At 43.0% G+C, this 72089-nt stretch overlaps 2 protein-coding genes across 4 annotated transcripts in view; both read left to right on the forward strand.

Annotated features, from left to right (window-relative positions):
• DDX3X (DEAD-box helicase 3 X-linked) overlaps nt 1-2647 on the forward strand; it is a 12734-nt gene extending 10087 nt beyond the window's left edge. For all 3 annotated transcript variants that reach the window (XM_075263985.1, XM_075263986.1, XM_075263987.1), the window contains one exon: nt 133-2647. In XM_075263985.1, the coding sequence (XP_075120086.1) occupies nt 133-215 (83 nt within the window). In that variant the 3' untranslated portion in view covers nt 216-2647. The remainder of the gene's footprint in view (nt 1-132) is intronic.
• A 25450-nt stretch (nt 2648-28097) lies between these two features.
• NYX (nyctalopin) lies at nt 28098-53655 on the forward strand. Its single transcript, XM_075262662.1, has 3 exons — nt 28098-28270; nt 30160-30236; nt 52283-53655. Exons 2-3 carry the CDS (start codon nt 30203-30205, stop codon nt 53653-53655), a joined length of 1407 nt encoding a protein of 468 aa, XP_075118763.1. The 5' UTR covers nt 28098-28270; nt 30160-30202.
• The last annotated feature ends 18434 nt before the right edge of the window (nt 53656-72089 follow it).

Here is a 72089-nt window from a genome sequence, read left to right on the forward strand (position 1 = left end):
CATTCAAGAAATAATGCAGTCTCCCTGTATATGTATAGGTTTTTGTTTGACCTCCCATGAAATTAGGAGATTGTAAAGGAAAAGGTCTTGTTCGTCATTCATAAAACTCTTGTTTTGGCTTTCTCATCACAGGTGGATATGGCGGCTTCTATAACAGTGATGGCTATGGTGGGAACTATGGTGGCAGCTCCCAAGTTGACTGGTGGGGCAACTAAATACTCTGCAGCAAAAAAATGACTCAACCAAATCGCTAATATGGAAACCACATGTGTAACTTTAGCCAGACTATACCTTGTGTAGCTTCAAGAACTTGTACATTACCAGCTGTGATTCTCCACCGAATTTTCTTTTTTCAAGGGAGCTCTGGGCCATGAAGAAAAACAAACAATAGGAAAAATGAGAGACCTACTCTGATGGTGTTGGAAGATTTCATTGCTGTAGTGTTGGATTAATTCCCAAGTCCACCCCTTTCCCAACAACTGCATTTATTTTTGACTGAGGATAAATTTGTTTGTTAATGTACTGTGCCTTTAACTTTAGACAACTTTTTATTTTGATGTCCTGTTGGCTCAGTATTGCTCAAGATCTAAATTGTTACGAGAAAATAAATTTATTGAACTTGGGCGAAATCAAACCTTGGCACACAGGTGTGATACAACTCAAAACAGGAATCGCTTCATACATGCATTAAATATTACAAGGGAAAACAAACTCGTGCAGTCAGCCCGCATTAGGGTTTCTGTTAAGATTGCCTCCCGGAGGCCACAAAACCTTAACGCATATCAGAATGGCGCTTAATGTGGCAAACTGTACGAAGTTAAGTTCTGATTTGCTCACTCTATCCTGGAAAGGTACTTAGAACCTGAAGTCTTTTTAATAAGCCATTCCAGTCACATAGGTGTATGAGTGTTCATACACGTGAGGCACTGTTTTTCAGAGAACGCAATACAGCAATTCCTTTAACAATGTTTAGGCAGGAGAGTAACTTGTGAGCTAGCCAGCTATGGGCCAAACATTACAGGGAACGTTAAACTATCTGAAACTTGAAATAGTTTTTAGGAGGTATCATCATTAAATTAATTTAAGCCTGTCATGAGGAAAAAAATGGCAGAATGGCTGACCACAGCAGTTTGGGGTTCTGTGACAGGCCTGGCTGATTTTGGTCTAATAACGCATGCTAGTGTTAATGTTTTTTGGTCAAGAGGGAATGAACAGGAAGAATTATGCAGCAGGCTTTATTTTTAATGCAGATTCACATTACTCTGTTCAAGCTGCGTCGAGAGGTTATAAACATACTTGGCTTACAGTAGACTTTGTAAAATGGCTCCAGATGAGTAAATTGAAATCTTAAGATCTTTGGTGGAACAAATGTACATGACTGCACAAGGTGTAAAATCTGCTAATGTGTGCAGTTTAGTCAGTTTTAGTTGCATAGGTTTCCATTGTATTTAGTATGTCAATGCTAAATCTGGCCAAAGAGTAATTCCCACCTTTACACCTCTGCCACTTGAAATTTAGCTTACTATATGTAGTTGAATTCAAACAACTTTAGTGGCATAGGAATGGCAAAAAAAAAATCTAAAGTGCAATAGATTTTTACAAGTGTTTTGTGCCTTGCTCTAAGTCTTTTTGTAGGTGCACTTGACAGTATTGAGGTAATTGTTATGGTGCTATTTAAAATATAGGTGGCCCTTGTACATTTTTGCCCATAACTTTCTACAAAACTTCTTTTATTGCACATTCAGAGAATTTTTATATAAGTCTTGTGTACGTGTCCTTAACCTCAAATCTTCTTTTTGTCTCTTTGCAATGGCAAAAACACTGCTTGGAGTCTAGGGCAGGATTGAGACTTATTTGGGACCATGGGAGTGATAGATGGGGGAAGCAACTATTTTGCACACAATGGATTTCTAGATACTTTTTGCTGCTAGTTTTGTGTAATATTTATTGAACATTTTGACAAATATTTATTTTTGTAAGCCTAAGTGATTCTTTGAAAGCTTAAAGAAACTTGACCAAAAGACAGTACAAAAACACTGGCACTTGAATGTTGAATGTCAACGTATGCGTGAAATTATATATTTCGGGGTAGTGTGAGCTTTTAATGTTAAGTCATATTAAACTCTTAAGTCAAATTAAGCAGACCCAGTATTGGCTGAGCGGCCATAACGTTCTGGTGTAATTGAAATAAAATTGGCAATTTGAAATTAAACATGCCAAGGTTTTGATACACTTGTCTTAAGATATTAATGAAACACTTCAAAACACTGACGTGAAGTGTCCAGATTCTCAGATGTTTGTTGCGTGAGTTTTGTTTAGTTGTGTGGTTACTTTATTTTTTATTTCAGTGAATGTCTGGCACATTGCAATCCTCAAACATGTGGTTTATCTTTGTCATACTGAAAATTGGTGACTTGTGTCCTCAATGATTACATATTAGCAAGTAACTTTGGCAATACCTTTTTAACAAGAATAAGGTTCACTCATTTATATGCAAAGAATGGATTTGAACTTGCTAAATGTCAAGATTGACCCTCAAGTCGCTTTAGTTTAGACTTTGCTTATTGTACTAGTATAGATGCTTGGCACTGCATGTGCTGTGCATTACTGATTTTATTAAAATAAAAGTTGAATGGCAAACAATAAATGTCTCTGTTTTTCTCTGATTCCTGAATATAACTTTCTTCTTAGACACACTGGTGTAGATCTACTAAGCTATTGTAAGACTATCTAGCAGGGCTGTGGAGAAAAGTAGGATACATTCAGTTGAAATGTCTGGGGGGAAAAAACCCTGAAGTTTTCTTTACTCACTCAGACTCAAGCTTCAAAATAAAATTTAGTTTGTCTAAATGCATAGTTGTCCTTTGTGAAGGAGTTGTATGTGTAGCCTGCCTACTCCACAACTCTCCTCTCTAGTCAAACTGCGCATATATAAAATGTGTGTGTGTGTGTGTGTGTGTGTGTGTATATATATATATATATATATATATATATATATACACACACACATATAATATATATATCACCACTAGGTGGTGGAGTTTGCTAGTTAAATACTTAGTTTATAAACTGAACTTAGTATGTCTGCTGCCGCCCAGCAGACTTCAGAGCTTTTGTCTGTAGTGTCCCACATGACGTCCTGAAGCAAAAAGTGCTGTTGGAAAAACTGCAGTGGCAATGCATCACTGTTCTTCCCACAGCACTTTAGAGAGAGTTCACAAAGGTTTCCTCTGGAGACTTTGTTTCAATTATACCTATAGGGAAACTGCTGACTTTGGAAATCGTGGCATGTCCGCAGTGCAGTTTTTACTGCAAAGTGGCCATTGAATTTGCTAGAATCCCCTCAATTTTGCTCTTATTGTAAAATGCTGTGGGCAAATAGTGGCAAATTACACCACTTGGCCCCAGCCTAAAGGGCTTTTCAAGGTCTTTTAATATAGACGACCTATCCTGTAGGATAGGTGATCAATATGTATTTGGCAGGGTCTGGACCCTGCCTATGAGCTGTTGGAAACTGCTTCACAGGCCAGTGACTTAATGTTTTTTGGCCACATGGTCTATTTGCCACTTGGTCTCTTTCAAGTGATGCAATATCAAGCACAGCACTATACATTGTGTAAATAGTAAAGAGGTCCCAGCTCTCAGCCAGAGTGTCCTCTTTAAACAGCTGAGTGGTGGAGGTGTTGGGTACCTACTGATTTGATGTTGACAGGGATCCTGATGAGATAGAGCCCCAAAGAGCTGGGTGAGTAACATTCCCACCTAAATAAAGGTAATCCCTAGCTAACCCTGCCAGTACATCTATCCCTGTCGCACAGTCACATAGTTCAGTCTCATATGACCTGGATATTAAATCCACTATTCATATAAATTGGAGGTCATCTAATTTAGCCAACCAATTACTTTTTTTCCTTTTTTTTTTTTTTCTGTTTGTCGTAGTTCCTGTCCCACCTCCGCTGCGCAGTTATTGGTGCAAAGAAAGCGCCAGGGAAGGTGGGAGGGGATACGAATTTTTAGTGCGTTTGCCTCGTAGTATTGGATTGTAATCTAATACCTCGAACGGTCTGATATTCGATTGAACGCAGTTCGCTCATCTCTATTAATCACTAGATTTCCCCCCAACCACATCCACTCCACTCATACTTGCCATCCATGGCTTCTTCTGGCGAGACAGTTCCTCCCTCTGTACTGGCAGATTGCGCACTCTTCAAGCAGTGTGTACGCACTACTACCAGTAAATCACCTCCACTGCGCCAGGATCAGAGGAGATTCAACCTGACAGTTTGGAGGTTGGCCAGTTCCTATGGAAGGCTAGTGGACTGTCAGACAGTCTTGAGGATGCTCGCCTGTGCCAGGGCAGAGTCGACTAATAAAAATTTACCTCAGGATTGGGAATATCTTTAAATCCTGGTGTCTGGACCTTGGCATGGATTCCTCCAATCCCCTGGTGAGGGTGATCCTGGATTTTCTTCAGGATGGTCTAGACAAAGGGCTATCTGCTGCCATTTTGAAGGTGCATGTTGCCACTTCGCCTGTCTGGGGAGGCGTTTATCTCAACACTTTCTGGTGAGTGGTTTTCTCAAGGGAGCCATGAGGCTTAGACCCTCAGTCTCCATTCCTGTGCATCAGTGGGACCTGGGGACGGTCTTTTCGGCCCTCTGCAATCCTCCATCTAAGACTCTGGAGGAAGTAGATTTAAAGTATCTCTCATTAAAAACCACATTTCTCTTGGCTATTACATCTGCCAAGAGGGTAGGTGAGTTCCAGGTGTTTTCTACGGAGGAACCCTACATTTCCTTTTTTGAAGATCGGGTCCAACTGAGAGTCCTTCCAGGGTTCAGGCCCAAGGTGCCTTCCCTAATTAACATTAATCAGTTGGTTTCCCTTCCTATTTTTTTGTCTTGCTCCTTCCTCTCCGGAGGAGGTGAGGCTTCCTACTTTAGACCTTGTGAGGTGCTTGCACCTTTACATTGACGGCACAAGGCCTTTCAGGAGATCTGAAAATCTCCTTGTAAATTTAGTTGGAAGACACAGGGGCCTTGAGGCCTCAAAGGCCTCCATTTCCCCCTACGCCCAACAGCAGCACAACTGGGGTATTTCTGCCCCTATGAGCTGTTAGGACAGGTGGAATTTTTAATTATCTAACAGCTTTGTCCCCTATAAGAGGCCTAGAGACCTCCCCCCCCCCCCCCCTGTTTTTTTTTTTTTTTTCTGTCCTGTGAAGACAGGACAGGTGGAGGGGGGAGAGGTGCCCGGCCTCCTATAGGGGCCCCCCTTTCTCCCCCCACCGACATCTTACGTTTTTCTCTGTGTTCCCTCCTTGGTCCGAAACTTTTCTTGTCCGGCCGCAGGGGGGAACCTTTGTGCGCAGCTAGGTGTCCGGCGTCTCTTGCTTCCGGGTGCTTCGCAGTGCGGCGCGGCCCTTCGGAGCCGCGGCCGCGTCACCCCGAGGATTTTTTAATTCCCTGCCCTTAAGGAGGGGTAAGCGGTGCTGCCCCCTACTCCCCCTCAGTCTCTTTACAAGGTGGGGGAGTCCTTCGTCTATTTGAAACATGTTTCGGTGGACAGGTGGGGCTTCCTTAGCTCCGCCCCCTCTGTTTCCTGCGGCCTATTTAGAAGTCTGTGATGGTTCCATCTACACAAATCCAATTTCTAGGATTCATTCTAGACTCTCTCAGTATGACGCTCTCTCTGCATTCTCCTCGCAAGGTAAAGATTGCTCGAGCGGTTCATCACCTGTCCATCACCAGGTAGGTTACCATCAGGACGGCCATGAAGGTCCTAGCTTTGATATCCGCCACTATTGAAGCAGTCCTCTGGGCCCTGTGGCACATGTGCCCTCTACAGAACGAGATCTTGAGAGTCTGCAACCACAGTCCTTCGGGACTACAGAAGCCTATCCAGTTAACCATCAACACCCGGCGATCACTAGCCTGGTGGTCCCATCTACGCGATGGGACGTTCTCGGTCCAGTTCTCCTGGACCCTGTTGACGACAGATGCCTCCCTAATAGGATAGGGAGCACATCTGGTGGAGACCCCGGCGTGAGGTACATGGACCCGCCTGGAGAGAACGCGCTTATCCAATTGGCGTGAGCTTACGACAGTTCACCGAGCACTTCTGACGTTTGCGTCTGTTCTGCAGGGGAAAGCAGTCAAGATAAGGACAGACAACCTCACGGCCAGGGTCGGACTGGCCCGCCGGAGCACCGGGGAATCCCCCGGTGGGCCCCCGGGCCCCGACTATACTACTAATCATTTTAACATAGGCAGGGGCCCGATCGGGCCCCTAACCACCCCATTGATGATCGGGCCCCTGCCTATGCTAAAATGATTTCAATCGGGCCCATGTCAGAGGAGGATTAGGGGAGGCGCTTAGGGCGCCTCCCCTAATCCTAAGAACCAGCGCAAGGAGAGCTACCGATCTCCTTGCGCTTGTTCAGCCATCTACGTATCAGCGTATCATTACGCCGCCTACGCTGATACACAGACGTCTGAGAGAAGAGGATGCGGCAGCAGCGGGAGAAGCAGCGGTCGGTCGGTAAGTATAATAACTTTTTTTTTTGTTTTATAATAGGCCGCTGCCTGCTGGAGTATCTTCCAGCAGGCAGCGGCCTATTTACCAACCCGGACCTGCTCACTGCCGCCCCCGCTTCCCCTTGTACTTTAAGCCGCGGCGGGCGGTAGTGAGTACTAGGCCCGGGCCAGGCTGCGATCCCACTGCCGCTAATATTATACTCAGGGGTCTTTTCAGACCCTGAGTATAATAATCGGGGCCCCAGGGGAGGTGAGAGAACATAATAAACAGTGTTACTCACCTGTCCGGGATCCAGTGTTACTCCTAGCTGGCTTCGGGGCTATATGGTAATGCCCAGATGTCACGTGGTCTGGGATATTACCATATAGGCCCGAAGCCTGTTCTAGCAGTAACATATAGGCCCGAAGCCTGTGGTAGTAGTAATAACCTGTTACTGCTACCACAGGCTTTGGGCCTATATGTTACTGCTAGCACAGGCTTTGGGCCTATATGGTAATATCCCAGACCACGTGACGTCTGACACATTACCATATAGGCCCAAAGCCTGCTAGGAGTAAAATCGGATCCCGGCGAGGTGAGTAACAGTGTTTATTATGTTCCCTCACCTCCCCTGGGGCTCTGATTATTATACTCAGGGTCTGAAAAGACCCCCGAGTATAATAATAGTTCATGGGTGTGCAACTGTGGGGCATAATAGAGCTTGAAAGGTCCACTGTGGCCCCTGTAACCTCTATTATGCCCTACAGTGGCCCCCCTGCAACCTCTATTATGCCTCACAGTCTATTGTGCCACTGTGGGGCATAATATAGGCTGCAGGGGCTGCTGTGATAATATATAGAAAGATTATGAATGATAATCTGTTTTCCCTTAGCCCAAACAGCAGCACAACTGGGGTATTCCTGCCCCTATGAGCTATTAGGAAAGGTGGAATTTTTAATTACCTAACAGCTTTTGACCTCTATAAGAGGCCGGAAGACCTGCTCCTCCCTTTTTTTTAATGTAGATTGTGAGCCCCACATAGAGCTCACAATGTACATTTTTCCCTATCAGTATGTCTTTGGAATATGGGATGGAAATCCATGCAAACACGGGGAGAACATACAAACTCCTTGCAGATGGTTTTTTGCCCTTGGCGGGATTTGAACACCAGGACCCAGTGCTGCAAGGCTGCAGTGCTAACCACTGAGCCACCGTGTGGCCCCTGACCTGCTCCTCCCTTGTGTTAGTAACAAGTATGATATACAGAGCAATCTATGCCAAGAGCTACACACACATACACAAAATCTGTACAATAGCACCTCTTAGGGAGGGAGCCTTGTGCTGCTGTTTGGGCTAAGGGAAAACAGATTATCATTCATAATCTTTCTTTCCCCCTACGCCCAACAGCAGCACAACTGGGGATTTAGCAAGTATTATCTCCCCTAGGGCGGGACCTCCTGGCAGGCTGATGCCAAGATGGAGTGCCCAAATGCTGTAGCATCGGCCGTACGCCAGTCCAATCTGTAGTGTTTGGCAAAAGTCAGCTGTGAGCTCCAAGAGGCTGCAGCACATATCTGCTCTAGAGAGAGGAACCGTGTCTCTGCCCATGATGTCGCCACTGATCGGGTGGCATGGGCTCGTAGGAAATCTGGAACAGGAAGATTCTGAGCCCGTAGGGAACAGCTGATAGCTTCTCTGATCCATCTAGACAGGGTTACCTTTGATGCTTTAGCGCCTCTATTGTGGCCAAACACATTAACCAGAAGATTCTCTGATCTTCGGAACGGTGCTGTACGATCCAGGTAGATACGTAGTGCTCTTACCAGATCCAGTGTGTGTAGCTTCTCCTCCTGCTCAGTGGCAGGGGAGGGAAAGAAGCCCGGTAGGGTGATCACTTGATTGGTGTTCTGAAGTGTGGGTACCTTCGGCAAGAATCCTGGGACGAACCTTAGCTGTACTCTGTCAGGAAAGAAAGTTATGAAAGGTTCGGAGGCTGCTAGAGCCTGCAATTCGCCAACCCTCTTGGCGGAGGTTATTGCCAACAGAAAGGTCACTTTAAATGACAGGTACTTCCAGTCCACTTCAGATAATGGTTCGAAGGGGGGCGCACATAGCCCTTGTAGAACCGCGGCCAGGTCCCACCTGGGGACAGGGGGCCGTACCTGGGGGCGGAGCCTGGCAGCCCCCCTAAGGAACTGTTTGACAAGAGGATCTTGTGATAACCGTGTCTCCAGGAGAGCAGATAGAGCTGACACTTGAACCTTGAGGGTGGCAGGTGCTAGTCCTCTCTCCAAGCCGTTCTGTAAGAACTCTAGGACTGCATCTCTGTCTGGATCGCGGTGGCTGCCTGTACACCAATCTCGGAATATCCGGGCGATCCTTTGGTAGCTCTGATTGGTTGCCTCTGCTCTTGAATGGGCTAAGGTACTTAGCACTCCCTGGGACAATCCTCTGTCTGCGCGTATGGCGTGGTTAGCCTCCAGGCAGTGAGGTTGAATTTGTCTAGGCCCAGGCACGGCCGACTGTTCAGTGACACCAGGTTCCTGACTGGTGGAAGCCTCCAGTAGTTCCCCCGACTCATAAGGATAAGGTCGGTGAACCATGCCCTTTTTGGCCAGAACGGCATGATCACTATTGCCGAAGTCTGGTCCTGCCTGAGTTTCGCCAATACCTTCGGTATCATCGGGATGGGAGGGAACACGTATGCCAGTTCGAACCTCCATGGTATTGACAGGGCATCCACAGCCAAAGGGTTGTCTTCCCAGTACAGGGAGCAAAACCTTTCTACTTTGGCATTGTGTTGGGTGGCCATCAGATCCACCTCGGGGAGACCCCACCTCCTGGTCAGGTAGTGGAAGATGTCCTGGTTCAGGGACCATTCGCCTGCGGTCGGCCGGCCTCTGCTGAGTTGATCCGCTAGGATGTTCAGGCGGCCCTGGATATGTACCGCGGCCAGCTGGGAGAGGTTTCGTTCTGCCCAGGAGAAGATCAGGTTGGTGACTTGCATGAGCGAGGGGGACCTGGTTCCTCCCTGCTTGTTGATATAGTGGACTGTCGTCAGATTGTCTGATCTTACTTTGACCGCTTTCCCTCGTAGAAGTGGTGCAAATGACAGAAGGGCTCGATGAACTGCGGTAAGCTCGCGCCAGTTGGATGAGTGCGTCCTCTCCCGCTGATTCCATGTACCTTGAACCGGGGTCTCCCCCAGATGAGCTCCCCAGCCTGTGAGGGAGGCATCTGTAGTCAACAGGGTCCAGGCGGGCTGGACCGAGGACTTCCCATCTCGCAGATGGGTCCACCAGGGCAAGGTTTGCCGGGTGCTGATGGTTAACTGGATTGGCTTCTGTAAACCTGAAGGACTGTGATTCCAGACTCTCAAGATCTCGTTCTGTAGAGGGCGCATATGCCATAGGGCCCAAGGAACTGCATCTAGGGCAGCGGACATCAATCCGAGGACCTTCATCGCCGTCCTGATGGTGACCTTCCGTGTGGAAGACAAATGATGTGCCGCCCGAGCAATTTTCCTTTTGCGAGGAGAGGGTAGAGAGACCGTCATGTTGAGAGAGTCTAGAATAAGTCCCAGGAACTGAACTCGTGTTGATGGCACCATCACTGACTTCTGCCAGTTTACCAGCCACCCCAGCTTGTCTAGTAGAGCTACGACGGTCTGCACCTGCGTGGTAAGAACCTCCTTTGAATGAGCCTTCAGAAGCCAGTCGTCCAGGTACGGGACTATGAATATGCCTTGAAGGCGCAGGGCGGCAGCGACCGGAGCTATGACCTTTGTGAAGGTGTGGGGGGCGGAGGATATGCCGAACGGGAGGGCTGCGAACTGGAAGTGCGCCTCTTTCCCCTGTATGTCTACGGCAATCCTTAGGAACTTTCGGTGTGCCAGAAAGATGGGTACGTGGAGGTAGGCGTCCTTCAGGTCCAGAGTGACGAAGTGATCTCCAGGGTGCATGAAAGGTAGTACTGACCTTATGGTTTCCATGCGAAACCGCAGCCTGCGGATGAAGTGATTCAGATACCTGAGATCGATGATCATACGCCACTCGCCTGATGGCTTGGGGACCAAGAAGACTGGAGAGTAGACGCCTGTGCCTTGTTCTGCGCGAGGAACCATCTCTAGCGCGGCCTTGTCCACGTACTCCTGAATCAATCTCTCCAGATGAAGTTGTTTGGGGCCCTGAAGAGGGCGGGTTCTTACCATCTTCTCTGGCGGCTGGGAAACAAAATTAATTTTATAACCTTCCTGGATCATCTGGATGACCCAGGGGTCCCGAATATTCTGCCGCCAGGCCTCCACATAGTGGGAAAGACGACCGCCCACCCCAGGGGAGGGGGGGGAGAGTAGGAAGGGGGGTGTGTACTGAGAGGGAATTAGAAGGGGGCATTCTTATGGCCACGAGATGAGCCCCGACCTCTTCCTTTCCCGGATCGCTGCTGGCCTCTGGTGCCTCTTCGAGTGCCTCTTCCTCGAAAGGAGGTACTCCGACCTTCAAGGGGCTGTGGCAGGTTCTTGCTCTTAGAGTCGGCCCAGCCTTCCATGATGTGGTCGAGCTCCCTTCCGAACAGCCGTCCGGGCTCAAAGGGGAGACCACAGAGGCTATTTTTGGAAGTAAGGTCAGCCTTCCAGGGCTTCAGCCATAGGGGTCGGTGAGCCACAGTAGCCAGTGCCATGGATCTAGCCGCCAGACGGGTCTGAAAATGGGTAGCTTCTGTCAGGTGATCCACCAACAGCGTGATGTCGGACACTGCCGCGAGGAGATCATCACGATCCACGCCGGAATCGATGTCCTTGGCCAGGGATGACAATTCTGCGCGTAAGCCAGTTGCTACCTCATTCGCGACCATGCCCAAAGAGGCCTGGGCAGAGGCGGACGAATATACACGCCTCAAAGATCCTTCGACTCGGCGATCCATGGGGTCCCTGAGGCCCGAGCCGTCCTCTGATGGAAGGATGGAGCACCTTGATAACTTGGCCACAGCGACGTCCACCTTTGGCGGGGGACCCCACGCCTTTAGTTGACTCTCAGAGACGGGAAAAAGTGCCTTGAAGCGTGTGGATGGCGCAAAGGATCTCTCCGGGTGCCTCCATTCGCCCTCCATCAGGCGGAGCATCTCCGAAGAGGGCCTGAAGGTACGAGACCTACGGCTAGACAACACACCAACGTTTTCCTCGCATATCAATACCAATAGGCCACAAAAGCAGCACTCAAACACCACACCAGCCAAAGATGTGTGGCCATGAAAATTAGACAGTAATAAGTAAAATACAATATTTATTTAGTCAGATATAATAAAATAACAGCAGATGGTAAAGAACATGATTCAGACAACACAACACTAGACGAACATGTAAGGCAGGTGAAAATATAAATAAATATCATGCATATAATATCATGGAATGTATCTTTTTTTGCAGACAAAATGTGCATAACAGGTACAAAAATTCATACACACTCCAAATCTACCAGTTAAATACTGGACAGGTGGGTGTAGAATGGATAATTAGTAGATGAATATATAACTAACTCCAGAGACAAGCACATAGACATATATCTAACTCCTTCAAATAACAGGGAATTCAAATCCACAATAAGTAGAGCCAAATAGCAGGAAGTAAATACATGTACACACTATATCTCTATAAATGCCATGCCCATAATGGTGTGAAAGTATATATGCCTAATCAGAGAGAGCCAGCATAACAAACATAGATCCAAAATACTAAGGAGTTAAGTACCTGTAGCCATATCTGCAACACCTGCCCTAAAAGAGATGCACCACAAATGCGGGTACCCGGAGGGTCGCCTCAACGCGTTTCGCCAAACGGCTTCCTCAGGAGGCATAACCGTACCCCATACGAGCAGGGTATATATAGAGAAGAGAGGCCGGTAGTGCGTCCAATCAGATGTATGAGCGCGCCGGAATGCGTGATGCCGTCGCACGAGCCGGGCCGCGCATGCGCACACGGTCGGCACAGTCAAAGACGTGCCGATCATGTGACACAGAGGCACGTGACCGGGTCAAACGAGAGCAGCGCACGCACGCCGCGCGGCTCTCTGAAAGGACTCAAAGGGAGATGGTAATAGATGTAACAGTGCAGTAGGAGCACAGCAGGAGTTAACAACCCTATATATATATATATATGTGCATCCAAATAGACACAGCAAGTTGTGACAACATTATATATATATATATATATATATATATATATATATATATATATATATATATATATACATATATATATAGATTTTTTATAGAATTTTTATAGAATCTTTATATCATAATTATGTATTGTCGTTTCTACATATATATGTAATTTTATATATTTATTCACTTGCTGTGTTATTTATATATTGCATTTTTTTACTTTTATTGTAATTAAACTTACCTTATTTTTATATTATTTTTATTTGTCTCTAATTTTCACTCATTAAATTGGCACTGGTCACTTTTTCACGTTTCACTTTATTGTCACTTTTATATAATTCTTATATCATAATTGTGTATTGTTGTTACCACACATATATGTAATTTTTTGTATTTCTGTATGTCAAATGGGGGTCTCTTTGGTCTGTTTCGGCCTGATTCTAACAATATATTAGATCTATACATATATATATATATGTATATATATATATATATATATAATGTTGTCACAACTTGCTGTGTCTATTTGGATGCACATATATATATATATATATATATATATATATATATATATATATAGGGTTGTTAACTCCTGCTGTGCTCCTACTGCACTGTTACATCTATTACCATCTCCCTTTGAGTCCTTTCAGAGAGCCGCGCGGCGTGCGTTGCTCTCGTTTGACCCGGTCACGTGCCTCTGTGTCACATGATCGGAACGTCTTTGACTGTGCCGACCGTGTGCGCATGCGCGGCCCGGCTCGTGCGACGGCATCACGCATTCCGGCGCGCTCATACATCTGATTGGACGCACTACCGGCCTCTCTTCTCTATATATACCCTGCTCGTATGGGGTACGGTTATGCCTCCTGAGGAAGCCGTTTGGTGAAACGCGTTGAGGCGACCCTCCGGGTACCCGCATTTGTGGTGCATCTCTTTTAGGGCAGGTGTTGCAGATATGGCTACAGGTACTTAACTCCTTAGTATTTTGGATCTATGTTTGTTATGCTGGCTCTCTCTGATTAGGCATATATACTTTCACACCATTATGGGCATGGCATTTATAGAGATATAGTGTGTACATGTATTTACTTCCTGCTATTTGGCTCTACTTATTTGAGTGGATTGTGGATTTGAATTCCCTGTTATTTGAAGGAGTTAGATATATGTCTATGTGCTTGTCTCTGGAGTTAGTTATATATTCATCTACTAATTATCCATTCTACACCCACCTGTCCAGTATTTAACTGGTAGATTTGGAGTGTGTATGAATTTTTGTACCTGTTATGCACATTTTGTCTGCAAAAAAGATACATTCCATGATATTATATGCATGATATTTATTTATATTTTCACCTGCCTTACATGTTCGTCTAGTGTTGTGTTGTCTGAATCATGTTCTTTACCATCTGCTGTTATTTTATTATATCTGACTAAATAAATATTGTATTTTACTTATTACTGTCTAATTTTCATGGCCACACATCTTTGGCTGGTGTGGTGTACGAGACCTACGGCTAGAGCCTTCCCCGCCTTCCCGGTCTCTGATTCTTAGGGTCTTGAATACTCTGGACATTTTGTCCAGGGGAAAAATCTCCTTCTCCTCCTCCGTACTAGAAGACGACTCCACATCCCTGAGGCGCAGCTTTTCCAGAGGCGGCAGGGACAATTCGCAATCCAGCCGTGGTCTCTTGGCCAGGGAGACGGCTTCCATTCTTTTCATGGAGTCCTGGACGTACCCCTTCACCCAGGACACCATCTCTCGCATGGGAGTTGTTTCAACAGAGGGGGCCCTGCACCCCTGACAGAAGCGATATTGGGAGTCATCAGGCAGCGGCACTCTACAAGAAGCGCACGCCAGATGCTTCCTTTTGGAAGTAGCCTTCCTTCTAGGCGGAACAGTGGAGGAAGAAGAAGACATTCTGAGGAGGAAGAAAAAGGATACACTAACTACTTACTGCACTCAGAGATGCAACTCTCCAACCTCCCTCCCCCCCCCCCGGCCATGTCCACCAAACCTTAGTCAATGAAGACAGTTCTCCAGCACAGAAATTGACCAGGGAGCTTCACCAACTGATGTGCTTGCAACCGGAGCGACAAGCACTAACTGAAGCGCTAAGGGGACTTAAATAGGCCAGGGGGCGGGTTTTTGCCCGGAGCCCCGCCCAAGGGGTAGGGGCTACAACGGAGCCAGAATCTCATGAAAAAAAGGGGAGGGGAGAAGACAGGGGGAGGGGGATCTGACCCAGGTATGGTCCCCAGGACCGGGGGACCCCCCTCCCGAACTACCGTGCAATGCTCGTGTCTAGGGGTTGTTCTCTTCCCGTCCGCCGCGAGACCTGCGCACTGCGTATGTGCGGCGGACCCTGTTAGACGGCGGACCAGAGGAACCTGAGAAAGGTTCCTAGGTCTAGCGTTCCTAGGGGAAAGCCCCGACCCGGCGCCCCAGTCGGACAGGAGCGTGCACGAGCCGGCAGGGTCCCCGCCGGGAGAAGGGGACCTCTGCTGAAAAAAGAGGATGTCCAGAAAAAGATCTTCTGCTGTCAGGTACCGGTGGGGGAGAGTAGTGGACCCCTATAGGAGGTCAGAACATCTGCTCCCCCCCTGACCACCTGTCCTGTCCCACAGGACAGAAAAAAAAAAAAGGGAGGAGCAGGTCTTCCGGCCTCTTATAGAGGCCAAAAGCTGTTAGGTAATTAAAAATTCCACCTGTCCTAACAGCTCATAGGGGCAGGAATACCCCAGTTGTACTGCTGTTGGGCGTAGGGGGAATATATATATATATATATATATATATATATATATATATATATATATATATGGGTTGGATGTGTGGAGAAGTGAGGAGTCAAAGATGTCTGTGTTTCAAACTTTAGAGTCAAGTCACAGCTGGAAGAAGTGGTCATGGCGGTCCAAAGGGAAGAGATGGGAAATGTGGGAAGACGTCTCCTGTGAGTATTACTGCACAAAATATTACTGCATTGTATTTATTGTAATGTTGTGATTTATTGTAATGGTACTGCTAGCACCCCCAATCCCCCCGCTGTCTGAGGTGGACAATCGAAAGATGCCCCCAAATCTTTCAATTACTACAACTCCCAGCAGCTCCAGATGCCCTGGAACTGTTGAGAGTTGTAGTCCACCCACCCCATAGATAATGTCCCACTCTATTATTATGCTGGTGCCCTTTTCTAGAGCTCCAGCATAACAATATCCAAGTTTCAGAAACTGCTGAGGACTTAGGATATGTTCACACATCAGTATGCCATCCGTCCGTTTGATTTCAGTTTGACACTTCAAAACGGACTGATACACATACTGATCTCTACTCTGTTTACAATTGCTACTTTTAATCCCCTTAGCTGTCCTCTAGGGGTCGGAGAGCGTTTGCTATCAGCATAAAAAGGTGTCAGTATACAATCAGTATGTGCCTCAGTCCGTTTTGAAGTGTCAAACTGAATTCAAACGGACGGATGGCATACTGATGTGTGAACATACCCTTATCTGCCTGAAAATGGCTGACACCTGGCGGACTTCATTATGTTAATGAGGTCTGCCACTGTCTGTGTGTAACCGCCATTTTGATAGTCCACCTCTCCGTCATTCTGGTCCCATTGTGGACCTCTATGACGGAGAGCTTGCCGCTGTTGTGAACCTAGCATAAGGCTATGGCTACACTATAACTTCTGTCATACAACCAAAGATGTGTCGCCCTGTGATTCTTTCACTCATGTTGGTGAATGGAATCACATTGCAACCTGAGGGACCCAATGCGACTCCATTCACTAATGTGAAAGAGTCCCAAAGGGCACTGCGATCTTTGGTTGCATGAAGGAAGTAGTAGTGTAGCCATAGCTGTTTTGCACACTGTATTGTGCGTGAAAATGCACTTTAAACGTGTATAATGGCAAAAACTGGACGGCCGATATTACATATGGCAGTAGGGTGGGCCCCTGGAAATAATCCCACTGGTGGGCCCTAGGCACCCCAGTCCGACCCTGCTCACGGCAGTCCACTATATCAACAAACAAGGGGGAACCAGATCCCCCTCTCTCCTACAAGTCACCAACTTAATCCTTGCCTGGGCAAAACAGAATCTCTCTCACCTATCGGTGGTACACATCCGAGGTCGATTGAACATTCTGGCAGATCAGCTCAGCAGAGGTCTGTCAACCTCAGGCGAGTGGTCTCTACATCAAGACATCTTTCACTGTCTCACCGAGATGTGGGGTCTCCCCGAGGTGGATCTGATGGCCACCCAATACAACGCCAAAGTAGAAAGGTTTTGCTCCCTCTACCGGGAAGACAACCCTTTGGCAGTGGATGCCCAGAGCTACCAGAGGATCGCCCGGATATTCCAGAATTGGTGTACAAGTAACCAGCACGACCCTGACAGAAATTCAGTCTTGGAGATCCTACAAGACAGTCTGGAAAGGGGGCTAGCGCCCGCCACCCTTAAGTTCCAAGTGTCTGCTCTCCTGGAGACTCAACTATCACAGGAGCCTCTGATCAAACAATTCCTAAGGGGGGCGGCCAGACTCCGCCCCCAGGTAAAGCTTCCTGTTCCTAGATGGGACCTAGCCGCGGTTCTTCAGGGGCTCTGCTCTCCCCCTTTCGAACCCTTATCTGAAGTGGATTGGAAATAACTGTCATACAAGGTGACCTTCCTGTTGGCAATAACCTACGCCAAGAGGGTTGGCGGACTACAGGCCCTAGCGGCCTCCAAACCCTTTATTACCTTCTTCCCAGACAGGGTACAGCTGAGGTTCGTCCCAGGATTCTTGCCAAAGGTACCTACCCTTCAGAATATCAATCAGGTAATTGTTTTACCGGCCTTATTTCCCTCTCCCACCTCTGAGTGGGAGGAGAAGATGCACAAGTTGGACTTAGTGAGAGCACTATGTATTTATCTGGATCGCATGGCGCCTTTCCGAAGATCAGAGAATCTACTGGTCAATGTGTTTGGCCACAACAGGGGCGCCAAAGCATCAAAAGCGACCCTGTCAAGAAGGATCAAGGAAGCCATCATCTGCTCCCTACGCGCGCAAGAGCTCCCGGTACCAGAGTTCGTCCGTGCCCATGCCACCCGAGCAGTGGCAACGTCTTGGGCTGAAAGGCGATCCCTTTCCTTAGAGCAGATATGTGGGAGATCTCTGTGCCCTCTTATAGGATTGTAGTCATGCATATTCATTAATGCTGATTAAAAATTCTGCCTGTCCTACCAGCACACAGTGGCAGAAATACCCTGTATTGTGCTGCTGTTAGGGCTAAGAGAAAACAGATTATCTACATAATCAACAATTCTCCATACCACTCTCCAAAATGAATGAAGTACAGGACAGGCCCTGAAGACTCAAAGCAAGTCACCCTTCGCTTGGCCACATTGCCAACATGCGGCCAGGGCTGTGGCAATAAGAATATAAAGGTTAGAAGGCAACCTCTACCACCTAGAGAGGATTTTATATCCAACATCCTAAATGCAGCTAGAAATAGAAGAGTGTGCCATCCGATAAAGGGGGTTCTCTGTCCGGAGGGGAACCCAACTCTGTATATATAATGGATAAAGTATGCTGGACTTCTCCCTGACCTGCCCATAAAGACTTGAAGTTCCTTAGAGAATGGAAAAAAGCCAAGGTGGAGGAAGAGTGCACAGGAAAAGGCCTCTGTCAGACGTCAGCTGTAGTTTCGTATCCAACAAAGGCACCTCCATACTCTGTATTGCCCCTTCATTTTTGTGTGGGAGGCCCAAGTGCATCAGGTAATTGGCAATTAGATGATTGTGCCACAGGGGTTCCTCTGGTTGTCCAGAAGGAAAACGTTTATAAAGAATAAATCTCAGGGAAAGACTGCAAAGTTAGAGAGAGTTTTTGTTCTGACAGTGAGAGGTTATGGGTGAAAGGAACAAATTTGCTGGTACCTGAGTGCTTGGGCCAGAGTTTTGCTAGGCTAACTACCAAATTCAAAGAGCATCCTCCAACAGTTTGTCAAGACGGTCCTGTAAGAAAGCAAGTGATTTCGGTTCTTTCCAAAAGTTGCAAGTTTTTCCCGCAAAGTTAGTGCAAGGGTGCTTTTGTAAACTGTCTCCATCTACCTGTTTTCATTTCAGGTGAAATGCTCTTGTGAGGAAAGAACTCCAAGATTTGATTTGATTTATCCCATTTTATTATCCATCCTAGGTTCTAAAGGAAGGAGAAAGTACTGGAGGTGATGAGGGAGGCTCTCCTTGGGGGACGCCTTTATAAGCCAGCAGTTATCTAAGTATGGGACAATAGACCGGCCTTGTGTTCTTAGAGTTGCAAGTGTCAATGTTGAATGTGTCAAAGGCTAGGGAGATTCCAAAGGGAAGTGCAGTGATCTTACAGAAAATCTCCGATGTGGACTCCAGTTCTCAAATGTGGAGGATAGATTGTAACATGTAGCTATGTGTCTTTCAGATCTAGCATAGCCATGAAATCTCCAGGTTGTAGTATAGTGATCACAGATCTAATTGTCCATCTTAAATACACAGAAAGGTGCCATATAAAGAGGATACTCCACCCTCATCTTTGGATGGCCAACCCCAATGAAAAGCTAGGAGATGGAGAGCTGTCCAAAACACAATTAGGGAAGTGGAAAGGAAACCTCCCATGGTGGGAGAAACATGCAAATCTTCTGAGGGCCAAAACTAGCAGGAACATTACTGAGAGGGTGGAAATGATTTTAATGCACCACTTTCACCATGGAGAGACATATGCTAGGGCCGAGGGAAAGGTAAAATATACTCCCCTGGAAAAGTAAAAGACAGTTACAACAATGAGGTTATCCAAAGATAGCCCATTAAAATAAAGAATATAAGTAAAGGGGAAAGAATAAAGATAAGGAGAACAGTCCCATCTGTCTTGAGAGAGGACAGAAAAACCCAGTAGGGGTGGAATTTCCAGCTCATTTAAAGGCTGGAGGACGGCTTACTAATTAGCGTTAAAGGGATGTACAATGCCCACCCTTAGATACCTGAGCTGACTTTATTATATTACTGCCAAAGGTAACTTTTCTAAATACTGCAAGGGGGTAAGTACCAGTATATCATAAATAGCACTATGTCAATAAACTTACATTTCCCTTCACTTGTGGTCAGTGATGAATATTGTTTGCATAGTCTCCTAAAACGTCTACTGTGCATACTGTAAAAGCATACAGACTGTTTGCAAAGATAACAATATTCTGTAAAAAGACAGAATACATTGCAGAAAACACCAGATGTAATCATATAAGCAGGTTTTTTTTTCCAGAAAAAGATGATTATATAAGCCACTTTTTGAAGTACAAGATACAAAATACATACTGCATTGTAACATACTATTAAGATCTGCATCTGTTCCGACTCTATTTAGGTGACGGAAATCCTACAAACACATGGTTGCTTTATTTTTTTTCCTGGCTGAAAGAGTCGCTCTCATTAACAGACTGAGTATTTGGCTATGATCCACGTAGCAAGTAGGCATTTTAATTGAGGATAAACATATACAAAATGATGTTTTACTATACGTGGGCTTATTATCTCTTAGTTTGCTGCAGCTCTATGCCAGTCCAAGAAGCATCGTACTGCAGTAATTACTTGTGTCCTGTTCACAACATGATGTACTGCCACAGCAAATAAAATTACTGAATGATTAATAAAAGCCTTTTTCACATGTAGAAATGTCCAGGTTGTTCACATGGAGGGGGAGTAATTCTTAGGTCACAGTAGCATTATGCAATATAGTGTGGCAAAGACCTGCACGACAACTGCTCAACAATCCAACAGTACTGCTTGATAATGTATGCATTTCTTGCCACAGTGTAGCAGCCACAAAAAAGTTGTGAATTTAAGTTAGAATGTAAAAAAAAAATCAAAGAGGCAAGACAAGCACATGGGAAAGTACATGTAGTGATTCAAATATATCCAGCAACCCCAGAAGTGTGTAATTTTTAGCTGTATAATGTGAATAGACTTAAAATCTTTGTCAATACTATATGACATCTGGGCTCTAGTGGGCAGTATTCAAGGCACAGGAGTTCCATACATGAAAAGGCTGTAGTCCCTCTACTCTCTCAGCTAAGCAAATGACATTTTAGGTCAGGTCCCAGGAAGGTTAAAGGGGTTGTCCAGCATAAGTGGAAAGTGCTGTGCAGTTAAGCACACGAAGCCCATAGACTATAATGGGCTCCGTGTGCTTGCCGCGCACTGCCTGCTCAATTCATTCATGCGGGCAGTGCGCGGCAAGCACACGGAGCCCATTATAGTCTATGGGCTCTATGTGCTTTGCAAGCACATCGCTTGCGATTGCATTCCGTCTGGGGGGTCTCCATGCGGACTCCTTGCGGACAGAATATAAACACTAGTGTGAACCAACCCTTAGAGTGAGTAGAGCCTTGCACCATCAGAGTTTTTGGCCGTTGGAGTGAGTAGAACATTTAAAAAGCAGTGTTTTTGGCCCTTACAGTGAGTAGAGCCTTGCATCGGCAGTGTTTTTGGCCCTTACAGTGAATAGAGCCTTGCATCGGCAGTGTTTTTGGCCCTTGGAGTGAGTTGAGCCTCTAACCAGCAGAGTTGGGGGGAATCAGGGTGGACTGAGACTCTAACCAGCAGAGTTGGGGGGAATCAGGGTGGATTGAGACTCTGGTTGAGACAGTGGTGGTAGTTTCGCCAGGGGGTGCCATTAACATGTCCCAGACCTTGGAGAGTGTGCCCCTGGTGGGTGTGGACCGGATGGCAGTTGTTAGCCTGTTGGAGGAATTAGTCTGGCAACATGGGCGAGTTTTGCATGAGTGGCTAATACACGGAAAATCTTTGGTCTTGCTGCCTCTGGACATGCCTCTGCCTCTATCCACCTTTTTTGCTGCTGCGCTTTCATCCACATCTACACTGCTTAAACCCCTAAACATCACCCTAGTCCATGCCTCTGCCTGTAGCCACCTTTTTTCCTTCTTAGCTTGCCTCCACATCTACACTGCTTTCTCCGTTATACATCACCCCTGTCCATTTAGGGTCGGTGGCCTCATCATCCACCAACTCCTCTTCCAATTGCTTACTCTCCTCTTACTGCAAACCGCACATGACAACAGCATGCCCTGATGGCAAATGTCTCTCATCATCATCACTGAGGATGGAAAATGCTGGTTGCGGGTCTACGACCACAAAATCGCCAGGTGATGGCGGATGCTCCAGTGTTTGGGCATCAGTACACACAAAGTCGTCTGGTAGCTCCTGGGATTTGGTAAGTGGTTCACCAGAGGGAGAGACAGTAAAAGGACTTGAAAAGAGATCCTGGGAGTGGGCAAGGGTGGGATGACTCTGTTGGGAAGATTGGGCATGTTGGGAGGAAGGAGGGGCAGACTCTTGGGTATGAACACGACTGCAGGTAGTGGCTGACCGGCTGCTGGAAAAGCAGCTGGAAGCATTATCCGCTAGCCATTGTAACACCTGTTCCTGGTGCTCGGGCCTGATCTGTGTTGTACCCTGCACCCTGCTTAACGCAGCTGTCATATCAGGAATTGTGATGAGCGCATGTTAATGTTTCTTGTCCAGTGGAAAGGATGGGATAGGATTTCACATAAGTCTGCCACCCATGGAAACTCATGGTGCAGAATCTGAGGGAGCTTACTTTGATGAACCCTTGGGTTTTGAAGATGGAACTCCATCAAAGATCTCTGCTGTTCACACAACTTGCTCAACATACGGTATCTAGGGTTTCAGCGTGTGGTGACCTTGCACAACAACCAGTGCTTCAGGCAGATGTAGGCGTTGCTGGAGTGTATTGAGGCTAGCACCAGGTACTGTAGACTTGCCAAAGTGGGAGCACAAGTGCCGCACTTTAACCAGTAGCTTGTTTGGGGTAAGTTGTTAGAAACCATTGCACCAATAATTTGAAAACGTGGGCCATGTGTGGACCGTGTTTGAGTCTGGCAAGCTCCAGATCTGCTACCAGGTTCCGGCCATTATCACATACGCCAACCTGCACCTGGGCCCAGGTGCAGCGGGGCAAAAAACATTGCCATCTCATCCAGGATGGCATCCCTGACTTCGGAGGACCTGTGCTGTCTGTCCCCCAAGCTGATGAGCTTCAGCACGGCCTGCTGATGTCTCCCCACACCAGTGTTGCAACGTTTCCAGCTTGTAGCTGGGGTCGATTTAACAGCGAAGGAGGAGTAGGGTGGTGTTTCAGCACTCCTGCCACGAATATTGGGTGGGGAGACAAGGCAGGCCGCCACAGTTTGCGACCCGGTTCCAGCCTCAACTACATTCAGCCCAGTGGCGTAACTACCACCATAGCAGCAGAGGCAGCTGCCACAGGGCCCGGGACATTAGGGGCCCGGTGACAGCTGCTACCACTGCTATCATTATTCTCAGAGGTCTTTTCGGACCCCCGAGTATAATGATCGGGGCTCCCTGTTGGTGGAATACTTTCCACCAACAGGGGGCCCCGAAGCTGCAGCAACGGCTGACACACAGGAGCTGCAGGTCTGGCTCCTCTCAGTGCTTCAGGACGCTCCCCCTCTCTCTCCCTCTCTCCCCCCCTCCCTTTCTCTGCCTGTCCTCTGCCCACCAATGAGAGGGCTGAGGAGAGCCCAGGAGGCAGGGCTTATCCCTGCCGAGCTCCTGCCGTCCTGCACTCAAGAGGAGAGGAAGAAGAAGCTGCTCCAGGAAAATGAAACTAAAGATACACAGGTACATACTGGGGTTACTATACTTATTACTATCAGGCATTTGGGGTGATTACTTTTCTTTTAGTAACTCTATGTGCCTCATATTAATAGCAGTTAACCCTATCATGTCCCTCACATTAACCCCTGTGTGCCTCACCATAAGAGTTACTAATATGTGAGACATATGGGGGTAATAGTAATGAAGATATTTTATTATTACCTCCATGTCTCTCACATATCAGTAACTCTTATGGTGAGGCACACGGGGGTTAATGTGAGGGATATGATGGGGTTAACTATTAATATGAGGAACATGGAGTTACTAAATTGTAATGCACAGGACCAGATTTTTTTATCCACAATTGTCCTGGTATGGCGGTCAGCGGTGACGTGACAGTATTTAGTCCTGTAGGGGCCACTAAGGGACATAATACTGTGTGCAGTGGCCACTATTGGGTATAATACTGTGTGCAGGGGCCTCTAAGGGACATAATACTGTGTGCAGTGGCCACTATTGGGTATAATACTGTGTGCAGGGGCCTCTAAGGGACATAATACTGTGTGCAGGGTCCACTATTGGTCATAATAGAGCACGCAGGAATGCGTAGGAGGGACTCGGTCGAGATCTTCGGTGTCGGGGGGGCCCCATGTCAAAAGTTTGCCACGGGGCCCCGCCATTCCTAGTTACGCCACTGATTCAGCCAGCGTGCCGCGATTGAGATGCAGCGTCCCTGGCCGCATGCACTTGTCCAGTGGTCAAGTGGAACTTTGTGCAACTTAGCGCAGAACGCGCCTGATGTTACGGGACACGTGCTGGTGCAAGGCTAAACTCACCCTAATGGCCAAAAACACTGCTGGTGTATTTTGTTCAGTTCCAAAGGACTCTGAGTTTAGATTTGGTTCAGTCACAGCTCCAGATCATGCCTTTGAAGGGAAGGTTTCCTTTAGTGGCTCCATCTCAGCAGGATGATGATGGTGAAGCTTGGTTAAATCTGATGTCGGAAGGGAATGTGGTTTCTGATCTACATCTAAAGTACTGGAGCATATTGTTTGGACTATTAACACCTGATCAGAACCCTGTAGAGGTAATGTAGAGTCCGATATTAGAGAACCATTACCAGTAGCAGTGGTTTCAACCAATTCTCTACCTTTGTGGTCCTCTAAATAAAAGTTACCCCCAGGACTTGATGCCAAAATGTTATCAATTTCCCAATTTAAATCAAGGTCAATGTCTGGCTCCTCAGTCCAATCCACTGCATCAATCCAACACAATGGGAGTGATGGTTCTGGAACCACCGTTTTAGGGGCTAAGAATTCTAAAGGGGCTAACACTCTGCTGGTGCAAGGCTCAACTCACCCAAATGGCAAAAAACTCTGCTGGTAAGATGCTGAAGTCACCTAAAGGGCCTCAATCTCTGCTGGTAGCTCAGCATAAGGGCCTCTAACTTAATTTGGAAGGGCTCACGTTAAGGGCCAGAAAAGTGAATTTTTGAAGGTCTCACCACATCACACACACATAAACAATGACAGTTAAGGGTGGGGGCTTTTGGATTTCCCATTTCCTATTCCATCTGTGGTTGTCATGGGCAACGTGATTTAAAGGGGTGCTTGTTAATGTTTCTTTAGCTTACATTTGGGTTTCTGTCCATCCATTTGGGGAAGAAAGAAGGTTTCCAGGTATTTTCCCACTTTGATAGAGGGTTTTTGGAGTGTGGAAAGTGTGTTGCTGATAGACTGTGATGGTGGGGTAAAACTGTGACTTGGGCTTGTTAGATGCCCCCAGGCATGCTTCCCCTGCTGTCCCAGTTGCATTCCAGAGGTGTTATCATCATTTGCGGAGGTGTCATAATGGACTTGGTGACCCTCCTGAGTCGAATGGTGGGTTCCCCTGAAACAAAGCATTTTTCCCCATAGACTATAATGGGGTTCGATATTCGATCGAATAGTCGAATATTGAGCGGCTATTCAAAACGAATAGCGAATATCGAATATTTTACTGTTCACTCATCGCTACTGCTAGGTTAAAGTAAATATTATAAAAATATATAAAAAATAAAATAGTTATAATAAATTGATTACATTTCCCACTGTTGCGTACACCACCATATGAAAATGTATGTTTGTCATTATCTGACAGCTGGTCCAAGAATTGGAAGTTTAGTTATTTTTTTTGTAGGTAGTAGAGATGAGCGAGTGGTATTCGATCGAGTAGGTATCCGATAGAATACTACAGTATTCAAAATACTCTTACTCGTTCGAATACCATTTGCAGTATTCCTATTTGCAGTAACAATTTGATTCAGAACCAGCATTGATTGTCCGAATGCTATACAGTGTATAGCATTCGGAAAATCAACACTGGTTCTGTAGCAGGCTCTTCTTTGCTAGTCGGGAGAGCTGGAAGCTTTCAGTTATGCGGGAGATGACTTTTTCTCAAAGGAATACATTGACCAGCGTTGATTGGCCGAATGCTATACAGTGTACAGCATTTGGCCAATCAACGCTGGTTCTACCGGAGGCTCGTCTGTGACGAGACGGAGTCTAAGATCGGACCACAATGGAGACTGCTGTGGTCCGATCTTAGACTCCGTGTCGTCACAGACGAGCCTCCGGTAGAACCAGCGTTGATTGGCCAAATGCTGTACACTGTATAGCATTCAGCCAATCAACGCTGGTCAATGCATTCCTATGAGAAAATGTCAGCTCCCGCATAATGCAAGCTGCCAGCTCTCCCGACTAGCAAAGAAGAGCCTGCTGCAGAACCAGCGTTGACTGGCCGAATGCTATACACTGTATAGCATTCGGCCAATCAATGCTGGTTCTGCAAGATGAGTAAGTTCACATTAGCGCTTGCCTCCCATCCTGAAGGAGTCCGTGGGAGGACCCCCCCAAATGGAATATCAGCGCAACTGCAAACGCTGTACAGTTAAAGCGCACGGACCCGTTATAGTCTATAGGGTCCGTGTGCTTTAACTGCACGGACCCGTTATAGTCTATAGGGTCCGTGTGCTTTAACTGCACAGCGTTCCACCTAAACACTCTCCTCCTGCTACTCGTGGACTTGGTTACTCTCCTTTCGTCGAATAGTGATTTCTCCTGAAATTAGCATTTTTTCCCATAGACTGTAATGGGATTCGATATTCAATCGAGTAGTCGAATATTGAGGCTCTCCTCAAAACGAATATCGAATCTTGAATATTTCACTACTGGCTCATCTCTAGTAGGTAGCACACTATTTAAGGGAATTAGAGCTAATACAAGACTAGATGACCTGAGGAGTGAATTAATAGGGGACATTTCACTCCAGTTCTCTTTTTATACCGTTTTTCTATATTTTAGGGATTATTACAAACCCCTTTTTATGTCCTCGACACAGTATATGACCCCTTTTTTAATCTCCCACACAGCATATGATCCCCTTTTTATGGTCTCCACACAGTATATAACCCCTTTTTTTTTATACCCCCACACAGTGTATGACCCCTTTTTTATGGCCCACACACAGTATATGACCCACTTTTTTACCCCCTTCCACACACAGCATACAATCCCCCTCTTTATGGACCCCTTTTTATGACCCAAATGCACTGTATGACCCCCTTTTTTACTACCCACTAACACATACAGTATATTATCCCCCCAGTATATATTATGCTGCTACCTATTGTGTTATTGCAATTGATAGCGGCAATAATTTTTACTCACCTGCCCACACTCCTGTTCACGCCAGTCTCTGTTGCCACCTCCAGAGTATACAATAGCCAATGCTGAAGAATTACTTCCAGCGTGGTGGTGGCACGTGGAGGGCAGCCTGGACTGCAATGTGGACAGGTGAGTAAAAATTATCCCCACTATCTATTGAAATAGCACAATAATTAAAAAATCCCACTCTCCCCTCCAGTTTATTCTATGAGGTGCCGTCTCAGGCCATCTCCTCAGGTTGCCTCATGGAAGATGCGCCCCTGACCTGTAGATTGATACAGTATTATTGTTTTATTAAGACTACTTTTATACAAGTGCTTTCTATCTAATTGGTACATTTATGATACACAGGCTGGACATTCTGAGGCTGGACTTGCACATTAGTTGCTGAGTGAATATTTTATTTGCTTTTACAAAGCTATACTTCTGCTATAGTTAGAGAGATGACGTTAGGAGCGTGCTGCTATGGAGCCCAGAAAAAAATACAATTTCTATTGCAATTTTCCAGGCATAGTTATGGAAAGTAAAGATATATTATATTCTTTTCTGTTTTGCTAAATTCATTAAGGAAAAGCTACTTCATGTTTTTTCCAAACTTCTTGCCAAGTCTTTTTCTTTCCTATTGAAAACGTAATTGTTTGAAAAGGAAAAAATGTGCATTTCTAACATAAGCCAATATTGTTTTATTACAATTGACAAACATTGTTGGCTTAGTACGGTGCTTTTGAGATTTTATAATGTTTTGGCTGCCATTATTGCTGTATCATGTATGTGTACTGTGTGGTTAACCCTGAACATCAGGAAAGAAATCACTGGATATACTGTATTATTATTACCAATTTACTATTTAAAGATCCTTCACAAATGATATTTTTCTCAGCAAGTCATCAAATAACATCTTCATATAGTCATTGCTTTATCAAGTCTGTTTTATCATCCCTCCTCTGGATTTCTGGCAATACTGTATTGACTGCATGGATAAGAGCCAAAAGAGGCTGTGATATTATTTTAGACACAGACCAGATTGATTTATCAACAATCCCTGTCTTGCTTTGTCAAGCAATCACATTCTTACATCTCTCACATAATCCTCATTTGATACTGAGGATTTCAGGGCCATTAAGTGATCACTTTCAGAGAGAAACAAGCCAAATGGATGGAGATGCTAGGGAGAGAAGGATCGTTCTGAGACGTGGAACATCGGAAGCAACTAAGAAAGAAACTACTGTAGGTAAGATGATGAATAATGATGACAAATTTACCTATGAACATATTGAAGTTGTATACATGACAAAGATTGATTGTATAGATGACATTTCTGCTAATAACCTTGATAACTATAGATAGATAGATATGAGATACATGGTGCAAATATTATTTATGAGCATTTCATACACTATTGTGTATAATTGCCTTAGTTATATACAATACCCAAAAAACAACATCTAAGTTTTTTAATATAAAATTTTTCATTTTTTGTGGGACTTGGAACTAGTCCAGTGATGCTAGGACAGAGTTATATGTTTCACTTGAGTTATGACACACAACAGATGATATACAGATGATATGTGAAATGTATATATGTACTATATATCTACACACATACACACACAAACATATATACACATATACATACGCAAGATTGGCATCAGCACCAAGCGTACCCAAGCTTACACCATTGCCTGGCCCATAATAATCTGCATAAATATGCTTTAGCATTGTCATGCCAGCAATGTGAGATAGGATAAGCTACTGTTATTATCTGCTATTATGAATTGAATACTTAGTTTATCATACGATATTATATTACTTATATGATTGTATTCTACAATTAAAGATCTTCAAAAAGTCAATAGTTTCAATTATACAATTATTGAAATTTCTTGGGTGTGGAATTCAACCAATGCATTAGACACTTAATACTTTAATCCATATAAGAGCTGCTACTATATGAACGGCTTCTTCTACTGTCTTAGCCTGTGTTAATGTCTATAAATAGCACTTTACAGTATTAACATGTTACAATTAGAAATGGACAAACCTACCAATAATAGTCTAGTTTCTAGTTCGGATGGCTCTGGTGCCTGATTCATTTCAGGTCAAATAAGTTCAGATAGAACCAGAAGTGAAAAATATCTATAAAACATGAACTTGAAAGTAACTTTGTAGATACCTTCATGTAGCAAAATTATGTCCCAATCATTTTGTTGTAGCTCAAACATATACAGTTATAGTAACTAGAGATGGATGAATGGATTTGTTCTGATCCGGGTTTCTATTTAACAAAACCAAACAACTGGCAATTTGTCTCAGATGAGCTAAAATGGCTGCTGCAGTAAGCATTGCAGTGAATTATTATCCTCTGGGCTCTCTTCAGACCCCAGAGTATAATAGGAGGAGGCCCCCCAAAAAAAATAAAAAACATTTATACTTGCCATTCCTCACCACTTTTGGGCCTCCTTGCAGCGTCAGCGCTCTCTTGGTCTCCTCGGGGACGTCATGTGCCCATGGTCACCACTGAGGCCTAATCACAGGCTGAGTATCATGAAGCCATGTTGCTTGATGTGCTCTCCCACAGTAGTCACATGAGCACATGTGACTACTGTGGCCCAATCACAGGCCTCAGCGGTAACCCTGGGTGTATGACTTCACCAGGAGACTGGACACCATGAGGAGTCCCAAAGGGGGTGAGGGAAGGTGAGTATAAATGTTTTTTTATTTTTTTTTTACATCTCCCTTTGACCTCCATGTATTATCCTCTGGGGTCTGAAGAGACTGCAAAGGATAATAATTTATTGAAATTCATGTCACAGTGGCCATTTTAGTTAGTCCGAGACAAGACAATACAAAATGTTTAGCTATAAACTGAACAATTTGGAATATTCGTATCGAACCTGGTTTGGAATACATCAGTTTGCCCATCTCTAGTTACTGTAAATGTATATGTTGAGCTATAGCAGATTGCTAAATAATGATTGGGACATATTTCTGCTACCTTAGGGCATCTACAGAATTAGATTCAAGTTCATGTTTTGCAGATACTTTCATTCAGCTACCATTATAAGTCACACGTATCCCATATACTGATGTCATTGACTAATTCTCTCTATTATATTACAGATAAAGGTCCATTTTCTAACTATTTCTGAAATGCCCTGGTCTAATGTACGAAGTAATGTCTGCAAACATTTTGAATGGTAAGTCATGTCGCACATGTGAACAATCTCGTATCTATCGTCCATATTGTGGCAGGTATCTCTATATCTAAATTTACTACTATAATACTAAAGTAATACAATCACAAAAGTTATGAAACAATGTAACATAGCTTTGGTATTGAGGGCTCTCATTAATTACAAGTTAGGGATAGATTTTTAGAAAAAGATCAATTTATTCGGGTTCCCATATTTGTATTGAAAAGGATACTTTTCTCCTAATATAAGGTAACGTGCCTTCAACTGGATTTATATGGTAGTATTATAGGTTGGACTTAATGGAACTAAATCTTTATTTCCACCATATTAATTATGTATTTATGTACCGTATATACTCGAGTATAAGCCGACCCGAATATAAGCCGACCCCCCTAGTTTTACCACAAAAAACTGGGAAAACTTATTGACTCGAGTATAAGCTTAGGGGGGGAAATGCAGCAGCTACTGGAAAATTTCAAAAATTAAAATGGCCGGAGTTTTTGGGTGCAGTAGTTGCTTGGAAAGGGGAGGGGGTGTTTTGGTTGTCTGTCTGCCCCTTCCCTGAGCTTCAGGACTGGGTTTTTTCTTCCCCCCCACTTGGAATTCAGTCTGGCTGAATATAGGGTATCTGCAGTGCTTCTATAAACCCCTTCCCGATGGAACAGGAGCACTGCAGATCTCCTATATTCAGTAGACCGGGCACTTTCAGACACAGGGATACCTAATGTGTATGTGTTTCACAGTCATTTTCTACTTTTGTATGTATTCTAGGAAAAGGAGTGTTTTAGAACTTTTATGTTTTTAAAATCTTTTTTTTTTTTTTTTGCACTATTTTATGGGAGATTCTATACATTAATGTTGTGGCTGATCATAGACCCTCCCTCCTTTAAAAAAAAAAAAAAAAAAATTTTTTTTTTTTTTTTTGCTGACTCAAGTATAAGCCGAGGGGGGCTTTTTCAGCCCAAAAACTGGGCTGAAAAATTCGGCTTATACTCGAGTATATACGGTAAGTAATATTTTTGATTTTATAGTGGGAGTCAATGATCATATGTAAATGTGTGCCATAATTTATATTTTCAGAGTTTCTTCCAGCTATGGACACTTTAGCAATAATTGTTAATAAAGGAGAAAAACCCACATATTTGTAATATTAGTGTTCCCTTTCATCATCCTTTGAGCCATTGAAATTCATGATTGTCATGGCACACCCTGCCTCTAGAAGACATGGCAAAGACTTAAAGGATGATGTTAAGAAACACTAGACCAGTACTTTAGGATGATAAGAGAGGCTTAGGAAAGAGATGACTTCAAAAAGTCAGGACAGTTTCCTGGCTTGGCAAGCTCCCACATATACCAACTGCGGTTAATTTACATTCGCTGCAAGACAGAAACATAGTTCATTTTGCTCAGCTATGCTACCACTATGACCTGTAACATAGAGGCACGAGATAAACAAAATACACCCTTGTTAAATTCTATGGTTTTACATATCAGGACATGATAAAAAAAATTACCTTGTTCTTAGAAGGTCCTTAAAGTGGTTGTCCGGGCAAAACTGCTATACTTTAAATAGGTCAGTGGAGGTGAAAAAAAATGTAAGAAAATCATACTCACCTTTCCCTGGTGCTCTGGCACCTTGTAGTGTGGTCTGGTTCTGCCAGGAACTCCTGTCTTCTGGCAGGAGTTCCTGCTGCACATGACTGCTGAGGCCAACCAGTGGCTTTAGTGGATGGTATCCGGGACTTCACAGCTGGCGAGGAGTTTCGGAGCAGCAGGTCTGGACTGAACTGGGAAGACACTGGAGCACCAGGGACAGGTGAGTATGATTTTTTTTTTTTTTTTTTCTGTAGATTGTGAGCCCCACATAGAGCTCACAATGTACATTTTTCCCTATCAGTATGTCTTTGGAATATGGGATGGAAATCCATGCAAACACGGGGAGAACATACAAACTCCTTGCAGATGGGTTTATGTCCTTGGCGGGATTTGAACACCAGGACCCAGCGCTGCAAGGCTGCAGTGCTAACCACTGAGCCACCGTGTGGCCCCATGATTTTTTTTTCCACCTTCCTTAACCTATTTTAAAAATAACTTTTTTTGCCCGGACAACATGACAGATTGTACATTGTCATATTTAACTAAACTTGGCCAAATGCAGGCAGTCTGTAAAAAAAATAGAGTAATACGTAAAAGTACTGCTTCCTTAGGAACCAAGAGTAAGTACCGGCCAGGTGCGGCAAAATGAATGCCCTTGATTACTGTATTTTTAAAGTATAAATATAAGACACACCTCAAGTTTAGGCAAATTAAAAAAATGAGTCAAAATACTTTACAATAATTTAACCTTCTTTAGTGGACTAATAGAGTAGAGGAGTCAATGGCCACTAAGTGGCATCCTAGGAAAGATAAAGGGGTTTTTACCTAACAGTCTGCTGCTTACAAGCCGCCCCTGCCTAAAAGGCTCCCTTAGAATAATGTTCTATTGCTGCTCCACACAGTATAACGGAGCATTATGCTGTCTTTAGGGCAATAAGAAACATTATAATTTATGGGGGGGGGGGGCACTAACATAGCATTATGCTATGTGTAGACACTAATTGAGCATCATACTGTGAGGTAATCACTAATAGCTCGTTGTACTGGGGGGTGGGTGATAATGGAGCATTATACTGTGGGGGGGGGGGGCACTAAGTGAATATTAGGGCCCCTTCACACAGTGTAAGCACTCGGCTCATTCCGAGCCGTACACGCGAGCGCTTCTAAACACTTCCCATTCACTTCAATGGGAGCGCTCGTAAAGTCGGCTTTACGCGCGCTTCCATTGAAGTGAATGGGAAGTGTTTAGAAGTGCTCGTGTGTACGGCTTGGAATGATCCGAGCGCTTACGCCGTATGAAGGGGCCCTTATACTTTGTGGCAGGTACTAATGAGGCACTATGCTATGTGGGGGCACTAATAGAGAACTATACTGTATGTCAGTCACTAAGGGGTAATTATACTGTACAGGGATACTAATAGAGCACTTTATTGTTTGGGAGCACTAATGGAGCAATATACTGTATGGGACATAAGTGCCCACCACACAGTGTGATGCTATCTATGCAGCTCAATTCTTCTTTGTGACCCCAGACAGAATTGACAAGTCACTCACCTCGGTGATCGCCACTCTTATAGGATTAATACATCACAATAACTGCAGCAGAGATTGGTAATTATCCCTGCTGCCTACACAGGAGTAGGACTGCATTACTCCTGTGTAGGCAACAGGGACAATTAGTGATCCCTACTGTCACTATTGTAATGGATCAGGGCCAAGTGGACAGCGGTAGGGAGAAGAGTGTTTTTCCCAGTCATTATGTAGGGACAGATGGCAGGGGTCTGGATAGCCAAGGTCTGAATGTGGAGAGGGCAGCTTCCACTCTCCTGAGCTGGTGCAGCCACACTTCTCCCAATCATTATAGAAGTGGTCAGGATGATCAGTCATTGCTGACCCCCTGACATTGCACTATAAGACGCAGAGACTTCACTATGTGTGCCAACCTCTATAAAAGCAGACATTTTGCTAAATTGCTGGTCTAGAGCATTCAGCTGTGTGCTAATGCAATGCCAATGAGGAAAGACATTAGCAATGATCTTAGAGAAGTAATATTTGCTGGAGTCAACATGGGAAGGGTTATAAAACCATTTCCAAACAATTTTAAGGCCATCATTCTACAGCAAAAAAAGATTATTCAAAAGTGGAAAACATTGATGACAGTTTATAATCTTCCCAGGAGTAGATGGACCAGCAAATTCACACCAAGGTGTCAGTTGGACAATCTGAACAAACCACAAGTCTTTTGAAACCCTGTAATTTGGAATGCCGAGACGAAAGAAGAAATATTTGGTTATAATGCACAGCACAGGATCCTCCCACTGCCCAGGAGGACGAGCTGAGTGCAGGAAGGGCATGTTTATTGATGATGCAATAGTGCTCAGTAATAGAAAAAAACTCCCCCTTTGCTCCAAGATCCTCATTTGAGTAAAGAATAAAAGCTCCTTTTTACGCATCCCTGGGGCTCTGAAACATAAGAAAGGTAGAGTTTTTATTCTGTTAACAGCATCTACTGCAGTATGGGAGCAGTTTAAAGTCCCTGGATAGAGTGATAGACTCTCTTTAATGCCTACAAACCTCAATAAACTTTAGGAATGTTGTAAAGAATAGTGGGAAAAAAATTCCTTGCAATGTGAAAGACTGACAAAGTCTTATAGCAAACCATTACCTCAAGTTATTGCTGCTAAACCTAATTCTGCAAACTATTGATTCATGGGGTTTACTTAGCTTTTTAATTTCAGCTTTAGATTATGAAATGGTGGAATCTGTTGTGCGATGTTTTTCATCTGAGTTTGTACCTACTTAAATTAAAAGGGAGTCTATCATTAGAAAAACACCTTTTTAACTAATGGCACATTTGAATAGCCTTTAAAAAGGTTATTCTACTCCTATCTTTGATTCTTTTCTTCTCCTTGCCATTTCTGATAAAATCAATTTCTTCTGTTATGCAAATTACGATCATGGAACACCGGGGCGTTGTGCTCTGAGCACTACCCTGCATCATAACCGTCCACCGCACCTTAAGCTAATTGTGTCCCTCTTCCTATTTTCCGGATCTTCTGCCTTTCACAGGCATCGGACGCAGCACTGTACAGATATCAAATCTCGCACATGCGCAATCAGCCCTGCCATTTCAGTTTCCAAGCTGCCATTTTCTGGTGGTCTGCTACACAAGTGTTCTCTGGAGAACTGAGCATACAGAAGCCTGCGAAAGGGAGAAGATTCGAAGAAGAGGAAGAGGGGAGTGAATATAATTAGCTAAGGAGTGATGGAAGGTTATGAAAAAGGGGTGCTCGGAGCACAGGGGGAACGCTGCCAGTGCTCCTTGATCGTAGTTTGCATAACAGAAGAAACAGATTTTATCAGAAACTGCAGGGAGAAGAAAAAAATGCAAGGTAAGAGCAGAATAACCCTTTTAAAGGCTATTCCAGGTTCCATTATTTAAATAAACGTTTTTCTAATGATAAGGGAGTCTCAGTAATAAATTGGGGCCATGTCTTAGCTTGCCTGGGTTTTGGTCATCGTTCTACATTTCTGTGCAAAGTACTTTCCCCCTCATTTACATGAACAAAATGTCGACCCCTAACCTGAATAACAGACACATATTTGGAAACTGTAGAATCTCCTCTACAATGTACTAGGATTAGATTTAGAACTGATTTACTGCAGACAGACTCCCTTTAAGTTTTGCTATGATGTCCTCTGATTTCTGTTTTCCCCTATATAAATATTTCCCATAATCCATCTAAAGTAAATGACATTCAGTATTTCTTCAGTTGATGAAAGCCTCTTGCTCTTTCCGACTTGCAGTCAGTACAAGAATCATTCTCTTATTGTAGATGCATCATGTAACAGTACAAAACAAAAGATTCTAAATGAGACTTCCCAGCTGTAGAGAATACATAAGAGTCTGACCATGAACCATTTATAAAGCCTCACTCTTGAATTTATCGTGTGCAAGCTTTTAGAAAGGATTTATGACAGTGAAATGAAATATAGACTTTCTATTTTTTCTAATCAGTTTGTTCCCTTTGCATTTCTTCATATGCTTTTGTATTTCAGTACATGCACATTGTAAATGACCCCATTTGCTTCAGCTGTTTCCATGGAAATAATACTTATGGATGGCTCTGTCTTTCATATTAACTTTCATGGATATCAAAGTTTAGAACTTGATACTATTGACTTCACCTAGAGCCATCCACTGAGTTTATGATGGAAATAATACAGTTTTATTGCTGCACAAATAATGTTCTTAGGCTTAGAAACTTAAATTTAACTATAAAAATGTCATTCCCACTAAACAAATATCTTCAGGATACAATAGTCCATACTTCCAATGGTCTTATTTAAGCATAACCATATTTAAAGGGATTCTAGCCTTGGCTATGGTGATTTTTAACTCAATATATATATATATATATATATATATATATATATATATATATATATACTAGCTGGTACCCGCGACTTCGTCTGCGGTGATTGTAGCAGTGGGTATATACAGGCGCGGGTAAGGTTTTCGTACTGTGTATAAGGTATGGGATATAACATGTAACTGTGTATCTTGTTGTTGCTGTAATTCTGAGAGCACATGAGACTTTTGTGTTGAATGTAATTTGTATTTCAGCCGCTATACGGTGTTGGTATAAACTGTACATAGTGACTTTGGGACAGAGGTATTTCAGGTTAATATACTTCGATATATGACATTGTATGATTTGTTATTTTCCGCCAGTACATGTAAGTTTTGGGCACAGGATACTCTTGAGTAAGCAACATAAAGTCTGGCCCTGTGCATGACAGTTTAGTAACTCCATGTGCCTCTTATTAATAGCAATTAACCCCATCATGTCCATCACATTAACCCCAGTGTAAGAGTTACTGATAGAGATGAGCGAGTACTGTCGGGATCAGCCGATCCGAACAGCACGCTCGCATAGAAATGAATGGCTGATCCCAACAGTACTCGCTCATCTCTAGTTACTGATATGTGAGAGACTTGGAGGTAATAATTAAGTATCTTCATTACTGAGGTCTTTTATTAGTACCTCCATATGTCTCACATATTAGTAACCTTTATATGGGGCACACAGGGGTTAATATGAGGGACATGATGGGGTTTATTCCTATTAATGTGAGGTACATGGAGTTACTAACACTAAACTAATAACCCCAAATGCCTGACATTAATGAGAATAGGAAGTAAAGGAAGGGAGCTGTGTGTTTCTTACTTTCAGTTTGCTAGCAGCTTCGGCAGGAGCTATCACTATAGCAGGCAGAGACTTGAGCGATGAAGCTCCACCCCCTGGGTTTCCTGCACCCCTCGCAAAGGGGAGTGTCCTTATGCCTCAGCTGTAGCAGAGACTTTATTTAACTCTTGCAGGTCCTGTGCTGCTGGCATGCCAGTGAAAGAGTGGCAGGAGTGCCACTCTTGGCATGTGTGCCAGGGGTTGCTGACCTCTGCTGTAGGGGGTAATATGAATTTTGTGGCTTGCTATGGTCCAAAGTGTGTGAGATTGCAGAGATAGTGATGTGAGTTTGGGTTTTGTGGGGGTCCTGGGAAAAACGTATGTGCGCTATTGTGACGAAAAGTAGCCTATTGCGCAATCGAGTGTAGGGACTATGTTTGTGGAAAATTTCAGCCAAATCGGTGGAGCGGTTTTTGCGTGATTGACCGCCAAACATCCGAACATCCAAAGGGTCCTGGGAAAAACGTATGTGCGCTATTGTGACGAAAAGTAGCCTATTGCGCAATCGAGTGTAGGGACTATGTTTGTGGAAAATTTCAGCCAAATCGGGGTCCAAAGTGTGTGAGATTGCAGAGATAGTGATGTGAGTTTGGGGTTTGTGGGGGTCCTGGGAAAAACGTATGTGCGCTATTGTGACGAAAAGTAGCCTATTGCGCAATGGGGTGTATTAACTATGTTTGTGGAAAATTTTAGCCAAATCGGTCAAGCGGGTTTTGCGTGATTGACTAACAAACATCCGAACACACAAACCCACAAACATCCAAACTCACAAACTTTCACATTTATAATATTAATAGGATATATATATATATTTATTTATTTTTTTACATAGATTGTGAGCCCCACATAGAGCTCACAATGTACATTTTTCCCTATCAGTATGTCTTTTTGGAATATGGGATGGAAATCCATGCAAACACGGGGAGAACATACAAACTCCTTTCAAATGGTTTTTTGCCCTTGGCGGGATTGAACACCAGGACCCAGCGCTGCAAGATTGCAGTGCTAACCACTGAGCCACCATGTGAATTAGCCTGCTTTTATTGATATGCTAATTAGCCAGTACGGATCACCAGAAGTTCACTGAGCACTGTGTGATATGTGTATACGGGGGGGGGGGGGGGGGGGTGATAGCAGGGAAGGCTGCTGCCGCTCACTCATCAGCCTCCCTGCTCTCACCCTCCCCCTGTTTATGCACAGAACAACATTTTCAAGTTTCAGTGTCACCCAAAAATAAGTTAACATTGTTACTTGTGGGATGCTGTTTTAAGAGCAGAGTCTATGAAAACAGTCTCTGTGATGGTATATTCACATCATTTATAATACGTCTTCTGTATAGCAGCGCGCTCCAAGTGCTTCTGTACAGGCTGTACCGGTTGCCATATGTATGGTGTTATTCTATCTCTGTAATATTCATCCAGGGTCTGACAGAGGTACATTTGGATGGGATCAGTATTACAACTCTGTACAAATCTACTAAGTATATGATTACTATTATTGCCTATTTTTCTATAGGGACCATTATCTAATACCTGCCACCTATTAGGTTTCCTGAAGAATTAGTAACAATCTGCTCACAATTTTTCATCAAATTCTGTAGTTGCCATTGCCACAAGACATGAGTCTTCAGAGGGTGATAATATCAACCTGTAACCTTAAAAGCTTAAGTGCCCTTAGTTCATTGAAATACTGCTCATTTGCTGATATGAGATTCGTTTTTGAGTCTATTCAATTTTCTTACTGTTTTACTTAGGTTGCCTTGGAATAGTTAAAGCTTGTCTGTAGATATGCCATAGAATATACAGCATATTACCATTGGTTTTGTGGCACATTATATGCTTAGTGAAGGCTTCGAGTCTACATTCATATTCTTCAGTAATCATCATTATTAAACTTACATGATAATTTAGGAGTATTCATAATGCGTCATATACTGATGTATAGTATGTATGTGTGGAAGAGAACAGCTGCTGCACTGTGAAATGTATCATAAATCTTCTCTCAGGGATTTGCTTGTACTCATAAAGCCCTGTTAAATTATAATCCTCCTCACCATATATTAACACAGCCAGACCATTTAATTCAGTAAATACTAGGCATAATGTAATGAAACAGCACATACAATATATTACATTCTCAATATCAATTAATCAATGAAGAAAAAACTGGTTGAAAACCGCCGGCGAACACGCAGCAATAGTTGACATGCTGAGTGTTCAGAACCTACAGTGGAAGTCACTTTGTGCTACAAGTTCTAACCCCCCATCCCCCACACACACATGGCATAGTGTCCCTTTTTCTGGCCCCCACACAGTATTTACACACTAGAATTTCTCGAAGTGGCCTCCAGATAGTATAACATCCCGCAGCGGTCCCTCCACGCAGTATAATGTCCCATAGCGGCCCCTGTACACAGTATAATGTATGTAGTGGCTCCTTCACACAGTAATATGTCCATTGCGGCCCATGTACACAGTATAATGTCCCTTAATGGCCTCTGCACACAGTATACACTCACCGGACACTTTATTAGGTACACCATGCTAGTAACGGGTTGGACCCCCTTTTGCCTTCAGAACTGCCTCAATTCTTCGTGGCATAGATTCAACAAGGTGCTGGAAGCATTCCTCAGAGATTTTGGTCCATATTGACATGATGGCATCACACAGTTGCCGCAGATTTGTCGGCTGCACATCCATGATGCGAATCTCCCGTTCCACCACATCCCAAAGATGCTCTATTGGATTGAGATCTGGTGACTGTGGAGGCCAATGGAGTACAGTGAACTCATTGTCATGTTCAAGAAACCATTCTGAGATGATTCCAGCTTTATGACATGGCGCATTATCCTGCTGAAAGTAGCCATCAGATGTTGGGTACATTGTGGTCATAAAGGGATGGACATGGTCAGCAACAATACTCAGGTAGGCTTTGGCGTTGCAACGATGCTCAATTGGTACCAAGGGGCCCAAAGAGTGCCAAGAAAATATTCCCCACACCATGACACCACCACCAGCAGCCTGAACCGTTGATACAAGGCAGGATGGATCCATGCTTTCATGTTGTTGACGCCAAATTCTGACCCTACCATCCGAATGTCGCAGCAGAAATCGAGACTCATCAGACCAGCCAACGTTTTTCCAATCTTCAATTGTCCAATTTCGATGAGCTTGTGCAAATTGTAGCCTCAGTTTCCTGTTCTTAGCTGAAAGGAGTGGCACCCAGTGTGGTCTTCTGCTGCTGTAGCCCATCTGCCTCAAAGTTCGACATACTGTGCGTTCAGAGATGCTCTTCTGGCTACCTTGGTTGTAACGGGTGGCTATTTGAGTCACTGTTGCCTTTCTATCAGCTTGAACCAGTCTGGCCATTCTCCTCTGACCTCTGGCATCAACAACACATTTCCGCCCACAGAACTGCCGCTCACTGGATGTTTTTTCTTTTTCGGACCATTCTCTGTAAACCCTAGAGATGGTTGTGCGTGAAAATCCCAGTAGATCAGCAGTTTCTGAAATACTCAGACCAGCCCTTCTGGCACCAACAACCATGCCACGTTCAAAGGCACTCAAATCACCTTTCTTCCCCATACTGATGCTCGGTTTGAACTGCAGGAGATTGTCTTGACCATGTCTACATGCCTAAATGCACTGAGTTGCCGCCATGTGATTGGCTGATTAGAAATTAAGTGTTAACGAGCAGTTGGACAGGTGTACCTAATAAAGTGGCCGGTGAGTGTAATATCCTATAGCGGCCTCTCCACAAAGTATAATATCCCATAGGGGCCTCTCCACCACATTAGAATGTCCCATAGTGGCAGCTCTAAACAGTATAATGTCCCATAGCTTCCCCTCCACACAGTATAAAGTCCCATAGTAGTCCCTAGACACAGTATTATGTTCCATAGTAGCCTATACGGTGTTCGTTGCAAATATTGCAAAAATTTTGAGTTCAGCAGAATTTTTGAGATACACCACCCATAAGCTATTATTATACTCTGCGGTCTTTTCAGATCCCGTAGTATAGTGATTGGGAGAGGTGAGCAAGCATAAAAACCAGTGTTCTTCACCTCTGCTGCACTCCAGCTCCTGCTGTTTTCGGCCCTCTTCATTACAGATGTGGGTTATATTGGCGTCATTAGGCATCGTGATGCCAGCTGACCCACGAGATGTCTGTGACAACTCTAAAGAGGTCCAAAGATGACAGGGAGTTGCACTGGAGCCCAGGAGAGGTAAGTAACAGTGTTTCCTATGTTTGCTCACCTTCCCTGAGCCCTTGATCATTTTATCAGGGATTGATACGTGAACAGGGCCGTTACCTGGGGTAACGGCCGTATTTACTAAAAAAAAAGACGCAGCAGGGGCCCAACAGAGGTAGCTACGCCAATAGATATGCCAATGAATCTGGGGAAAGGAGGAATTTAAACATCTATCTTTTTTATACTTTTTAAAGTGTTTATTTTTTTAATATTTTATTTTAGATCCCTTAGGATTATTGAACCCTACCCTAGGGGTCTGATCGTACATACAATATTCCACAATACAACGCTATCGTAGTATATTGTGAAATTCATTCATTTCTCTTACAGATTCTTAGCAATGCCAAGCCCAGGAGCCTTCACCATTACAACTCGTACCCACCGGGTATAGAGAAGGCTTTCTCCATAATTCCTTAGTGACACCATGACAAACAGATATATCATTGTGTTGCTAAGGTGTTAATTGACAGCTAAACTGTAATACAACGTAGTATGATTCATTCATTATACAATTTATGTATTTATTTACATACATACATTTGGAGTGTGGGATACAAATTCCATGTAGATGTTATTCATGGCTGGACTCAAATTGACTCCAGCACTACAATGCAACAGTGTGCCATTGTGCTGCCCCATGTACAGAGCCATCTGTTACACTGTATAGCACTAGACCTGGCAGGATTCCTGATCAGTGCAGGGTTTGGGCATCAGCTACAGATAATCCCAGGGCTCAGAGGTGACTTCTGTGGAAACAGCACGTCACTGCTGAGGCCAGTCACATTATGGAATATCCTGGCCATTGACATGAATTAGGTCTTATTCAAATTACTGTGTTCGATCTGGGAAACGCAGTCTGGTGTGGGTCGTATTTTCCAGACTGAATGAAATTCAGTGCATCTAAGTGAGCCATGATGTAGTCAGTTCCCAAATATTTGGATTATTAAAGAGCTGATCTGACAGCTTTATGCTGTATGATTTAACCATTCAGAAGTTCACTGCATCGTAATTCATTATGATGTACATGAGTTCTATTCACATGTCCATGATCAGTATAGGAAATACAGCCCGCACCCAGACTTAACATGGTTCTACAAATAAGACCTCATATCTTATTTGGGAACTATGTTAATATAGATTCAAAATTCAGTCTTAAGGCCCATAATCTTAGCATAGTAGGCAGAAATTCTACCCATGTAGAATTCTATATATTTCAATATGGCCAGTGATAACTGTATGTGTGTTTTGTGATTAGATTTACTTGAAATTTTTATAAAAGAACAATACAATATAAAACAGGCGTGTGTCAGCCGGACTTGTTTGGCAGTCAAACAAAACAATGGTCCCAGACCCAGCAAAGGCCAGTTAGTCTTCTATAAATGAAGTTGCTCTGGGTAACTTACAATGAACAACCATAGATGACTCGAAGAAAAAAGGGAGAGGGAGAGGGATGGGAGGGTGTGAATGTGGACAGGTGTAGGGAGTGTCGATGGGAGGGGAGGCTTCTTAAAAATCTCAATATCACAGCTCCATCATCCTGGGGACGCACATTTAACTCAGGGGCCCATCACTTCTAACCAAAAAGTATCCCAGGGACACCAAGTGGTGAGGAAAGTGTCTATGAAGACCTTGTTCCAGGTCCTCATCATTGGGTCTTGGCAGAAGGAGCTGAGTTGCTTCTTTTCGTCTGAGCAGTGGCTGAAGTTCTTTACCATGACCCATAAGATTTATTTCGCTTGCCCAGAAGCAGATTGTATAACAAGGATATAGTGTTGGTTGAGATGACTGGATGACGCACAATTCCTTGAAAGGAGTGAGGCCGAGAGATTTTAGCTGGGAGTTAGAGACTGTAAATAATTGCATAATTGGACATAGGTGAGCCACCTACAAGGAGAATTTCCCAGTAGGCCTGCTATGTCAGTAAGTGAGTGTAACTCAGTGTTCTCAACAACATTTCTAATTCTAGGCTACAATGAGAGAAATGTGGACACCTACCAGTGGAGTCAAGGGACCTGGTGTGGTAACCAACCCCAAAATCCATGCAAAGTCTGCACCAAACAAAACAAATAGTGTGAAGAAGAAGGGAAAGAGACATCAGTAGTGTGGGTAGCCAGAGATACTACAAAAACTGAGCCTGGTCATGGTCAAGCTCCAGCCACATCTTAGAGTTTGGTAATGAAAGAAGTCCAGGACACAAGTACACAAGGTCACCCTATGCAAAACTTAAAGTCCAGGAGCGCTGCCTCAACTAGGGGTTTGGGTCGAGTAAGAAAATGTTGTTTAAGGTGGGATCAGGAGTTATTCCATACAAAGGCACACACCAATCTCTGGAGCTTCAAGAGATAGGAGTGGGACAGATCATGTGGGAGTGTTTGAAAAACATACAGAAAGCGTGGCAAGATGTCCATCTCAAGGGCATTATTCCTTCTGAACTAAGAATATGCCAACTCAGACCACCTGTGGAGGTCGTCTGAAATAGTGCGAAGCAGTGGAGCCTAGTTAATCCTGAAGACCTGTCCCAAATAAGAAGGGATGTGAACCCCCATACTTTACAGAGACCTTGTAACATCTTTGTCCGTCCGGGCTTTGACGTCATTATCTGGCCGCATGCTGCGGCACAGGAAGCATGTTCGGCTGTGATTTCTTCTTTTGGGCTCTTCTCGCATTGTCTAAACACTGTCCTATTCTTTCACCTTGATAATTGATTTCACACCACACCCATCTCCTTCATCTTCATTTCCCTCTGCTCCTCTAATAGTTAATTTTGGCCTTGCCCTGTGATTGACAGCCTGCCTTCCTGTCAATTCCAGGGCGGGTTCTTCCTCCCTATTTATTCTTGGCTCACATTCACATTGGTGCTTGCTATTGCTTTGTGCGTGCTGGCTTTTCTCTCACTGTTTATTCTTGTATTCTGATTCTTGACCTCTGGCTTTCCCTATTGACTACTCTTTTGGATATCGATTTTGACACTGCATTGCTCGACTGTTACTGTCCCCTGGCTAGCTGACCTCCCTTGTTGTTTGTCTTGTCCGCATTTTGTGTGTCACGTATTCAAGTTGTTGCCTATTACCTAGGATATGACCGGCAAGCAGGAAGGGACAGTGTGTGTGTGTGTGTGTGTGTGTGGGGGGGGGGTTAGACCAGGGATCACTGTCTCTTGTGCCCCTTCCTCCAGGGTTCATCTACAGCACTGGGGAACTGCTGTCAGGCACTTCCCTAACAGACCTTCTGCCACCTAAATGGGATGTTCGACTGTAAACAAGCCATGTATTCGTGATGTTGATAATTAGCATTTCTGACTTATGGGTGTTGACCTTAAAAGGCTACCATAGCACTGAATGACCTCTAGAATAGACGGGAGTCAGATATGTTGAGATGTTACCTAAAGCAGGAGGTTGTTCGCAAAAAGGTTCAGGTCGTGGATCGAGAGGTTTGAAAAAAGGACATTAGCTAATGGTTCAGCCACTGATCTGTACTTTTGTCATTGGGCCATTATATAGCATCATGATGTGTGGCATCATGTGAGGTCCAATACTTATCTCCTGAAGGGAGATTAGGTTCCTTCAGGAACCCTAACCCACTCAGTTAAATATATTTTCTGTGTCAATGGAAAGTAATCTAATTTGGGTCCCTGATGACTAGGTCAAGGTAATCAGCGATAGGATCATGATGGTATTGTCCCTGGCCTCTTGGCCTGGAACAAACCCAACTTGTTCTCTGTGAATAAAAGATGGGATCATCCGCTATAAATGTAGGACTATCAGTGGTAAGAAATGTATCTCCTTCTGAGCACCAATAATACCAGCTTAAGAGATTTACGTAACTCCAAGGTGCGACGCGCCAAGTCTGGCAAAATAGTAATGGGGGAATTCTGAAAGAGGAGAGGTTCTGCTTCTCTGGAATTTCTCAGAATCACTTTTGTCTTTGTAAAAGTGAATCCTACAGATAACATTCCAAGGGTGTGAGGGATCAGTAGGGCAGCAGGAAGCACGTGTCGGGGCTCTGGGTGGAGGTCGCAGTGGTAAGCATACTCCACAAGGAGTCAATTTACATTTTGGTTATGCTATGTAGTCAGGCTTTGATGTGTTTTACCTGTATAAGGCGCTCTTTGTATAACAGTTATATGTACTCCTTCTCCCATATGATATCATCTATATGTGATTGATACTTACTAGAGATGAGCGAACAGTGTTCTATCGAACACATGTTCGATCGGATATCAGGGTGTTCGCCATGTTCGAATCGAATCGAACACCGCGTGGTAAAGTGCGCCAAAATTCGATTCCCCTCCCACCTTCCCTGGCGCCTTTTTTGCACCAATAACAGCGCAGGGGAGGTGGGACAGGAACTACGACACCGGGGGCATTGAAAAAAATTGGAAAAAGTCATTGGCTGCCGAAATCAGGTGACCTCCATTTTAGACGAATAGTGGATTTCAAATCCGGGTCATATGAGAATGTGAACTTTGTGACTATGAGACAGGGATAGCTGTACAGGCAGGGATAGCTAGGGATAACCTTTATTTAGGGGGGAATGTTATTAAAAATAACTTTTTGGGGCTCTATCGGGTGTAATTGTGATTTTTGTGAGATAAACTTTTTCCCATAGGGATGCATTGGCCAGCGCTGATTGGCCGAATTCCGTACTCTGGCCAATCAGTGCTGGCCAATGCATTCTATTAGCTTGATGAAGCAGAGTGTGCACAAGGGTTCAAGCGCACCCTCGGCTCTGATGTAGGAGAGCCGAGGGTGCACTTGAACCCTTGTGCACCCTCGGCTCTGCTACATCAGAGCCGAGGGTGCGCTTGAACCCTTGTGCACACTCTGCTTCATCAAGCTAATAGAATGCATTGGCCAGCGCTGATTGGCCAATGCATTCTATTAGCCCGATGAAGTAGAGCTGAATGTGTGTGCTAAGCACACACATTCAGCTCTACTTCATCGGGCTAATAGAATGCATTGGCCAGCGCTGATTGGCCAGAGTACGGAATTCGGCCAATCAGCGCTGGCTCTGCTGGAGGAGGCGGAGTCTAAGATCGCTCCACACCAGTCTCCATTCAGGTCCGACCTTAGACTCCGCCTCCTCCAGCAGAGCCAGCGCTGATTGGCCGAATTCCGTACTCTGGCCAATCAGCACTGGCTAATGCATTGTATTGGCGTGATGAAGCAGTGCTGAATGTGTGTGCTTAGCACACACATTCAGCTCTACTTCATCGGGCTAATAGAATGCATTGGCCAATCAGCGCTGGCCTATGCATTCTATTAGCGTGAACTGAGTTTGCACAGGGGTTCTAGTGCACCCTCGGCTCTGCTACATCAGATTGCTACATCTGATGTAGCAGTGCCGAGTGTGCATCAGATGTGTAGTTGAGCAAAACTGACTCAGCACTGCTAAGTCTCTGCATTCGCATAGGAATGCATTGGCCAGCCTTCGGCCAATCAGCGCTGGCTCTGCCGGAGAAGGCGGAGTCTAAGGTCGGACCTGAATGGAGACTGGTGTGGAGCGATCTTAGACTCCGCCTCCTCCAGCAGAGCCAGCGCTGATTGGTCGAGTTCCGTACTCTGGCCAATCAGCACTGGCCAATGCATTTCTATGGGGAAAAGTTAGCTTGCGAAAATCGCAAACTGACAGGGATTTCCATGAAATAAAGTGACTTTTATGCCCCCAGACATGCTTCCCCTGCTGTCCCAGTGTCATTCCAGAGGTGTTGGTATCATTTCCTGGGGTGTCATAGTGGACTTGGTGACCCTCCAGACACGAATTTGCGTTTCCCCCTTAACGAGTTTATGTTCCCCATAGACTATAATGGGGTTCGAAACCCATTCGAACACTCGAACAGTGAGCGGCTGTTCGAATCGAATTTCGAACCTCGAACATTTTAGTGTTCGCTCATCTCTAATACTTACCTTTCATTATACTTCATTATATTTGATTTTGCCTTAGCTAGGTGACTCCATATATTTATATGATTGTTTTCATCACCCACACCATATGGGCTTACAATGGATGTACATCTAATTAATTAATGGGCATGATACAGCAACAGTACTGACTCATATACTGTATATTATCTATTGTGATTTACATGTGACACTGCGACCTCCACTCACATTTTTGATGCGATTCTTTTTTAATTGTTTTTAACTATTTTGTCTTTTCTTTTTTTCTTGATGTGTAACATTAATAAAATTATTTTTGTATTAAGAACTAGTTTTTTCTTATTTATGTTGTTATTTCTATACAGATACCATATAGGTTTATATGCGTGAGGGATCAGTAGACCTCAGGCCCAGGGCTCTATGAATTCTGTCTATTTCCAGTGTTGGCTCCGTTTCCTGCTCCATATCGCTCTTGTGAGAGGACTCTAATTTCTGTAAGAGTGTCTCAATATCCACCCTGGTGGTGATAGCTCTAATGTGGGCCTTCCAATTACAATCATCTGCTGGGGCTGTGCACTACGTTCATGGCTCAGGAAGAGGCCTAGGAGGAGGTGGAGGCCATGGAAGAGTCACACCTTGGTGAGACAGCAAATGTGTCTGAAAGGCCAGGGTCATGGGGAGGAGAGTCCTGAGTGAGGTGTGAAGGCGGGATGTGTGTCCTCGATGCTGCATTTTTGTGCCTATATGTCATTGCAGGTGCCAGGGGATGTTGTCGCCTCTCAGACGGATAGTTGGATGGATGCGTCAGAGAGTGGATGAGGATGGGGCACAGGATAGTTTGGGGAGTGGGTGGGTATGAAGGGCTTACTGCCTAAGGTTCCTTGTGCTGTACAAGGTCCATGCTCTGCAGTAAAGGATCAGTGAAGAGACCTGTGGCAGTAATGAAGAAGCGGGAGCTGCCATCTTGGCCGACAATGTGGGGGCCACTGGTCTAGCAGATCCCAGGTCCAGAAGAGTGTTGGGGGTTCCCCCTTCCTTCTTCTCTCTGGGTCATAGCCAGAGTTTGACAGTGGTGAGGAGTCTGTGCCATGGTTGGTTTTGCGGTTAAGGTCTGGGAGCTTATGTTCACATATCTATACCAGGAACCCCTGATTGTCTTGCAAAGGTACTCAATTTTTATTGATGTCTTCTTTATATATATATTTTAACTAATATATTATTAATAATAAGGCAAATGGCATCTAACATTAAGTAATCTTTACATGTCTTTAGTAACACAAATCCTGTAGACAGAACATAAAACACATTCTTGTATAGTGTAGATGACACATTGTAGGAAAAAGATATGGTGTTTCCAAGTACACCTAAGAAAATTGATAAATAATTTCTTAGTTTCTGTAAATCAATAAGAACACTTTAAGGAAACATGAGTGGCTCTAGTCTGTTAGTCATTGCCTAAGAGGAAACGGCTCCTCCCCCAAATTTGAGATTAGAAAGCACAGGGGTAGGATGTATGTTTGACTAAGTGCTGCCTCCTGCAGTCAGGGAAAGAGTATATTCACACAACCAGCTTCTTCGGGCATGTACTATCTGTGATCCATGATGAAAACAAAGTGTGCTCTCTTTCTTTTATGAATTGGACTATTGGGACAGTTTTCACAGAAATGATTCATACATTGATGTTAATGGGTCCGTGAGAAATAGGATCCTGAACAGATCCGTTAGGTAAGGTCAGATGTGAACTTAGCCACTCTGGTGCCTGAAGTGACGGACATGTACCGAAAAAAAAAAAAAGAAAACCGCAACCTAGCAATTTCTGGTTTTGTGATGGGACCCCCTAATTAAAATTATATGTCAAGCCCCAACAAATCACCTTATTTGGCTCACACACAATAAAATGCACCCATTGCTTATACCCACCCTTTATAGTGCCCCCTTTATTGGCTGCCACATGGTATACAGTGCCTTTTTTTAGGCCCTCGCGAAGTATACTACCCCTGTAAATGGCTACCACACAGTGAACAGGCAGCAGCCATTGTTTTACTCACTAATCCTCACCCCTGTCACATCTGGCCTTCACCTCTACCTCGGATGCTGACGAACTGTGGCACTCTCTGGAAGAAGAATTGGAGGCCGGATGGAATAGGAGTTGGGATTAGAGATGAGCGAGTAGTATTCTATCGAGAAGGTATTCGATCAAATACTACGGTATTCGAAATATTCGTACTCGATCGAATACTACTTGCTATTCGCAGTAAATATTCGATTAAGAGCCAGCGTTGATTGGCCGAATACTATACAGTGTACAGCATTTGGTAAATCAACGCTGGTTCTGCAGCAGGCTCGTCCTTGCTAGTCAGCAGAGCTGGCATCTTGCTGTTACAAGGCAGCTGACTTTTGCTCATAGGAATGAATTAACCAGCGTTGATTGGCCAGTGTACAGCATTCGGCCAATCAATGCTGGTTCTGCCAGAGGCTCGTCTGTGAGGAGGCAGAGTCTAAGATCGGACCACAGCAGACTCCATTGTGGTCTGATTTTAGACTCCGCCTCCCCACAGACGAGCCTCCGGCAGAACCAGTGTTGATTAGCCGAATGCTGGCCAATCAACGCTGGTCAATTCATTGCTGTGAGAAACAGTAAGCTCCCTCGTAACAGCAAGCTGCCAGCTCTCCTGACTAGCAAGGATGAGCCTGCGGCAAATCAACGCTGGTTCTGCAGCAGGCTCGTCCTTGCTAGTCAGGAGAGCTGGCAGCTTGCTGTTACGAGGGAGCTGACTTTTTATCAGTGCAACTGCAAGAGCTGTGCAGTTAAAGTGTACAGACCCCATAGACTATAATGGGGTCCGTGCGCTTTAACTGCACTTTGCTCCTCCTAAACACTCTCCTCTTGCTATTCATGGACTTGGTGACTCTCCTTTAGTCGAATAGTGATTTCTCCTGAAATGAGCATTTTTTCCCATAGACTATATTGGGATTTGATATTCGATTGAGTAGTCGAATATTGAGGCTCTACTCAAAACAAATATCGAATCTTGAATATTTCACTGTTCGCTCATCTCTAGTCGGGATCAGTGAGTAAAATATCATCTGCTACCTGTTGGAATAAACCAATAGGTAGTGGTTGTTTAAAAAAATGCTGCCCCTCAGATTGTGCCAGGTCGGTTCATGGCAGTTTTGGCCCTGTGTAAGGTTCTATGTCATGTCACTAGCAGTATATTAAACTTCAATGCTTTCATACATTATGGTTTATTTTATAATATAGAAAGACGTTAGATAGGTAATTATATGTACAGCTCAGAATATGCAAAATGTTATGGATTTTGTGAAGAAAATAAAATGCAATAAATGTCAGTCAGCTGCTGGTGCTGTAGGTCTGAACATCGCTCTAAGCTTGTGCTCCATGACCTATCCTAGTGTTTAAATCTAAATGTACATCATACATTAGACATTGAGAGGAACCTCGTCACCTCTGCATCACCAAGAAATTGAGAAATTGATAATATCTTACTAGGTCACCAAAGGCTAAACACACTCCTGTAGGCCTCATGCTCATGGGTTTGCTACAAATAAGATTTTATACAGAGAGATACAGTGTATTTGCTGTTGAATTTATATGGAATCTGACATGTTGCATCGGATGCTGTATTACAGATATAAACTCCTCTAGTGGTGCTGTTACTAGGAAAAATTACTGCATAATACAGTGTCATATGGAGATGCCATAGCTCAGGACTTAGTGGGACACATTTGCTAATACTGCCTGATAGTTAGACACTGTAAACTTAAACCATGTTGAAAGATGCACCAAATATTTCAGTACTGTCAGCAGGAGTAGAGCAGGGCTAATCACATGACTCAGTGTACTGGAAGCAGGAGTAGAACAGGGCTAATCACATGACTAAGTGTACTGTCAGCAGGCGTAGAGCAGGGCTAATCACATGACTAAGTGTACTGTCAGCAGGCGTAGAGCAGGGCTAGTCACATGACCCAGTGTACTGGCAGCAGGAGTAGAGCAGGGCTAGTCACATGACTCAGTGTACTGGAAGCAGGAGTAGAGCAGGGTTAGTCACATGACCTAGGGTCAGCACATCAGAGGAGGCAAAAAACAAGATTCAAGCTCCCCACAGTGCTATGAAATTCTAAGAAAAGGTGCAATAGAAGAATGTGATATATTACTAAATGTATTTATATGGGGCAGTGAATACAATGCAGAAAGAATTTATTCCTCACAAAACCCCTTTAAGCCTAGCATCCTCCTTGCTACACCCATTTTCTGCTACGTTATGCATCTTAGGCTCGGTTCACATCTGCGTTCTGGCCATTCCGTTCCCCTCTCTGCGTGTAAAATGCAGAGAGAAAAGTCCTGCAAGCAGCACTTTTCTCTCTGCATTTTTCATAGCTTAGGTTTCCATTAGGGGGTCACCAAGCGGACTCCCTGAACAGAAAACCATGCGCAGATATGAAACAGGCTTTACACAAGCAATGCTCAAAAAGTGTCTAAAACATTTTCATAAATATAGTGCAGAACTTCTATGACATGGATTTTTGTCACAAATTGCACCAGAATTAAATCTCCCCCCGTGTACATTCAGCTCTTGTACATGAGCCCGTACAAAGCATTATAGAGCCTGAGGCAATGACGCCTACCACTGGAGCACTTTGAGATGGACTTTTTTTTGGGAATGAAAACACAAATTTCATAAAATTTAGATATGACTTTTTAATCTTTGGGATTTCTGCCAAAATCAGGCAAGTGAGTAGTAAAACTGAGCCTCTGTATTGTTATTGGTATACCAGGTGAGTCTTCCATTTGTTTAAGATGGTCAGATAGATAAATGGTGGTTAACCATATAAAGGTCACTGTTGATAGAGGTGACCTTAGTTATCGGATTATACAGGTTTCATCTTACATTCTTATGGACATTGTGATTTATAATGTCACATGAAATATGTTTAACCATTTGTTCAGGGACACGCACAATATATTTGCGAATATTTCACAAGTGAATGGACTGTAATGAATTTTTTTTTCTACATTTTCATTTCTTACAAAGATTCATTTCTTTCTTCCAGTTGTTCTTTTCATCCAGCCACTTTATGCCATGTGGGCCTGTTTCCGCTCCTGTCCATCAAGCTGTGTTTGTACTCAGGAACGAAACTGCTCTGTTCTATGTGATCGAATAGGACTCCCGGAGATCCCTAATGAATTTCCATGTGAAGCTTCCTTTATTAACCTAGATAAAAACAATATCAGATTTCTCTCAGAACGCGCTTTCGGGACTTTGCCTTCGTTAAAATCTCTCTCACTGAGTCACAACAACATATCCTTTATTACTCCTGGGGCTTTCAAAGGGTTGCCCAACCTGATGGAGCTCAAAATGGCCCATAATGAGTACTTTCGATATCTGCACACTCGAACATTTACCGCCATAAAGAAACTAACAAAATTGGATTTAGCAGACTGCAATTTGTTCAACATTCCTGACAGGCTATTTGTTGATCTCCCATTACTACGGGAACTTGTTTTTTTTCAGAACAATTTTCGGAGGATTCCAGGAGCTCTTCGAGGAATGCAGAGCTTGACTCATGTTTATCTGGAAAGTAACAGGATTGAAGCTGTGGCTTATAATTCCCTACAAGATATACCGAATCTAACCTATCTGAATCTCCAAGACAATAAAATTAATGTGATCCATGACAAGTCATTCCAAGATTGTCAGAAAATGGAGTACCTTTTTCTTAATGACAACTTGCTGTATGAGCTACCAGAAAACTCCTTCAAAGGCCTGAGGAAACTAAAGATGTTAAACTTGGGTGGGAACTATATTCGAAATGTTTCCCGTGTTTGGTTTCAAGATTTAGTTGAGCTGGAAGTACTTTATCTAGACCGAAATAAGATAGGTTACATTGAAGAAGAAGCTTTTGAAAACCTCACCAGCTTAGTATCTCTCCATCTAAATAGCAACAACCTGACCACATTGCCCTTTGAGGTCTTTAGACCAGTGTATTTCATAGGAAGGCTATATCTTTTTAAGAATCCCTGGGAGTGTGACTGTAGGATTGAATGGCTAAGGGAGTGGATGGAGAACTACAAGCTTGTTCGCGATATACCATGCTCAGCACCATCATCACTGGCAGGTATTGACCTCAGCAGCGTCTTATTTCAAAAGTCCTCCGAAGGAGTCTGTCTGGACCCAACAGAGCAAAATTTTACCTACTATATTCCCCTTCCCACTGAACGGCTCCAATCTACCATGGAATCAAAGCTAAGCAACCTGATCTCCAAATTACTTCTGCCTAGAGGAAATTATGAAGACGTTGGAAATGTGACCGAGAGCTTTGATAACAGCACATACAGCAAAGCTAGCAAAGCTCCTAGAGCTCCGTCAGCACACAATGTAATTCCCATGCTCTTACTTGTGTGTTTGACAATGATTATATCTTAGGCTGTTGATAAGTCTATCGTGAAGGGTATTGCAAAAATCTTGAGCTTCAGACCTTACAAATATTTATAAAAGAACAGCTTAATCTTATTTTTTTAGCTCTAGCTTTTAGGATTAACTTTTTACCTTACTAAAAAGACTATTCACAAACTACAAAAACATCTCTTGTGTGAAAATGTATTCTAAACTGTTACGCAACTAATTAAAAAAAAAATAAATAAAATATATATATATATATATATATATATATATATATATATATATATATGGGAAATGCAGCAGCTACTGGAAAATGTCAAAAATTAAAATGGTCTGAGTTCTTGGGTGCAGTAGTTGCTGGTTGCTGGGAAAGGGGAGGGGGTGTTTTGGTTGTCTGTCTGCCCCTTCCCTGAGCTTGAGGACTGAGTTTTTTTCCCTCCACTTGGAATTCAGCCTAGCTGACTATAGAGTATCTGCAGTGCTCCTATTAACCCCTTTGCGGCAGAAGAGGAGCAGTGCAGATACCCTATATTCAATAGACAGGGCACATTCAGACACAGGGATACCTAATGTATTTGTGTTTCACAGTCATTTTCTACTTTTGTATGTACTCTAGGGAAAGGAGGGATTTAGAAATTTTATTTTTTTATTTTTTTTCAAGCTTCTTTATTTTCCCCCCACTATTTTATGGGAGATGCTATACATTGATATTGCAGCTGGTCATTGCCCCCCCCCTAAAAAAAATAAATAAAAAAATTAAAAAAAAAATTTTAGTTGCTGACTAGAGTATAAGCCGAGGGGGGGCTTTTTCAGCACAAAAATTGTGCTGAAAAATTCGGCTTATACTCGAGTATATATGTGGCTTTTGGCCCACTTAGGATTTTACCTTGTAAGAAATGCTGAGTTTTTTGGGGCATTTTTAGATTTTTTGGTGTGTTTTTTAATTATGCCTTTTTTGTGCTCACATATTTTTTCAGGTAGAATTTACAACTTTTTCTTATAGTAAAATATAAGAGAAATCAATACAAAATATAGATGGTAAGGACTAAAACTTAGCTTTTATAATTTTAAGCCTTAGGCCCCACATTGCGGAAAAGCAGATTTTTTATTGCAAATTTGTTGCGTTTTTTGAGCCAAAGCCAGGAGTGGATTGAGCAGAAGGTAGAAGTGCAAGAGCTTCCTATATATTTCCCATTCCTTTAGTGGTTACTCCTAGGTTTGGCTCAAAAAAATACAACAAAATTTGCAACAAAACAAACTGCGTTTCCGCAACGTGGGGCCTCAGCCTTAGGGTGGTTTCACACACAGCAGTTTTATTTTTAAAGATTTTTAAAGGCATTATTTAGAAGTTTTTAATGCAGTTTTTAGATAAAGTTAGAAGAGAATTCAAAAGAATGGAAAATGTAAAGGAAGAATCTTCTTGCTGGACCTCCTTCTGGCTTTGGCTCAGAAAACTGCATCAAAAATTGTTATGATGGTTGAAAAAAAAAACCTTTAGTGCAACCACCCTTAGGTTAAGGCCATATGCTGCAGGTTTGCAGTGGGTTCACCATGGTGGAATAACAGGTGGTTAATCCACTGCAAAGAACAGTAGTGGATGGGATTTAAAGGGGTTGTCCAGGGAGTAGTAATTTACATAACTGGTTCTGGGGATCGCTGATGATTGACCTGGGGGTTCTGGGGAAGTCACTACCCCCAAGACTTGTGATCCGGTACAGAGTTCAGCCCCCTAGGTCACTCCACCCCCGATCTCACAGGTAATTAATTACCTGTGATATGGGAGCAGATTTTATGATACAGCCAGGCCCGATGACTCCATAGAGGAAATCGGGCGATGGGAGGGTTGGAATTCTGTATTGGATCACATGATCTGAGGGTCGCTGGGTTGCCATCACCCCTAACTCCAGGTAAGTAAATTGCTACTCCCCAAACAACTCCTTTAACCAAATAGCATCCATACCCTGCAGAAAGAAATCATTGCAGAAGAAAAATGCTGCACTGCAGGTTTTCAGCTGCTGCATGTGAATTGTAATATTTGTAATGCAGTAGTTGAAATCTGTGATAATTGACACGGGAAACCACCCGTGCACAAAACAGACGTTCCGCTGTGAAGTCGCAGTTGTGGCCTCAAATTTCTGCAACTGAAGAAACACTTCTGATTGTTGAAATAGGAATGTTATGGCAGCAAGCACCAAAGGGTACCTACAGCAACAGACAGATAAAAATGTCTGCATTGTGTGAATACACCCGATTATTGGCTTCACTCAAAACCTTTGTACCCTAATGACTTAAGAAAACACAGCACAAGTAAATTTGCATTGTGAGTTTTTTGGGTTTGCAATGTGAATGAGATTTGTTTAAATCTCCTTCTTTGCTCCTACAGAAACTGATCCCCTAAGAACATCCTAAAGATACTGTATTTCCTAACAAGGGCTTCTCCAGAATTATAATATTGATGATCTCCATGATCAGTTGTGGTAAGAGGGGGTAGCATTTAGGAGAGCTGTGTGGTCTCTTCACTGCTTCACATATACGGAACCTATATGGTGTTTTACAGACCTGTAGGATTTCTTTATGCCACGTACTGTGGCTGTGTGAGTTATGTTATTCTCCCCAAAGATCAATGTTTCTCAATAATATGCTCTGGGATGTAACATGTCATGAATTTATTTTTAACCTTTCAGTGTGCCTCTGCATAAAATTGAAGGTACCGCTACAGGCCAAAAGTAGGTTACGAGCACTGTATTATGGGTTGGTACTAACCAGACGGTAATGCAATTCAAATGCTGTATAAATAAAATTGTAAAAAAAAGAATCACAAATGAGTTATTTTCTGCAAGAAGCCTTTACAACTGCTTGAAATAAAAGAAAGGACAAGTCTAATTATAGTTTTTTTTTTGTTTATTGCAACAGACTGTAAAATATCTGGGCCATTGCCAAGAAGTGAAGGAATAAGCCATTGCTAAATACGCCTACTAATGTAATAAATGTCACTAAGTCTCTTACATGAGTAGCCTGTAGCACATAGTTAGCATCTATTTCTCACTGTTATCCCTATACAGTACAATCTTCTAGTTTTCTTCTCTACCTACCTTCAGAGGACCTTTTCCCCTACTGGTAAATTACTGACACTGGAGCTGCTTTAGAAGTTTCTATCAACTCAAAGTGTACAGTCGTGGCTAAAAGTTTTGAAACTGACACAAATTTTGGTTTCCCCAAAGTTGGCTGCTTCAGTGTTTTTTTGATCTTTTAGTCAGATGATCAATTTTTTTAGTTTATGAAAACTTACGCATTTTTGCTTGTCCACCTGCTGTTTGAGGACTATCTGGAGGTTCTTAAAGGGTTTGAGATCTGTGGAGGTTCCCAACCATTGAGCCAAAATTTCAATCATTCTTCCAGAAACTACTTCTCTCCAAGAAAACCATCAAGGAAAGACTGATATTCTTCAAGAAGTACAGGGATTGGGTTGCAGAGGATTAGCGTAAAGTTATTTTCTGTGATGAAGCTGCCTTCAGACACGGGTACCTGAAAGAATGATTGTCCAAAGAAGAAGAGGTACCATGGGTCCTATGTCCTGCCAACAGTAAAGTATCCTGAGAACATTAATGTTTCATTCAAGGGAGTGCACTCAATCAAAAATTTGGCTAAGAACACTGCAATGAATAAAAAATGGTATCTAAACATCTTCGAAATGCAATTTTTCCCAATGATCATGGAAAAATTTGGAGGCAAACAATGATTTTTCCAACATGATTGAGCACCATACAAGATAAAAATGATACCTAAATGGTCAACAAATTGACACACAAATTTTGGGTCCATGACCAGGAAACTTTCCAAATCCCAGTTCCATTGTCCCATGCTTCTAGGAATTTTCTCTCCACATTTTTCAAGTGGAATGGGGGACAGAATCCATCAATGGTCATCAAAGACATGTGTGAACAGTCTAAGCAAGTTTCCCGAAATAACAAAGAAAGTCATCTTTTCATTAATGACAGATTCTACTTCAACATCTCATGATTGAAAAAATCCATTTTAGGAACAATTTACCAAGTAAAATAATGGGCTCCACTTCCTCTGGAATTATGTTCTGATTGAAGCCCAAGCTGCTTTTTGCTGACTCAGCACTGTCACAACACATTCCAGAAGTATATCCGACACACATAAAATGGTAATAAAGGAGACATAAATCACCTGCTAATGCCTATATGCTAGCTATGTATTCTGAATGGTTTAAGCACCATTATCTTTTAACTAGTAAGGTCAAAAAGGTTGCAACCTTATGGCCTCTTTGTGATGAATGTATAGCACAGGAGGAAAATGATTCAATTAGAACCGAGATGAAGAATATGTCAGATTTGTGATATGAAGATATTAAAATGATGAAGTGCTGTCTCTTCATTTTCTGCTGCAAATTATAAGTGGACCCAGACAGTCAGAGACAGACACAAAAATTCTGGTGCAAACAGGTTTTACTCTGTACGTTTATTTTGCAAAAAACAGCAAAACAAGGTGAGCCTTAACTTCAGGCAAAACAATAACAGGAATCCTGCTCGTCTGAGCTACTAACTATACAGAGTATGTGGCTGGGTATGGGATTGTAACTGTGACTGTAAAACCCTGCATTTTTTTCTGTGGCGTTTCTATCACAGGTCAATTGCGGTATTTAAGCCACATGGGACCCCGATCTTAAAGGGGTTTTCCTGGACTTGTACTTTCCCTGCATTTGATCTCAAAATGGACAAATAATAGGACTGGAGCTGTTTTCTGCTCTTCTACTAACCCTTTAGAATACAATACTGTTATTGCTACAGAACTACAAATATAGTCCAGTATGGATATTTTCCGAACTGACAAGTATATATGTACAAGGGCAGTGGCGTAACTACCACCATAGCAGCGGTAGCAGCTGCCACAGGGCCCGGGACATTAGGGGCCCGGTGACAGCTGCTGCCGCTGCTATCATTATTCTCGGAGGTCTTTTCGGACCCCCGAGTATAATGATCGGGGCCCCCTGTTGGTGGAATACTTTCCACCAACAGGGGGCCCCGAAGCTGCAGCAACGGCTGAGACACAGGAGCTGCAGGTCTGGCTCCTGTCAGCGCTTCAGGACGCTCTCCCTCTCTCCCCCCCCTCCCTTTCTCTGCTGTCCTCTGCCCACCAATGAGAGGAGGAGGCGGGACTTATCCCTGCCGTCCAGCAAGAGAAGAAGAGGAAGAGGCTGCTGCAGGAAAATGAAACTGAAGCTACACAGGTACGTACTGGGGTTACTTATTACTATCAGGCATTTGGGGGGATTACTTGTGTTTTAGTAACTCCATGTGCCTCATATTAATAGCAGTTAACCCCATCATGTCACTCAAATTAACCCCTGTGTGCCTCACCATAAGGGTTACTGATATGTGAGACATATGGGGGTAATAGTAATGAAGATACTTTATTATTACCTCCATGTCTCTCACATATCAGTAACTCTTATGGTGAGGCACACAGGGGTTAATTTGAGTGACATGATGGGGTTAACTGCTATTAATATGAGGCACATGGAGTTACTAAATTGTAATGCACATGACCAGATTTTTTATCCACAATTTGTCCTGGTATAGCGGTCACGTGACAGTATTTAGTCCTGTAGGGGCCACTAAGGGACATAATACTGTGTGCAGGGGCCACTATGGGGGATAATACTGTGTGCAGGGGCCACTATGGGACATAATACTGTGTGCAGGGGCCACTATGGGACATAATACTGTGTGCAGGGACCACTATGGGACATAATACTGTGTGCAGGGACCACTATGGGACATAATACTGTGTGCCGGGGCCACTATTGGGTATAATACTGTGTGCAGGGGCCACTATGGGACATAATACTGTGTGCAGGGACCACTGTGGGGTATAATACTGTGTGCAGGGGCCACTATGGGGGATAATACTGTGTGCAGGGGCCACTATGGGACATAATACTGTGTGCAGGGGCCACTATGGGACATAATACTGTGTGCAGGGACCACTATGGGACATAATACTGTGTGCAGGGACCACTATGGGACATAATACTGTGTGCCGGGGCCACTATTGGGTATAATACTGTGTGCAGGGGCCACTATGGGACATAATACTGTGTGCAGGGACCACTGTGGGGTATAATACTGTGTGCAGGGGCCATTATTGGTCATAATAGAGCACACAGGAATGCGTAGGAGGGACTCGGTCAAGATCTTTGGTGTCGGGGGGCCCCATGTCAAAAGTTTGCCACGGGGCCCCGCCATTCCTAGTTACGCCACTGTACAAGGGCTAAGTTTAAGGCCAGGTCTATGTTGAAACTTTTTGTATTGCTACTGATTTCATCTAATGAGCGGCAGTTGCTGTCCTCAATATTGCATACAATGACTGTGCCTATACGTTAAAGCACATATTAATTCATATGATTAATTATAAAATGTTACGATACATAATAAATTTAAGCATTTTGCGGCAACAACTTTGTCAGCATTTGCTGATGATTGAGAGAAAAAAAGCCAGAATAAAACACGGACAGACATGGTGATTGTTATGCAACAGACGGGCACGTAGCCTAATCTGCTCAAATAGAATTCTGTAATTTAATTTCAATGTGAGAACTCGTCATGCTCCATTTGGTAAATGATGCGAGCTCTGACATGATGTGCATTACAGATCCTTCCACTAATTTTATTGCACTACCTACAACTGCTTGTCTCTAAAGAGCCTCATTGTTTGACAATAAAAGCAGAATGTGTTAACAAGGTCTTTATGGTGTCAGGTCAGGGAACGGCAAGCCTTGAAATATCTCTTATAAAACATGCCAGACAATCTTGCAAATTTACATGATATGATATCAAAAAATCACCTTATTTAATCTCTGCCAAGGTTCTTGTGTAACTATGACCTATTCTCCACTCAGATGACAGGAGCAAATGCCAGATGTTTGAGAAGTGCTTGGATGACCTGTTTAATGCATTATGTTCAATGACTTTTGCTTTCCAGGCTATTTATGATGACGGTAATCCTCTTAAATACTAAATTCATACTTGTATTATGGAGGGATGCTTTTCTAAAGCTCTTACTTCACAAATGGAATGAAGTAACCCTTACACTGCCAGCTACAAATGAGTCTCACCGCAGTGCAGTAAATCCTCGTACATGACTTTTTAGATTGCCGGTTTAACCGTTTCAAATCAGTCACCTATTGAATAGCTATTTTACGAAAATTGGCTCTCATGCCTTCTGCTTGGCCACATAAGTGGAAATTCTCTGTCATTGCTTCATTGACTAATGCACTTTCGTTTCTTGATATCTTTCAGGAAAAAGAGCAGAGATAAATTGTAAAATATAGAAAATGTGAATTAGTATTATGAACGGCATTGTCTGAAATAAGAGGTATTCTCTTCATTGTTTAATCCACAGCTTAATTCAAGAGGCTAGCAATCATTGGAACCATACATTCAGCACTGGAGCTTGGCATTTCTTCCGCTCATAAAATCTCTTTGTGCAGAAAATGAGGTCAAACACTTAATGGAACTTACTCCTCCACATCCTGTTAATGTAGGTTTGAAGAATAACCAACAGTACTTTAAAGGAGATTTTCCACTGTAGTAAGTTATGGCGTATAACTAGAATATGCTATCATTTACTGGCTGCTGGGGTCTGAATGCTAAGGCCTCCATTAATCCTTGGAAAGGTGGGGCTAATGCTGGGGCTCATTCAAAGGGTTTCCCTGTACATGCGTGATCCTGTCCCTCAATGTTTTGTAGATAAGAGGGGGTTACAGAAATCAGACAGCCTACCAATTACCAACACTTTGTGATAAAAACCGCTGTGCAGACACGGCGCAATTTCAAAAACCGGTTTTGGAAATCACAGCATGTCAATTATATCTTTATCTATCTATCTATCTATCTATCTATCTATCTATCTATCTATCTATCTATCTATCCCTATCTATCTATCTATCTATCTATCTATCTATCTATCTATCTATCATCTATATATACAGTCCTATGAAAAAGTTTGGGCACCCCTATTAATCTTAATCATTTTTAGTTCTAAATATTTTGGTGTTTGCAGCAGCCATTTCAGTTTGATATATCTAATAACTGATGGACACAGTAATATTTCAGGATTGAAATGAGGTTTATTGTACTAACAGAAAATGCGCAATATGCATTAAACCAAAATTTGACCGGTGCAAAAATATGGGCACCTCAACAGAAAAGTGACATTAATATTTAGTACATCCTCCTTTTGCAAAGATAACAGCCTCTAGTCGCTTCCTGTAGCTTTTAATCAGTTCCTGGATCCTGGATGAAGGTATTTTGGACCATTTCTTTCTACAAAACAATTCAAGTTCAGTTAAGTTTGATGGTCGCCGAACATGGACAGCCCGCTCTCAAATGATCTGAAAACAAAGATTGTTCAACATAGTTGTTCAGGGGAAGGATACAAAACGTTGTCTCAGAGATTTAACCTGTCAGTTTCCACTGTGAGGAACATAGTAAGGAAATGGAAGACCACAGGGACAGTTCTTGTTAAGCCCAGAAGTGGCAGGCCAAGAAAAATATCAGAAAGGCAGAGAAGAAGAATGGTGAGAACAGTCAAGGACAATCCACAGACCACCTCCAAAGAGCTGCAGCATCATCTTGCTGCAGATGGTGTCACTGTGCATCGGTCAACTATACAGCGCACTTTGCACAAATAGAAGCTGTATGGGAGAGTGATGAGAAAGAAGCCGTTTCTGCACGTACGCCACAAATAGAGTTGCCTGAGGTATGAAAAAGCACATTTGGACAAGGCAGCATCATTTTGGAAACAAAAATTGAGTTGTTTGGTTATCAAAAAAGGCGTTATGCATGGCGTCCAAAAAGAAACAGCATTCCAAGAAAAACACATGCTACCCACTGTAAAATTTGGTGGAGGTTCCATCATGCTTTGGGGCTGTGTGGCCAATGCCGGCATCGGGAATCTTGTTAAAGTTGAGGGTCGCATGGATTCCACTCAGTATCAGCAGATTCTTGAGAATAATGTTCAAGAATCAGTGACGAAGTTGAAGTTACGCCGGGGATGGATATTTCAGCAAGACAATGATCCAAAACACCGCTCCAAATCCTCAGGCATTCATGCAGAGGAACAATTACAATGTTCTGGAATGGCCATCCCAGTCCCCAGACCTGAATATCATTGAACATCTGTGGGATGATTTGAAGCGGGCTGTCCATGCTCGGCGACCATCTAACTTAACTGAACTTGAATTGTTTGTCCAAAATACCTTTATCCAGGATCCAGGAACTGATTAAAAGCTACAGGAAGCGACTAGAGGCTGTTATCTTTGCAAAAGGAGGATGTACTAAATATTAATGTCACTTTTCTGTTGAGGTGCCCATACTTTTGCACCGGTCAAATTTTGGTTTAATGCATATTGCGCATTTTCTGTTAGTACAATAAACCTCATTTCAATCCTGAAATATTACTGTGTCCATCAGTTATTAGATATATCAAACTGAAATGGCTGTTGCAAACACCAAAATATTTAGAACTAAAAATGATTAAGATTAATAGGGGTGCCCAAACTTTTTCATAGGACTGTATATCTATCATATCTATCTATCTATCTATCTATCTATCTATCTATCTATCTATCTATCTATCTATCTATCTATCTATCTCTCTCTCTCTCTCTCTCTCTCTCTCTCTCTATCTATCTATCTAAAGCTCTGTGAATCACTCCATGATTGCTGTAATATTCTATAATATTCTATGACATTTCTGTTTTTCACTTGTTCAGGCGACCTTCACACTACATTTTACTTGGCAATTTTTTCTTTAACAAAAAAGTACTAGTGTTGCTTAGCATTTTTCTGTCATTTTTCAGCCATTTTTTCTTGAAATAAAATCTATAGGAAATCATCTGACAAAAAGGCAAAGGCTGGAGCTTGCTGTATTCTGAAAAAAGGCCAAAGAAGAAACAAAAAAATCTCCGAAAAGTCACTGGAAAAACATCTGTATGTAAGGCGTCTCATATTTTACTATTGATTAAGCTGTAACATATGGCAGTGGTCATATGTATGTAAAATAGATGAAAACACTGAAGTAAATGCTTGTGTGTAACTATGCTTATTGCAGCTGCCATAAAGCAGACTCACCCTGCTGCACAATCTATACAGAACATACAGGAAGGGTCTGCACTATAGTAACATTATATTAATGAAATTCATGATGAATGTAAAGCGAAGGCGCAACGTTGAGGAAACCTATTGTTTCTGGCTGCTGCAGAGAAAAAAATGCTGTATTTTACCGACAAAGGAAAATTTAGTTTAATCCACACATTGCGATGAAGAAATGCTGCGGCATATTAATTTTGTGGAAGCATGAGCTTTTTCCCTATAGATTTCATAGAGGTAGAGAAAAACGCGACATGTTTTTGCTGCAGTATTCTTTAGATTTTTTTTTTGCTGCTTTTCACCTTGTTGGGCCTTAGTCTAAATCTGAAAATGAGTTAACTGTTCCTGATGGTAAATAAAAGCGGCCACTGAATCTTCAAAGTCATTCTAATCGTATAGATTTACTTTAGAAATTGTCACTTGAGCAGCATGAGCTTGTTGCAGTGATACCGACGCGTTTTGCTTTGAGCTCACATCATTGGGCTCACATCATAGTAGACAGCGAGTTCATTCAAACCTCCATAAAGTGATCCCAAAGGAAGCCCATTAGCTTCAGTCCAGAAGCCGTGCTCATCACTTCAAAAGAGCAACGCTTGTGTATTTTCTAAGAGGAAGAAGATGAGAGCACAGGTGAGAATTCCATAATTGCTGCTCAGGATGGGAGACAATTGATAAAGCACATTTATATAGACTTTGATCAAACCTACAACACATTAAAGCATTGTCATTCACGTACACTTAAAGGGCATCTGCTGCATTACTTTTGGTAATATGGAGAGAATGCACAAATAGCTCATTGAACGTGTACAGCAAACAGGTATTATTAATACCAGGACATCAGGATGACGACTGAGCACTTAGAAAGTACCATTGCCTTCAATAATGCCGCACATTGTAAAGTAAACGGAACACTAGTAGATAGAAATGGTAAACATACGCCATAAGAGTCTACAAAATCAGACATATAAAAGAATGAGTTTGTGATCTAAACCTTCCGCACTTAATAAGAAGGACTAGATGTAGCCTGAGCATGACCATAGGCTACACTGCTGTTTATATCTGAGTGCACTTATAGACTGTTCTATCTCATAACCAAACGTGTAGAATGTGAAGAGTCATGCAGCAATGTCTGTATCCACATCATAGTCGGTATTGGCAAATTCTTTCCTATCATTTCTTTTGCTTGGTTTGCAGGTTCACATTTTCCAGGCACACAGAAAATGTAATAAAGCAACACATGTAGAGGGATTTGGGGCGGCTACATACAATGTCAAGATGTGTTAATATTGCGTCCCTAGAACACTGAATTCCCAAAAGAAAAAGAAACAAAATGACAAAAATGACCCTTTGATTCTTCTGATCTCTCCATAATGTGTCATATTGTGTCATGCTAAAAGAGCCAACCCTATAATTAGAGCAGGCCTTCATTGCACTTAAATACATAGGGCTTTATTCACACCGTGAAAACAGCTGCCACACTGCCATTTTCAAGACATAGTGTGTATATGAGCTATTTACATATTTGTCTTTTTTACAGCCCATGTGAATTGTCTGTCATAAAACACGACATGTCCTATACTTGCCCGTTTTCACAGGTAATAAATAATTTACTGATAGGCCTCGAAAAATAACGTCAGGAATATCAAAACATAGCTTATAATATATTTCTATTAAAAACCTATTATGTTCGGACAGTTAGATGAATAAAATATATACTGCCTGTTCATTTACATAGAATTATTGTAGTAAAGCTCCATTCAATCAATTTGAGATATTATAGCCGCGTTTCCCAATCAGAGTGCTGTGGATAATCCGGTGGGGAAATGGCTATATGCCTCCATTTAGGATGCCGATGTAGTTGAATAGAACGATGCAGCAGGAGGCTAGTGATACCTCCTGAAGAACTGTTGCATTGATCTGCAGAGGAGGAGGATCACAGATCTTCGGGGACCCACGGTGGGTAAGTGGTGGTTGTGTTTTTTTATTTATATGGCACAGCTATAGGGTGAACATAGAGTAACATGAGATGTATTTTTATTTGACCCTATTAAAGGGATTTTATCATTAAAATCACATTTTTTCTTGATCACACGTAGGAATAGCCTTAAGAAAGGCTATTCTTCTCCTACCTTTAGAGGTCTTCTCCGCGCTGCAGTTTGGTAGAAATCCCAGTTTTTGTTTGTATGCAAATGAGTTCTCTCGCAGCACTGGGGGTGGTCCACAGCACTCAAACAGCACTGGGGGCGTCCCCAATGCTGCGAGAGAAATCTCCAGCGCGGCCTCCATCTTCTTCAGGGACTCTCTGCCATCGGGACTTGAGCAGATCCAACTGCACATGCCCGTGGCTATTTTTTTGTGGCCGCTCACCCCAGCTTACATCAGGCAGGCATACGGAGTCAGCTCTGCCCAGGTCCGATGGCAGAGCCTACTGCGCATGCATAGAAATTTGAACCCATCTCCGGAAGAAGACGCTGCGTGGAGAGGACATCTAAATGTTCCAGAATCAGTTCATGACCAATGAAATGGGCATAATTTTTGGGGCGAATTGAAAATCCTAAAATATTTGTAGTACATTTTTGTGGACCATATCTAAAGTTTATATGTCATAGTTATGAAAAATAAAAAATGGAACATAATTAAAATCCAACCCTTCCACTTATTCCAGAATACTCGTATTATATTTTTTAATTGGATGGTTTAATTAGAGTATAAATTAACAGGAAATGTAGGGCCTCAACTGCCATGTATAGAAACTCGTACATTATAAAAACTTATTAATTATGGATATATTCTCCATCTTGGAACAAAAAGATGAATTTATACAATTCTGTATTCTGCTGTATAGGTTGTGTTTTTTCTAGCTAGGGCTCTTAATTACTTGTAGAAATCTTTCATGAAGGTGATGGTAATTACCTTGGAGTACTATTTCACAGATGGTTGGCAGCAAAAAAGGTCTTTAAATTGAATTTCCAATGCTGTATGTTTTAATTAGTTTTATCTTGTAGCTGTTGAGCAAAGGTGAGGAATTTGCTAGACTATATGGATGATGTGTATAAAACTACAATGCTGCGTCAAACTGGCATCCCTTGTTCATTCTAACCTTCCATAATGCTGAACAGGCACATTAAAACAAAATTTGGCATCCAGCTATATTCTATGGATATTTCCTTTATTATAGAATATACATAGCTTATGGATAAAGCATAATGTCCCCGAGTTAAAGCTTTACTTGTCCTCCTCAATGCTGAGTGACAGCAGCTTGTGACAAGTGTGTATAAAAAGCAGCATGGTGGCTCAGTGGTTGGCACTGTAACCTTGCAGCATTGGAGTCCTGGGTTTGAATTTTGTCAAGGACAACATCTGCAAGGAGTTTGTATGTTCTCCCTATGTTTTTGTGGGTTTCCTCCCATTCTCCAAAAGACATACTGATAGGGAACGTAGATTGTGAGCCCTATATGGGACAGTGACTGTAAAGGGCTGTGGAATATGATGGTGCTATATAAGTAAAGCATAATAAAAAGACTGCAGGGGTAGGGAAACGCTTTACATGTTTGAAAACTTTTGCAATATTAGGTCATAGCAGACATAAGATGACTGCAAAGCCATATCTGAAGAAAGAAGCCCCACGTGTGCATATACCATTACTGAATTATACTATTCATGTATATATCATTGATGAATATAGTGTTGATGCATGTGTGATCAGTGGCCTCAGCCAATCAGAGGTTTGATTAATTGCGGCCTCATTAATACAGAGCTGTGGCAGACCCCTCCCCTCATTCCCTGGCTTATCTAAGTATCATTAAAGTTAGCACGCCTGCGGTATATGAAGGGACCCCCTCTATCCCAGTGAGATATGTGCTTTTCACAGCTCAAAGAGAGGGAGAGGGACGATCCCTTTGCTTCTCATATGCTGTTTAATGGCCAGTTTTTGTTACAACTGTGAGCGCCTCTCTGCAGTTATAACACCAAAGCACTGATTCCACCTGCACAAACCTGCAAATGAAAAAACACTTGGTTATTTAATTTTTTTTTTCTTTACCCAGTATATAGTCTATGTCCTAAGTAGAGGTGGGCGAATCTCTCAAGATTCATTTCGTGTTGGGGTTCAGCAACTAGCATAGTGAAGAATACGCTCAGGGTTCTTAGGAAGCTATCTATCCAATTTCTAGCTCTCTAAGGCAAACACAGACTAAGATATGTCAAATAAAAAGTGACATTATTATATTCTGGGGTCTCTAAACCTCTTCCCAACATCTGCTGTACTAGTATGGTGGATGTCGGATGTTTAAATATGGCGGCGGCTCGGGAGTCAGGCGGCCACCATAGCTGCTGAGTCTCTGCTGTTTTATACAGCAGAGAACCGGTGCTAATGCCTTGATCAGTGCCTGCACTGATCGCAATGCATTAACTCCTCTGGCACCTCAGTCAAAGCTTACTAAGGTACCATTTTACCGGCGGTGTGTAGGTGCTGCCATTTTGCCAGGGATTGCTGATACCCGGAGTAAGTTCCGGGGCCAGCATCTCATTACTATGACAACTGGGAACCTTGTGAAGGTTCCCAGGCTTGTCCTTCATTAATTTCTATTGCAGGCTACTCTATGTATCCTGCACTAGAATGGACAGTATTTTTTGCGATGCATTGCATTAGTGATCAGACCCCCTAGGGGGTCTAATAAATGCAAAAGTTGAAATCACCCCCCTTTCCCTAGAACATATATAAAAGTACTTAAATACTGTGAAACACATACACATTAGATAGTGTATTCCCAGCAGAAAACCAAACCTGCTGATACCAGCCCTTTATGGTCCCCACACGTTATAATGCACCCTTTTCCTGGTCCCAAGGTCTCCTTTTATCCAGATATCTCCCTAATATAAACTACGCCCCTGTATATTAAATGCGGTATCCAACTTAGGATAGTCCATCAATACTATATACATATACGTGTGGTTTCTGCTCGGTGTCCGCATGAATCATGCAGAGAGAAAAGTCCTACAAGCAGCACTTTTCTCTCCGCATGTTTTGTGCAGAAACCGAGTCGAAAACACATGGACCCCATTATAGTCTATGGGGTCTGTGTGTTATTTTTTGCTAATCGCCTTTTAATGCATACAGGTTTCTGTGCCTTAGAAATGCAGACAATACTTACCTCTTTGATGTAATGTATGTATGCATGTACTTATTTCTTTATGCATATAACATAAGCTAAGCTATTTGAAAAAAAAAAAGTGAGATCTATCTACCTCCGTTTCACTCTGGGTTTTGGGATCAGAAACACCCTTGAATAAACACCTTTTCTACTAGATAGAAGTTTTTGCAAAAAGAGGCCATAGAAATTGTTCCATTCTCTCAACAGGGAAACTACTGGATTTTTTGGGAATTGATCAGCAAGTGATTTAGAGGGAATGGAGTGGCTTGAGGGCATAATCTCTGCTGACTACTCATGGGAGTCAGTCATTTTTGAGGGAACAAGTCTTAGTTCACACGTGCGCGGAATAGCGTATTTTGGTTTTGATTTTGACGCGGGAAGCTGTGTCAAAATAGGTTCCAAAATACGCTTGCCGCGAATATTAGTCGCGGCTTCCTGCTCTGGAGTAGGCCCAAAATGAATGGGCCTAGTCCAGAGGGTGCTGCCACGAGGCGGACGCTGCGGCTCAATGAGCCGTGGAATCTGCCTTAAGAAAGGGCAGCTCGCGAGCGGTCTCGCGCCATAATCCACCCCCTCTGTGCCCATGCCCTTACACTCACAGAAGGACACATAACATCAGGGATGCAGATTCTTGCTAGGACCGGCAGATTTCTTGCCAGAAGAGGAAATTGTATGATTGAATACTCATCAAACATTACTACTGTAGATTTTATTTATTTATTTTTGACTTGGTAGAACTTCTAAAATTTGAGCGGAAAGGATGCAATGTTGCATACCTGGAAAGCTTAGGAAAAGAAACTCCTTTATTTTTAAAGATATCATCTGGTTGAAAAGATAAGGAGTCATCATCAAAGATTAATCCACAAGGCCCCTGCAAGAGGAATTAATGGTGGCAAGATTTTTTTGCAGAACGCTTGAGTGTATCCACTAGGGCAACACATAGGAACTCTGCAGCATATTTTAGCATAAAAATGTTATGTAGCAACTCTTCTCTGGACATCCCCTTCTTAATATTGTTTGCCAACCGTCGTGATGTTGATTCTTTTGATTAAGGAGTCTAATTACAAATCAATAGGAGCCTTCAGAAGCATAGCATCCTCGGCTGGAAGAACGTACTTGTTAGTCAGTTTAGCAACTGGTAAATCTATGTTAGGAGGAAGCTCACAAGCAGAAAAATCTTCAGGACACAAGTGTTTACTAAGCAGCAAAAGTTACACATGGTAACAGTGTAATATATGTATATATACTGTTTTCCCTATGGCAAGATCACCCCAGACCTAGGAACTCACTCCAAAACTAGACATTTCATCTTCTATCTTGTTTCTTACTGGTTCCTTGACCGCTGTTTGTTACACGTTAGGCAGCAGAAATCAGCACTCACTTCTACTGCCCATGGACAGCGCAGTTAATGGAAATGGGCCTTGTGTTATGTGATGTCCAGGCCCCCTTTCTAATAGAAGCCTGCCCAGGGAAAGTGAGTAAAAATGACACACACGTATATCCACTTCTCTTTGACTTCTTTCCTTCCCGTCTCTTCCAACCTGTGACTGACATTGTGCGGCTCTTGGGGCTCACCCTCCACCACTCCCATATTTTTCCTTGTGCAGGACAGCTCCTTTGTGGTAGCATCCTGTTCCTTGGACAGCTGGGAGCCTTATGAAGGCCTAGGCCTGTCATAGGAATATAGCTATTGAGGCTCTTCTTTGGCCTTCCTCAATAGTGGATCTCCGATAGATTGTAATGCAGTCTAAGGGACATGCAATCAAAACCTAAAAGTTGAATTTATTTATTTTTTAAAAGTATATATAAAAAAACACTTAAGATTTGTCACCCCCCCAAACCCCTTTGCCTAGATTTGAAATAAAAACTTACTAAAACATAAAACAAATATATGATGCATTCTTGCATCTGAAACTCCTAGTCTACAAACATTTCCCACATAGCAAATGCTGTAATAAATAAATAAAAAGCGAAAAAATGGCTCTTTCAATAATAATGTAAATAAAAAGTAACCAAAACAGCAGACTTTGACCGAAAATAGTATGCGAGTAAGTAAAAACTATATCTAGCACTGCAAAAAAAAAAAAAAAAAAAAATGTATGTAGCCTGTACATGGACTTTTACTTTTTTTTTTTTAAATAAAGTTAATCACAATATGGTGACTAAGAATTTTTTTTTTTCAATGTTTTAGAATTTTTTTTAAATGGGTTAAAACACAACCCCCTTCCTTCCAAAAAAGTCTTACTTTACTTGGAAGTTTACTTTTTAAAATGGAAGTTATACTCCGCATAAATTTATCCTACAAATCTACACCTTCCACACATTTGGCCCAACAAAGGGCCTTGCACCAAATGCATGCCATAATATCATTCCTTTATGCCAGGGAACTGGTGTTGGGCCAAGGACTGCTAATTTTCCAGTTAGGTGATTACATAGACATACAGGGGGAATTTGAGTGCCAAAACCAGTGTACTTAAAGAGATTCCATCATTAGAATCCCATTTTCCACAAACACCACTTCAGAATAACCTTTAGAGAGGCTATTCTTCTCTTACCTCTCTTTTTCTGCTCCGCGTCGCCGTTTCTGAGAATTTTCAGTTTTCTTCTTTATGCAAATGAGTCTTATGAAAGCACAGGGGGAACAGCGGCACGGAGCAGAAAAAGAAAGGTAGAAGAATAGCCTTTCTAAAGGTTATTCCGAAGTGGAGTTTGTGGAAAATGGGATTCTAATGATGGAAAGCAACATTTCCCAGTATTTTTAATGTAAAAGAAAAAGTGCACACTCCCTTGTTCTGATGGGAGCTAATCTTGATCTTTGCACAAAATACAAGGATTCCATATTTATCAAGTCATGGCCTATAGAAGTAATGGAGCGAAGAGTCACACATATCACTAGTCTAATAAATGAGATGTGAACGACTGACACAGTCTGTGCCTCCTAAGGAAGACAAAAGCTCCTGCGCATGTAGACATGTGCGCTGCATATTAACTGCAGTTTTTACAAAAGTACATTTTGTTTGCATAAAGGAATTGAAACTGAATGTGTAATTTCTGTTTAGAATCACTGTTTGCTGCAAACTTGCATGAAGGAGGTTTTTTATTTTTTAGTAAATGGTATGCTCTCCGC

The sequence above is a fragment of the Leptodactylus fuscus genome, chromosome 2 (genome assembly GCF_031893055.1).
Source record: "Leptodactylus fuscus isolate aLepFus1 chromosome 2, aLepFus1.hap2, whole genome shotgun sequence".
In the NCBI taxonomy this organism is placed as follows: domain Eukaryota; kingdom Metazoa; phylum Chordata; class Amphibia; order Anura; family Leptodactylidae; genus Leptodactylus; species Leptodactylus fuscus.

What these genes read in the sequence shown, in the direction of transcription:
- NYX (XM_075262662.1), top strand. Translation starts at nt 30,203, where the DNA reads ATGTACGAAGTAATGTCTGCAAACATTTTGAATG. An exon ending in GTCTGCAAACATTTTGAATG is followed by an intron (nt 30,237 to 52,282) that starts GTAAGTCATGTC and finishes TCTTTCTTCCAG; the next exon opens with TTGTTCTTTTCATCCAGCCA.